This window comes from Saccopteryx leptura, chromosome 3 (genome assembly GCF_036850995.1).
Source record: "Saccopteryx leptura isolate mSacLep1 chromosome 3, mSacLep1_pri_phased_curated, whole genome shotgun sequence".
Lineage (NCBI taxonomy): Eukaryota > Metazoa > Chordata > Mammalia > Chiroptera > Emballonuridae > Saccopteryx > Saccopteryx leptura.
The window spans coordinates 75,006,526-75,077,730 of NC_089505.1; the positions used below are offsets into that span (position 1 = coordinate 75,006,526).

Genomic DNA, 71,205 nt, shown 5'->3' on the forward strand with positions numbered 1-71,205 from the left:
TCTGTTTCTTCTATGCTAACAGACCTCTGGTCCCCAACGGACATGACGATTGTTCATGTGAGTGAGGGTCTGAAGACCCAAAATGTTGAATGAATCTGAAACCAAAGAAGGAAGTGACTCTGTCCTTCCTCCTTCATGTTACCTTTAATTTCATTTGTTCTTTCACACTCTTCAGTATCTTCCCATCACACACCCAGCAATGTCTTGACTCCGCATTGACCAATGAGCTGCAGTGAGTGCTCTCACTGGTCCCTCCTTAAGACTCCCACCTGTGGTTCAGGTTCCGGGAGACCAGTGTCACTGACCCTGTAGAATCTCCATGTCTGCACTCGACACACACCGTATGTCAGTCATTTAGGTCCCAGGAAAGAGCTGAGGCCGAGCGTGAGTCCCCTCACCCATGACCTCAAGAAGCAGAAAACCACTGGGCTGTGACCACACATAAGAGTATGAGCTGGGAGAACTACATCATGTGTAAGTCCCTCCATAGGAGATGCTCACGGGGCCCACAGGGAAGATGGCCTGTGCCCACCTTCCAGCATGGGTCCTGGATCCCATGTGTCAACAGCTCTAAAGGACCTGATGTGAAATGTCAGCTACATGAGAGGGACGCGTTCCCTCCTAAGACCAGCACAGGGTTTGGTTGGGTTCAGAGGAAGGGAGCAGCATCCACTCCTGAGGGAGAAGGGGGATCTGTGTTAAAGGGGACAATCACCTCATATGCTCCAGGTGTGGACTAGGAGAGGTGAGGTCTTTCAGAGGCCACACTTTTGAGTCCTGTGCCTGCAAGGAGAAGACAACAATGGGGAGGAGCCTGACTCTTCCCTCTTACCTGTCACTGTGCCATGATCATCCATTTCTGCTAATGTGATATGCACACTGATATCATCTTGCAATGTATGAGCTCAATTGCTCAATGAGGAACCCAGCCTTCTTGCTGGAGTCCTGTGGGATCCTCACATGCAAGGGGTCACTATATGAACAATAGGCATCAACTTGTGAGTCCCCGACATCAGATGGCCACAGGGCTCCCCTTGTTGGCCATGGGGCCTAGTTCAGCTCAGATGGAGGGTTTGGGGAAGATTCTATGAAATGAATCAGACTCAGAATATCAGGGGTGCTGTTCTCTTTTTCATCTTCCTAGCTGACACTCCAAGGTCCCTCTATGACTTGTCATAATCAGCCAAAACCTGTTGTGCTCACTTCATGTGTCCAGAGAGGTCTTTTGGTGAAGCAGGAGGTCTGGGAGAAGACTCACCTGCCTGTACCTGGTCGGACGGGACCTGACAAAGCCCTGGAAGAGAGTCCCTGTGGGAACCATTCCCCTACCCACACATAGAAGCTCCAGGCCTGGGAGGGCCCCTGAGCACTGGGGGCAGATCTGTGGCTGAGAACTTCTGCCCCCACTGAGCCCCCTGAGTACCAGGCTCCTTTAGGACCAAGGACCTGGGAGGTGAGGGGATCCCCAACTCTTCTCCTAAAGCTCACCAAGGCAGAGAAGCCCTGTGAGGGTCAGGGTCATATTGCTTTCTCCCACATTCAACAGTGGTGCAGATGATATATAAAGTCAACAGAGCATGGGAGGACTGATTGAGATATTAGTGTTAGAAGGGCCAGGCTCCCCATGTGACATGTCATGGTTTTCTCAACAGCTGTACTCTGCTCTTTTTGAAGGATAGGTTGAGTAGACATCAGGTTCTGGGACTTTCTAAACAAGAGCTGATTCTCAGCAGACCCTACATGCTTTGCCGCCAGTTTATATCAAAACCAAATCCACAGGGTGACACATGTCCCAGAACAGGAAGGTAGAGGATGCAGGAAAGAACTTCATGCAAACCACTTTCCATTCCAACACGGAATCTTCCTTTACGGAAGCTGTGTGATCTTGGTCAATTCACTTATCTGTCCTGAGACCCTGTAAATGCATATATTTTTCCACCCATTCACCATCCTGGCAAGCGACTGATGTTATTAACTAAGCAGTTTCCTGTCCAGGCATGAGATTCATTGGGGTAGGTGACTGATACCTCCTCCGGGTGCATGGAACAGTGATAATAACATCAGACAATACAGATATTTAGATAATGAATAATGTGGCTATAGTTTTTGATAGATACGTGAATTCCAAACTGCCCTCTTGCTGTTCCGCTTATCTGTCAGACCTCACCCTTACTGGACTATTGACCCTGAGACAGAGGAATTCCAAAAAGTTGACAACCCGGCCCAAGGAGGGGCTCCGGACATACCAGGACTTTTGGTTCAACACCCACATGCTCGAAGCCCCCCAAGGAGGAGCATTCCGGACATACCAGGACTTTTGCCTCAGTATCCCCTCAGGCTCTCCCAAACACTATATAACTCGCCCCTAGTCTGTAACCAGCACTCTTCTCCCCAGGAGAAGTGCCCGGCAGGGTTCCTTTCTTCCTTTCAATAAAGCCTGTTACTCTGGTCTTTTGGACTCCCATGGATTCCAACAGTTTTGGTGAGTTGTAGAGAAGAAGAAAAACAAAGGACAGAGAAAATCAATATCCGGTAGACATTTAGCACTTTATTCATGGAGTGTGGGGACCAGCTGGTGAAGGAGGGACAAGGACAGGACAAGGGTCAGCACAAGGTGGAGAGAGAATGGCACTCTCAACCAGAAGGAGGAGTTACTCTGAAAACTGTCAGTCATCAGGGTGTGCTGGGTCCTGGTCACTCAGGGTCTCCCTGCAGGGACTCCTGGGTTATACCGTTAAGGTCATGGAAAATGTTCAGTAAAGAATATGTGAACAGAATGCTGGTTTGAGAAGATATACCCTATGGGGTATAGACCACAGGAGGACTTTAAGGAAAATAAACAGTGATAAAACTCCAGCATCACAACCCACTGGGTGATGAGCTGATCAGTATTCAAGTGACTTCAGAGAATTTCCTATAAAAGCTTATACCAGGGGTAGTTAACCTTTTTATACCTACCGCCCACTTTTGTATCTGTTAGTAGTAAAATTTTCTAACCGCTCACTGGTTCCACAGTAATGGTGATTTATAAAGTAGGAAAGTAACTTTATAAAATTTATAAAACAGAGTTACAGCAAATTAAAGCATATAATAATAATTATTTACCAAATACTTTATGTCAGATTTTCACTGTTTGGAAGAAAAAAATCTTTATAAAACAACTTACTGTAGTTAAATCTATCTTTTTATTTATACTTTGGTTGCTCTGCTACCGCCCACCATAAAAGCTGGAACACCCACTAGTGGGCGGTAGGGACCAGGTTGACTACCACTGGCTTACATAATCCATATAGCAAAACTACACGCACAGTTAAGTGAGAAGCAGTGGAAGACTTCTTTGTCATTATCCTGGTCTAAGAAGTTTTCAAAAAATTCTGCTCTGTTCAGATTGGTTCAGGAAGTGCCCATGAGAAGACACAGTGTGGTCATAACTCAGGTTGTGTGTGTATCTGGGGAGGGTAGGAGGTTCCCTGGGATAAGTCTGGTTTGTAGAGAAGAGTTAGGTCTGCTAGAACTAATAATTTTATCTCAACCTGACCTCCAACAACATGGAATGCATTTGGAGATACTCCAGATGTTGCTGGAGTGAGGTGGATACCCGTGGAAAGGTTTTGTGTAGGGGTTGGTCAGTGACAGGTAAGTTTGTGTCATGAGAATAAAACACCTCAGGTGGTAATAATGGTCTGCGGGAGGACAGAAAGGAGGCTAGAAGGGGTTGCACCAAGAAGATGTCCTGAGTCTTCAGCTGAGCTTGACTGTGGAGGTGAACTTGGTCACAGAAAGGGCTCAGAGTGAGAACTGTGGGATTTGTTCATTGTGTGTGAGGGAGAGAGTGTAGAATTGAGGGCTCTTCTACTCTCTGCTTTAGGTGACTGAAGAAGCCAATGGGGCTGTCACAAGAGCTATAGCCTCAAGAGGAGCAGGAGTCTTGGGGAGAAGTTTACAACACGTCAACTGACTCATAGAGAGAACCACCACCCCCTGTCTGGCCTGGGTGTGCAGCCTGTTTCTCTCTAACACTTCCTCTCTCTGACTTCCTTGTTTCTTTAAGCAGGAATGCTCTTCCTCAATCCTCTGAGTTATTTCTGCCTTTCCTGGCCCCTTCTTTATGATGCAACAACTTTTTTTCTTTTTTCTTTAGAAAATTAAATTGAACAGGGTGACATTGACCAATGAGAGTACATAGGTTTCAGATAAACATTTCTACAGCATTTGAACTATTTGATTGCGTTGTGTACCCATGCAACAACTCTTTATCTGATACTGTGAATTCTGTCTTCATGCTTTGGGCAAAAGTACTAGTTGGAGATAATTCACTGGTTTTAATTAGAGACTTGAGGAAACATTCATTAACCATCTATTTTGAGCCAGTACCTTCTCCTATCTCCTCTTTTTTTTAATTGTAGAAAATTGTAAAACCTCACCATTCAGAATTGATAGGAGAATCGGCAGCACCAGAGATGTAAAGAGTCTCAATCTGGTGTCATTTACATCAGTGGTCCCCAACCATTTTTGGGCCACTGATAGGTTTAATGTCAGAAAATATTTCCACGGACCGGCCTTTAGGGTGGGATGGATAAATGTATCACGTGACCGAGACAAGCGTCAAGAGTGAGTCTTAGACGGATGTAACAGAGGGAATCTTGTCGTTTTTTAAAAATAAAACATCGTTCAGGCTTAAATATAAATAAAACGGAAATAATGTAAGTTATATATTCTTTCTCTGCGGACCAGTACCAAATGGCCCATGGACCGGTACGGGTCCGTGGCCCGGGGGTTGGGGACCACTGATTTACATGACCTGATTAAGACATCAGATATGAATCTTTTGGTAAAAAGGGCTACTTTGAAACTCTGAACCCCCTCCCCCAATCTTACAAGGTGAACAAGGAGATATAGGACATCCTTGGCTGAATGGCTGATGAGCACAGAGTTAGAGGATACAGGAATGATGGTTCTTATCTTGGATCCTATACTTAGCCAAACTCAAGAGTGAAGTTGAGAATTTCATCACTGGGTTGATCCCTAAGCACTAAGGCCCTTAGGGCATCTCTGACCTGGTGAGAGTCCTGCCTCCCATCAATTCATGGGAACATGGTCCAACTTCTTTTTTTTTTATATAAATAAATTTATGTTAATGTTAATGGAGTGACATCAATAAATCAGGGTACATATATTCAAAGAAAAACATGTCCAGGTTATCTTGTCATTCAATTATGTTGCATACCTATTACCCAAGGTCAGATTGTCCTCTATCACCCTCTCTCTAGTTTTCTTTGTGTCCCTCCCCCTCCCCCTTACCCTCTCCCTCCTTCCCTTCTGGGGCCCCTTCTCTCCTCCACCCCCGGTAACCACTACACTCTTGTCCATGTCTCTTAGTCTCGTTTTTATGTCCCACCAATGTATGGAATCATGTAGTTCTTGTTTTTTTCTGATTTACTTATTTCACTCCATATAATGTTATCAAGATCCCACCATTTTATTGTAAATGATCCGATGTCATCATTTCTTATGGCTGAGTAGTATTCCATAGTGTATATGTGCCACATCTTCTTTATCTAGTTTTCTCTTGAAAGGCTTTTTGGTTGTTTCCATGTCTTGGCCACTGTGAACAATGCTGCAATAAACATGGGGCTACCTGTGTCTTTACGTATCAATGTTTCTGAGTTTTTGGGGTATATACCCAGTAGAGGGATTGCTGGGTTATAAGGTAGTTCTATTTTCAGTTTTTTGAGGAACCACCATACTTTCTTCCATAATGGTTGTACTACTTTACATTCCCACCAACAGTGAATGAGGATTCCTTTTCTCCACAGCCTCTCCAAATTTGCTATTACCTGTCTTGTTGATAATAGCTAATCTAACAGGTGTGAGGTGGCATCTCATTGCAGTTTTGATTTGCATTTCTCTAATAACTAATGAAGATGAGCATCTTTTCATATATCTGTTGGCCATTTGTATTTCTTCCTGGGAGAAGTGTCTGCACATGTCCTCTTCCCATTTTTTTATTGGATTGTTTGTTTGTTGTTAAGTTTTATGAGTTCTTTGTATATTTTGGATATTAGGCCCTTATCTGAGCTGTTGTTTGAAAATATCATTTCCCATTTGGTTGGCTGTCTGTTTATTTTGTTGTCAGTTTCCCTTGCTGAGCAAAAACTTTTTAGTCTGATGTAGTCCCATTCATTTATCTTTGTCTTCAGTTCTCTTGCCTTTGGAGTCAAATTCATAAAATGTTCTTTAAAACCCAGGTACATGAGTTTAGTACCTATGTCTTCTTCTATATACTTTATTGTTTCAGGTCTTATATTTAGGTCTTTGATCCACTTTGAATTAATTTTAGTACAAGGGGACAAGCTGTAGTCGAGTTTCATTCTTTTGCATGTGGTTTTCCAGTTTTCCCAGCACCATTTGTTGAAGAGGCTTTCTTTTCTTCGTTGTGTGTTGTTGGCCCCTTTATCAAAAATTATTTGACCATATATATGTGGTTTTATTTCTGGACTTTCTATTCTGTTCCATTGGTTTGAGTGTCTATATTTCTGCCAATACCATGCTGTTTTGATTGTCGTGGCCCTATAATATAGTTTGAAGTCAGGTATTGTAATGCCCCCAGCTTCATTTTTTTTTTCCTTAGGATTGCTTTGGCTATTCGGGGTTTTTTATAGTTCCATATAAATCTGATGATTTTTTGTTGCATTTCTTTAAAAAATGTCATAGGAATTTTGATGGGAATTGCATTAAATTTATAAATTGCTTTAGGTAATATGGCCATTTTGATTATATTTATTCTTCCTATCCAAGAACAAGAATATTTTTCCATCTCATTGTATCTTTTTCGATTTCCTTTAACAATGCTTTGTAGTTTTTGTTATATAGGTCCTTTACATTCTTTGTTATATTTATTCCTAGGTATTTTTTTTTTTTTTTTTTGCAATCGTGAAGGGGATTATTTTTTTGAGTTCGTTTTCTAATATTTCATTGTTGACATATAGAAAGGCTATGGACTTTTGTATGTTAATTTTGTATCCTGTGACCTTACTGTATTGGTTTATTGTTTCTAGTAATCTTTTTGTGGAGTCTTTGGTGTTTTCAATATATAGGATTATATCATCTGCAAAAAGTGATACCTTTACTTCTTCTTTTCCGATATGGATGCCTTTTATTTTTTTCTCTTGTCTGATTGCTCTGGCCAGAACTTCTAGCACCACATTAAATAAGAGTGGAGAGAGTGGACAACCCAGTCTTGTTCCTGATTTAAGGTGGAAAGTCCTCAGTTTTATGCCATTTAATATGATGTTGGCTGATGGTTTATCATATATGGCCTTTATCATGTAGAGATTTTTCCTTCTATACCCATTTTGTTGAGTGTCTTAAACATAAAGTTGTGTTGTATTTTATCAAATGCCCAACTTCTTTTTTAAAACAATTTTATTTAGAAAATTAAATTTAATGGGATGACATTGTTCAGTAAGAGTACATAGGTTTCAGGTAAACATTTGTATAGCATTTGAACTGTTTACAGATCTTTATGAAATCACGTCTGTTTTACTGGCTTTCTTTTTAATTTACATAAAATCACATTACATGAAATTCAGCATTTCAAAGGATATGATCTAATGGCATGTAGCAAATACACAGTGTCTCAACAACAACCTCTTTTTAGTTTCAAGAAATTTTTATAACCCTCCAATAACCTTAAACCAGATAGTCTCCAAACTGTCCTCCAGCTCAGCCCCGGAGAAACAAATCTGACTCTTGTTTCTATGGGATTCTTTCTTTTGGAAATATTATTTTAATGGAATCACAGCATATGTGATCCTTTCTGTCCATGTTCTTTTCCATTTAGCTGCATGTTTCTGATAACCCATAATGTAGCAAGAGTCAGTGCTTGGTTCTTTACGGCTGGATAAGATCCTGGTGCTCTGAAGATACCACAGTTTGTTGATGTGAATGTGGTTGGCCGTGCAGGGGTGTATAGATGTGCATCCAAACCAGCCATGTGGGCGCACCCTCGTGTCACGGGTGAGAACGGAAGGACAGTCAGGGAGACTCAGTGGTGACAGGGAGGGAGGCTCCCAGTGGGTGGAGGAGGCGTCCTCCACAGGAACATGGCACACGTTCCCTGCACCCCAATCACAGTCTCTCCCCTGGACATTCTCAGACAGTGTCCCCAACTGTGGTCCAGACTTTCTCTCACCACCTCCTGGGCCATCGCATGTGCTCCAAGGCTCCACCTCTCTGAACACTGCATTGTTCCCTTTGTGGTCACATCCTGGCTGCATTGTGGGTCCTTCCTGGGCTGTGTCGAGCCTGAAATAGCAGCACCCCGAGGACCAGCAGGATCAGTCCAGCCACGGCCATCCGGATAAGGTTCTCTACTGTGTAGTCTGGGTGGTGGGAAGCAAGACAATCCGAATACTGAGGTCACTGTGGTCAAGGCAGACCCAAATCTCCAGGGTCTGATTGTCCACCCTGGGCTCCCACTTCTTGACCCCAGCCTCCCTGTGATGTCTGAATTCAGAACCTGCTCTGAGTCATGGTCATAAGGGTTAGCTATGACCAGGAGCTCAGGATTAGTGAAAGAATGATCTCACTTCAGAAATAATGAAGAGTTGTGTGTTCTGTGTTCAGTTGGAGACTCAAGACCTCATAAGCTTAATCCTTTACAGCAGAGAGATCCCACATTTTCAACAGCTGGGATCCAGGGTCCATGGAGGAAGTTTGGTGTCAGGGCTCCTGAATGTCATGAGCACAGGGGTGACAGTCTGGGGCTGGGTCTCCTTCACCCCACCCACCCAGGTCCCTCCTCTCTGGGGTCTGCATTTTAATTGTCACATGGAAATTTTCAGCTATTTAATATTTTTTAAAGAAGTTTTTGATGTTGATCTTATGTATTTTAGAGAGAAAGGAGGGGGGAGAGAGAGAAAGAAACATTGATCTGTTACTGTATGTGTCCGGACAGGGGATCTAAACAGCAACCTCCATGCTCTGGTACGATGGTCTAACCAAGTGAATGACCCGGCCTGGGCCATCTATTTAATCTTTTATTAATTCCTTTTCTATATATTAATAAATACCTACAATGGTACATAGACTTACCAGATGAACAATAAGAGTAAATGAATGAATATTTGTAGATACATAGATTTAGAATTAATAGAGTAGTAAATCCCAGATTTGGCAAAAGCAGTTTCGTAGTTTTGAGTACACAAGTAACATTGTTTATTCAGTGTTATTATTTATTAATTAGTGTATTTTTTATACAAACTATGGTAAACCTACTTTTGCCCCACCCTGTATATGTGTAACGATCTATATATGTATATAAATGCATATAAAACACATAAACAGTATATATTATATATTATGAAATATAAAAATATATCTGTATTTAAGTTTTACATACCTCTCTTACATAAATTCTAAAATTATATATTATCCTGTATGTGTACATATACTTGTGGTGTACCAATAAATATTGTCTGTGTGAGAGTGTGTGTGTGTGTGTGTGTGTGTGTGTGTGTGTGTGTAGAGTGATAGATTTAGAGAGATAGAGAGAGAGAGAGACTGTATAAATAAACATGTGATAGGGAGACAGGTCCCAGGAAGGTCAAGTCATGTCTTCAATAAGGAATAAAGTCTTGTCTGTGGGATGTAAGGAGGGGTCAGGGGAAAAGGGAGGCTGAGACTCGGAACCTTGGTAAGTGGAGTCAAGTCAGGTCAGGAGCCCAGAAGGGAGGGAACGTCATCATCTTCTCTCTCCTTTCGAACAAACTCTAGAAAGTGTGGTAAGAATTCATGGATTGATGACGAATCATGTAATTATTGTCCCAAAAGACAACCTCAACGCATATCATACACTCTTCACCAAGAAAGTCCACAGTTGTAGGTTTCAATATTTAAGAAACAGAGGGGGTTCCCCCAAATGATAATATTCTGTGAGTCCAAGTAGGAAATTATGTCAATCTGTTACCCCATTTTGATCAAAAACCAAAGATACAAAAATAATGGTTGGCCTACCCTCATTACAATATTCTTGCAAAATTTTTAAATATCAGCTGAACTGCGGTTTGAACCAGGGGTGTGGCCTCTTTCACTAACTCCGTGGCTGCCCCTCAGAAGGCTTACAGAGGAGAGCTCAGGCACTACTGCCTGTGTCCCCAACATTCACACTGATGAACACAAGCAAACAGAAACATTCACACACACAAGCCCACATACACAGCCATTTACACATGTGCACACACCGTGTCCTGGCCCCCTTCTGCCTTTTGCAATTGGAGAAATGGGTCTCAGTGAGAAGAAGGAACTTTCTCAGGCCATTACACAGGAAGTGGATGAGCTAACACTGGAACTGACCCTGCCCCCCACTTCTTTCTCACAGACTCTCAAGGGCCTGACTCCATGATGGGGACCAGTGCTCAGAGCCTCCTGGGGGTCAGGATGGGGGATGAGAAGAGGGAGATGCCTTTTCCCCCACTTCAGCCCGGCTGCTCCTCCCCTGGGTGGGACCATAGCATCTCCCTCTGCCATGACCTCCCCACCTGTCACCTGCCAGCCTCTGAGTCCAGGGGCTCCATGGCCCCCCAGCATGTATTCTGGCCCCCAGCCCCCCTGGGAGACAAGTCGTGTCAGAGCCCGTGATTCTGTTCTCTCTGAAACCATGGCCTCTGCTTGTCCCCAAATGTGTCTTGTTCTCTCTGGGTGAGGCCCTGAGGACAGGAGACTGGAAGGGTCAGCATGGGCATCTCTGGCCTGTTCTCCTTTGGTCAGCCTGGTCCTCCAAAGTCTCCCACTGCCCCCAGGAACATGTCTACGCCTCAGGGATGAAGTGACAGTGAGGCAGGAAGGGAGGAGCTCTGGAATTTCCCATCCCTCTGGGCAGTGATGGTTCTCCCTGCTGACCCTCCTTCTGTGACCTTCTCACTATGTTCCAGCCCAAAGGCCCTGGGAATAAGATGTGGGGCTGGGTCTCCTCACCTGAGACCACCAGCTCCAGGGGGTCACTGGGGTGTGACAGCAGGTAGGGGGAGGTGCTGTTTGAGCTGTAGCACCTGTAGGTCCCCTTGTGACCTGAGGTCACAGCACTGATGGTGAAGGTGGCCTGAGAGGGTGCAGACGTGTCCTGCAGACGAAGGTGCTGGGGAGGATCCCGTGACCCCTCCCTGTGCAGGTGGAAGGTGTCAAACCAGACCTCAGAGTGACACTGCAGGGTCACGTTCTCTCCCGAGGTCACTGAGGGTCCCAGCTGGGCGGAGAGGGAGGGTTTTGTGTACATTCCTGGGGAGAGGAGGTTGTGATGTGTAGTCGCCCCTCCCCACATGCCCTTGACCCTGAGCTGAGGGACCCCGTCCTTCCCCAGGGACTCTCTCTGTGACTCCCTGTCAGCTCCTCTCAGCCCCTCTGGGTGGGTCTCCTTTATTTTCATGCCCATCATAACCCCCATTCTCACTCCCTGCCCCTAGACCACTGCCCCATCTCAGCCTCTGCTCCAGGACCCTCTCCTGGGACCCATCACCACCAGGGTGACCCTGGGCACAGAGCCCTGAGCTGACAACAGGACACGGGTCAGGGCAGGTCCCCTCACCTGTAATCAGGATGTCCAGGGGGGCACTGGGGGCCGACCATGTGTAGGAGAGGCTATGTCCACTGTAGCACCTGTACTGGCCCCCGTGGGTCTGGTTCACGTGGCCCAGGGGGAAGATGGGGCTGTGTTGCCCATCCAGACGCTGGAGAGGTGTGATCCTTTCATCCTTGGTCAGAGCAAATCTGTTAAAGCTGGACTCTGAGTGACATTGGAGGGCCAGGCTCTCTTCAGGCAGCACCAGTGACCCAGGCTGGGCTGAGAGAGAGGGTTCTCTGTGCACACCTGGGGGAAGGGGACAGTGGCAATTGGAACACACACCCCTATTACCCACTAGCTGCAGTGGGAGTTCTCCCTGGTTCTTCCCTTAGCATCTAATCTGAGGTTCTGACCCCAAATGTCCAGTGGTACTGACTGCACAGTTATACTGTGAACACAGCTTAGGTCAGTCATTTTGGGCACAGAAAACAGATGAGGTTACAGAGGGGTCTGTCCTCTCACCTGTGACCTGGATGTGCAGAGGGTCACTGGGCTGTGACCACACATGGGAGTAGGAGGTGGGAGAAACATAGCATCTGTAGGTCCCCGCATGGGAGGTGCCCATGGGGCCCACAGGGAAGACAGCCTGGGACCCCTTCCCAGCCTGAGTCGTGGATGCCATGTGTTGGGGAGGGTCAGCTCCTCCCTCCTTCAGCAGATGGAAAGTGCCCGATGTGTTCTGTGAGCTACAGGAGAGGGACACGTGCCCTCCTGAGGCCACCACAGGGCTTGGCTGGGCTGAGAGGGACGGTGCAGCATACACTCCTGAGGGAGAAGGGGATCTGTGTTAAAGGGGACAGTCACCCACATTCCCCAGGTGTGGACTGTGTGGGTTTGGTTCCCTGGGCTCCTGGCCACTCCTTCTAATTAGAGGAGGAGCCCACAGTGGGGAGGGGACCTGGTATCTCCATTACCTGTCACCACCAGGAACAGGGGCTCACTCCGCTCTGACAGTATGCTCTTAGTGGTGGAATACGCACACTGGTACAGCCCTGCATGCTGTGAGCCCATGGATTCAATGAGGAAGCTGGTCTTGTTGCTGGGGTTCGGTGGGACACTGTTCTTCCAGGCATGAATGATGTTCTCTTTATACAGACTGTAGGCATTAGCCTGCAGCCCTTCACACCAGATGGTCACAGGGCTCCCCTTGGTGACCATGGGGCCTGGGTCAGCCCAGATGGAGGGTTTGGGGAGGAGCCCTGGAAAGGAATCAGACATGAAATGTAAGGGGAGCCCTTCACCCCTTCCATTTCCCAGATGTCGCTCCAGGCCCCTCCCAGATTGGTCACTATTATTACAAACTCTGTGCTCCCCCAGCTGCTCGGGGGGTCACTGTGCTGAAGCAGGAGGTCTGGGGAGGACTCACCTGCTTGCACCTGGTCCCACGGGCACCAGCACAGCCCTAGAAGAGATTCCCTGTGAGCACCATCCCCCTCATACACACAAGAACTCCAGGCCTGGCTGGGCCCTGAGCGCTGGGGGCAGGTCTGAGGCTGAGCACATCTCCCTCCCCAGAAGTCCTGCCCCCACAGAGCCTCCTGAGTCCTGGTTTCTATCAGAACCAGGAGCTGGGAAGAGAGGGGCCCCCATCCCTCATCCTTCCTCAGAGCTCACCGAGCAAGAGAAGGGCAGTGAGGGTTAGGGTCATGCTGCTTCCTCCCATGATCAGCAGTGAGCAGACAATGTATAAAATCCACAGAGTCTGGTAAGACAGAGAGACCAATGCAGTGTGACAGGGTCCAGGCTCAATATGACATGTCATGAGTTCCTCCTCAGTGGCTCCACAGGAAGGGAAGTGGCCCCTCCCTGAAGGATGGGCCGTAGCAGACAGCAAACTCTGGGACCTTTCAAATGATTTGAGTCTCTCCAGACCCCACACGCTCTGCTTCTACCTCATGCCAAACCCACATCCAGAGGGTGACACCTGTCCCAGGACACAAGGTTAGAGGACACAGGGCAGGAGAACAGCCATCAAAGCATCTGTTCCAATTCTGACTCTGCCTTTTCTGGAAGCTCTTTTACATTGGATAAGTCACTTTCCTTTCCTAGACTTTGGACACGCAATTTTCTTCCTTCTCTCATTGGCCAGGTGACCAGGCAATATTTACTGAGCAGTGACCTCAACTAATCAGTGCTCGGCTCTGAGAGTCACTGTTGAGGCTGACGGAGACTGTCCCTGGATGCGTGGGCTCTGATGGATGAAGACAGACATACAGATATTTAGATGCAGACAGCGCATTACTGTCTTGTTTTGAGGTTACAAGTTTGAAGATAAAAGAAAACGAGAGAGTGAAATTCAATAACAGGCGAATGCCGTGCACCTTGTAGGCTGGCTGTGTGAGGTCCTCCTCTGGGACAGACTGAGCTGGTGGCCTGGGTACATCTTTGACCAGAAAGACCTTGAGCTGTGCTTAGAAGTGAGGGCTGTCAGGTGAAGGTTGGGTTCTGGTCACACGGGATCTAGTGCACCATGCAAGTATTTTAGTTTTCTTCTAGAAGTCAATGGAAAAAAAAATTTCTGTTTGTGGTCACAGAGAGAGAGAGAGAGAGAGAGAGAGAGAGAGAGAGAGAGAGGGAGATGAGACCCATCAACTCATAATTTTAGTCACTTTAGTTGTTCATTGATTGCATCTCACATGTGTCTTGACCCTGGGGAGAGAGCTCAAGCTAAGCCACTGACCTTTGATTCATGTTGATGATCCCATGCTGAAGCAGGGGACCTGCACTCAGCTGGTGAGCTCGCACTCAAGTGATGACCCTGAAGTTTTGAACCTGTGTCCTCAGTGTCCCAGTTCAGCGTCTTATGCACTGCCCCACCACAGGTCAGGCAATGGGAGAAATTTTAAGCAACAGTGAGTAGAAACCAATTTCTGTTTTCAAAGGGCTCCCACTATGTGAAAATGTCATGGAGGCAGGCTCTATTGATAATTAAGTCTATCAACAATAAAACTCAACATTCAAATGGCCTCAAGATGGCATATTGATCAGTATTTTAAGTCATTTATGTGGTTTTCTCATATAACCTTTACAGAAACCTTTAGCGCAAACTACATTTACAGGTAGTGGGATGAGACAGAATGTTTCTTGGTCCAGCAGGGGGGAAAGCAGGTGGCTAGGATCAGATTAGCTAAGGGAGCAGCTGAGAAGGGCACAGAAACCTTTTTTTTTTTTTTTTTTTTGTATTTTTCTGAAGCTGGAAACGGGGGAGAGACAGTCAGACAGACTCCCGCATGCGCCCCACCGGGATCCACCCGGCACGCCCACCAGGGGCGACGCTCTGCCCACCAGGGGGCAATGCTCTGCCCCTCCGGGGCGTTGCTCTGTTGCGACCAGAGCCACTCTAGCGACTGGGGCAGAGGCCAAGAAGCCATCTCCAGCGCCCGGGCCATCTTTGCTCCAATGGAGCCTTGGCTGCGGGAGGGGAAGAGAGAGACAGAGAGGAAGGAGGGGGTGGGGGGTGGAGAAGGAAATGGGCGCTTCTCCTATGTGCCCTGGCCGGGAATCGAACCCGGGTCCCTCGCACGCCAGGCCGACGCTCTACCGCTGAGCCAACCGGCCAGTGCCCAAGCACAGCATTCTTAAATAGCTCAGTTACTGTGTGTGGTTCAGAGTGGGAGTGAGATTGACAACGTGGATTGTGTTTGAGGATGGAAAGTGGTGGAGGGGGTGGAGCGGGCAGGCTCAGACCTGATTGGCTATAGGAAGAGTCCTCAGGGGGAGGAGAGAGGAGAGAATGGGAGAAGGCGGTGGGGCCTGGGTGGGAAGATCAGGAAGGAGGCTGATGGGACGACACAGACAAGACATCTGGATCTGGTGATGGATTCAGGACATTGTTGAGGGATCAAGGGGTGTAATGGTGTGGAGTTGAGGATCAGTTGTGAAGTGTCAAATGAGGAAATGGAGACTGCTCCACTCTCTTCTTGGTGCCTGGAGGAGCCAGTGGGGCTGTCACAGGGAGGATGACCCCAAGGAAGAGGGAGGGGTGGGGAGATGCTGAGAAGACTGACCACCTTTCTCAAAAGAAAGCATGGCCCTCCTGTGACTGTGAATTTTCTTTCCCCAAAACTTCTTCACTGACTTCCTATTTCTATACATCAGCTTCAACTTTTTTTCACCATTCTCTCTTCTTTTTTTTAAGTGAGAGGAAGGGAAGCAGAGAGACAGACTACCATCTGTACTCCAACCAGGATCCACCCTGCAAGCCCCCTCCAGGGGGATGCTCTGCCCATCTGGAGCTGCTGCTCTGTTGCTCAGTAATGGGCCAACTCACTCAAACCAGAAGGGAAAGAGACAAAGAGAGAGAGAAGGGGGAGGGTTGAGGGGTGAGAAGCAGATGTTTCCTTCTCCTTGTGTTCCTTGACCAGGAATCAACAGGGGACATCCACACACAGGGCCGATGCTCTATCACTGAGCCAATGGCCAAGGCCTCATTACTCAATCTCTGAGTGTTTTCTGACTTTTCAGGGCCCCTCCCATGAGCATAGCTCTTCTCACACAGCGATTCCTCCTCCAGCATTGGGCAAGAAGAGTCTGCATTGGAGGGAATCCAGGTTTTACAAGTGAACACACACATAGGGGTTTGTGAGACTTTTTATGTTATTGATCTTCCAGCAAAAAGAGAAGGATACCAATGAAAAACAAATATATTTGCAGGACTAAAGAGCTGACCGTTTCACAAATTTGTTGCAAGTCATAAATTTACATGTCTAAAGAACCCAGTTATAAATCTGTATAACCCAAGACCACACATCATGATCATCAAAATAAACAAAGAAAATTTGAGAACATTCATAGAAAAATATGGCAGGTTACATACTGAGGACACATGATTGGAATGATTACAGAGTTCCTATAGGAATCTATAATGGTCAGAAGTTTTTAAAGTCCTGAGAGACAAGAACGTGAACCTGGAATTCTTCTCCATATATTCTTTGTGAATGGAGTGAAATGAAGTCCTTCTAAGAGGAAGGAACACTGAGCTAATTCGCTGCCAGCAGACATGCCTAAAAGAAATGATCATTTCTTTGAGCAGAAAGAAAATCATTCTAGACAGCGCTTATAAATTCAAGAAAAAAAAAAAGAACAAAAATATCTAAGTAAACGTAAGACATATTTTGCTCCTTTTTTTTTTGTTTTACTGAGAGGAGGGGAGGCAGAGAGACAGACTCTTTCATGCACCCCAACCAGGATACACCCATCAAGCCCACTAGGGGGCGATGTTTTGTCCATTTTGGGCCATTGCTCCATTGCTCAGCAACCGTGCTTTTCTTAGCACCTGAAGTAGAGGCCACAGAGCCATCCTCAGCACCCGAGGTCAACTAGCTGGAACCAAGGGAGCCATGGCTGCATCAGGGAAAGAGAGAGAGAAAGAGAGAGATGGGGAGAGAGAGAAAGAAATGGGAGAGAAGCAGAGGGGCCTTTCTCCTGTGTGCCCAGACTGGGAGTTGAACCTGGGACTTTCATAAGCCAGACCACCAAGGAAACCAGCCAGGGCCTGCTCCTCTTAATTTATATATATATATGTATTGAAAGGAAAAATGGTAACACTGTCTGGTGGTTTTGTAATGTGTGCAGATGTAACACATACAACAATGACAACATAAAGCATGAAGGGTAGAAGGACCTACACAGTTGTCAGGCTTCTGCATTTATCTTGAAGAGGTAAAATATTACCTCTGTGTAAAACCTATAAAATTAGATATGTATATTATAATACCTACCACCACCAGTTAAAAAACAACACTAAGGTTTATAGTTAGAATACCAGTAGATAAATTAGAATGGAATGCAAAAAAATATTATCTGAGAAAGGAAAACTGTAAAGCAAACAATAGAGGCAACAGCAGAAACAATCAATAAAATGGGACACCGACACACAACCTTGTTGATAATTACATTAAATGTAAGTGCTGAAAGCACAATTAAATGGCAGAGATTTTGAGGACTGGATTAACAATAGGTAAGACCCAGCTCTATGTAGTTGACAAAGGTTCACTTTAATACAATGGTGTCAATGGGTTAAAAGTAAAAAAGGTGATAGGATATATTATACAACCATTAACCTAAAAAAAAGCTGATATGTCTGTGTTAGTTTTCTAGTGTTGTGGCTTTAAACAACATAGTATATTGTCTTCCGGTTCTGGAGGTCACAAGTACTCAGTCTCACAGGGTTGCCTTGGAGGCATCAGGAAGGCTGGGCACACGTGTAGCTCTGTGGTGGGAATGTTTCCCTGCCTTTTCCAGTGTCCTGGGGCTGCTTGCCATCCTTGGCTCCTGACCCCTCCCTACATCACTACAACCTCCTGATTCCATGACTTCATTTCTCACCACTGACTGGGACCCCTTTGTGTCCCTTGTGAGCACATGGGGCTCACCGAGATAATTCAGCGTAATGTCTTCATCTCAAGAACCTCAATTTAGTCACATTTGCAAAGTCCCTGTTGCCATGGAAGGTCACATATTCTCAGGCTTTCAAGATCAGGGTGTGGACATCTCTGGGAACTGGGAAGGAGCAGCATTATCCTGTGTCTACCACAGTAGCGACATCATACATGACAGCACAATAAAAGCTAACAGGTAAAGATCATTTTATTTTTTTAAATTTACTTATGGAGTTGAGAGAGAAACAAAAACATCAATCTGCTCCTACATGGGCCCTGACCAGGGATCAAACCAGTACTCTGCATATTAGAGATAATGCTCTAACCAGCTGAACTATCAGGCCAGGGTTTATCTTTTAAAATTTTATTTAAAAAATTAATTTTAACAGGGTGACATTGATCAATAAGAGTACATAAGTTTCATGTAAACATCTCTATAGCATTTGAACTGTTGATTATGTTGTATACCCATCACCCAAAGTCAAATCATTTTCTGTCACCATATATTTGTCTCTCTTTATTCCTTTTCCCCCAATCCCTTCCTCCCATCTCCCTTTCCCTGGTAACTAGTTCACTTTCATCTATGTCCATGAGTCTCAGTTATATATCCCACCTATGTATAAAATCATATAGTTCTTAGCTTTTTCTTATTTACTTATTTCATTCAATATAATGTTCTCAAGGTCCATACATGTTGCCATAAATAGCAATAGGTAATCATTGTTTATGGCTGAGTAGTATTCCATTGTGTATTGTACCACATCTTCTTTATTTAATCCTCTATCAAAGGACATTTTGGTTGTTTCCATGTCTTGGCCACTGTGAATAATGCTGTGATGAACATGGGGGTGCATGTGTCTTTATGTACCAATGTTTTTGAGTTTTGGTGGTAAATACCCAGTAGAGGGATTGCTGGGTCATATGATAATCCTGTTCTTAATTTTTTGAAGTACCACCATACGGTCTTCCATAATGGCTGTACCAGTTTAAATTCCCAACATCAGTGAATAAGTGTTCCTTTTTCTCCACAGCCTCTCCAACACTTGTTATTACCTGTCTTGTTAATAGTCAATCTAACAGGTGTGAGGTGGTATCTCATTATAGTTTTCATTTGCATTTCTCAAATAGCTAGTGAAGATGAGCATCTTTTCATATATCTGTTGGACATTTGTATATCTTTTTAGGTGAATGTTCAGGACCTCTCCCCATTTTTTAATTGGATGTTTGCTTGTTTGTTGCTGAGCTTTGTGAGTTCTTTATATATTTTGGATATTAACTCCTTATCAGAGCTGTTGTTTGAAAATATTACCTCCTATTTGGTTGGCAGACTATTGGTTTTGTTATCAGCTTCTTTGCTGTGCAGAAGCTGTTTAGTCTGATATAGTTCCATTCTTTTATTTTTGCCTTTATGTCCCTTGCCTTTGGAGTCAAATTAATAAAATAACCTCTATGGCCAATGTATATAAGTTTAGTACCTATGTTTTCTTATTTCCTTCTATGTGATTTATTGTTTCAGATCTTATATTTAGGTCTTTGATCCATTTTGAATTCATTTTTGTGCAGAGGGAAAAGCTGTACTCAAGTTTCACTCTTTTGTATGTGGCTTTCCAAATGTCCCTCCACCATTTATTGAAAAGGCTTTCTTTTCTGTGTGTTTACGGCTCCTTTGTTGAAGATGATTTCTCCATATATATGTGGTTTTATATCTGGGCTCTAGATTCTATTTCATTGGTCTGTATGTCTGTTTTTCTGCCAATACCATGCTGTTTTAAAGTCAGGTAGTATGATACCTAAGATTTCATTTTTTTCCCCTTCAGGATTGCTTTGGCTATTTGGGCTTTTTAAATGACTCCATACAATCTTGGTAGCTTTTTGTTCTATTTATTTAAAAAATGACTTTGGGATTTTGAGGAGAATTGCATTAAATTTGTATATTGTTTTAGATATTATGGCCATTTTAACTTTGTCGATTCTTACAAACCATGAACATAAAGTATTTTTCATTTTTTTTCTATTTAGTTCAATAATGCTTGGTAGTTTTCAGTATATAGGACTATACAATCTTCTTAGACTGAGTTATGAAAAAGTAGAAAACCTAAATAGACTGATAAGCAGGGAGGAAATAGATACAACGATCAAAAACCTCCCAAAAAACAACAGTCCAGAACTAGATGGCTACAAGAGTGAATTCTACCAAACATTCAAAGAAGATTTGATACCTATCCTTCTCAAATTCTTCCAAAATATAGAAGAAGAAGCAATACTCCCTAATACATTTTATGAAGCCAACATAACCCTCATATCAAAACCTGGCAAGGACAACATATGAAAAGAAAACTACAGACCGATATCTCTAATGAATACAGATGCAAAATCCTCAACAAAATACTAGTAAATCGAATACAAAAACTTGTTTAAAAAAATCACGATCAAGTGGGATTCATTCCCAGAACACAAGGATATTTCAACATATGAAAATCGATCAATGTAATATACCACATCAACAAAACAAAGAACAAAAATCATATAATCCTATCAATAGATGCAGAAAGGGCAATTGATAAAATACAATATCCCTTTATATTAAAAACACTCAAAATTGAAATAGAAGGAAAGTTCCTCAACATAAAAAAGGCCATATTGCTTGACCAGGCGGTGGCGCAATGGATAGAGCGTCGGACTGGGATGTGGAGGACCCAGGTTCGAGACCTCGAGGTCACCAGCTGGAGTGCAGGCTTATCTGGTTTGAGCAAAGCTCACTAGCTTGGACCCAAGGTCGCTGGCTCGAGCAAGGGGTTACTCAGTCTGCTGAAGGCCCATGGTCAAAGCACATATGAGAAAGCAATCAATGAACAACTAAGGTGTCACAACGAAAAACTGATGATTGATGCTTCTCATTTCTCTCCATTCCTGACTGTCTGTCCCTATCTATCCCTCTCTCTGTCTCTGAAAAGAAAAGGCCATATATGACAAATTAGTTAATATCATACTTAATGGTGAAAAAATAAAAACCTTTCCTCTAAAATCAGGAACAAAACAAGGCTTCCCACTCTCATTCAACATAGTTTTGTAAGTTTTAGCCAGAGCAATCGGGCAAGAGAAAGAAATAAAAGGTATTTATATAGGAAAAAAAGAATTAAAAGTATCACTTTTTGCAGATGATATGATTCCGTATACAGAAAACCCCAAAGATTCCACTGAAAAACTGTTAGAAACAATAAACCAATACATTAAAGTTGCAGGATACAAAAATCAATATACAAAAGTCTATTGCTTTCCTATATGCCAAAGATGAAACTTCAGAAAATAAACTTAAAAACATAATTCTGTTTATACTTGCAACAGGAAAATAAAATACCTAGGACTAAACTTAAGAAAGGATAGGAAGGATTTATATACTGAAAACTATAAAAGTTTTAAAAATAATGAGAAGTAAAAAAGGGAAACCACAGAAAAAATGAAAACCAAAAAACATGAAAAACAAACAAAACACCCATAAAAATATGAATAACAATATACAAATTAAGAAAAATAAAATTCTGAAGAGAAAAAAGAAAAAAGGAAAATATTTTTCAGTTCAGAGAGGTTACTGGTTTTTTTTCAGTAGGTGTCTCTGTATTATAAGTTTTAGCTCTGTAAAATTTCTGAGCTGTCCTCCACTGAGATGTCATTGTAGCAATGATGTAGGTGGAGCTGCTGTCATGTTGGTGGTTGAGGCATGTTGTGAAGGCTTTATGGCTTTGCCTTTCCAGCTTTAGAGTTCTAGCAGTGGCGATCTCAGGCCTCTGGGTGCTCCTTCTTATGTCTCAACAGACCACGGGACCAGACACAGAGCATCTGTTTCAGGGGAGAGAGTAGTTCTGAAGAGTTAGCTGTGGGATTTGTCTCTGCCACTCTTCAGACTCGCAAGGGGAGGGGGGTAAAATTTGGGAGGATAGGAGGGCCACACTTTGATTTTCTTTGTCTCTGTACCAAGTGCAGGCTGCAGGCAGACCACTGGAACACTGGCTATGACCCCTTGTTCTGCTGCCGCTTTGGTTTAGTATCTCCCCTTCTGCCTCTCAATCTCTCTGCTTCTCCTGGAAGCCTGGAGGCCCAGTCACTCTGGGCTTCTCCCCTCGACAGTGCCCTGGCAGACAAAGCCCAGTTACTCTGGGCTTCTCTCCAAAGCTGACCTCGAGTATGCTTTACCTTCTGCCCCACTTTTCAACCCTTTGACTTTAGTCCAGTTAGTGCTTGGATCTTTCAGATGCACCTGCGAGCCCAGCTGGGGTTGCTTCACTGTGTTATAGTTGTTCAATTTGTTGAGATCTCAACGAGAGACACTAGGAGTATTTCTCACATCACCATTACTCTCCTGGTCTCCAACAAAGTCTACATTGTTTTTAAATTTTTTATTTACTTATTTATTTTATTTTATTTTTTAAAATTTCATTTATTTATTTATTTATTTTTTACGAAGACAGAGAGTGAGTCAGAGAGAGGGATAGATAGGGACTGACAGACAGGAGAGAGATGAGAAGCATCAATCATTAGTTTTTCATTGCATGTTGCAACACCTTAGTTGTTCATTGATTGCTTTCTCAAATGTGCCTTGACCCTGGGCCTCCAGCAGACCAAGCAACCCCTTGCTGGAGCCAGCGACCTTGGGTTCAAGCTTGTGGGCTCTTGCTCAAACCAGATGAGCCCGCGCTCAAGCTGTTGACCTCGGGGTCTCGAACCTGGGTCCTCCGCATCCCAGTCCGATGCTCTATCCACTGCGCCACCACTTGGTCAGGCTACTTATTTATTTTAAAGAGAGAGGAAGAGATAGATATATATAGAGAGAAATGTTGATTTCTTTGTTTCACTTATTTGTACATTCATTGGTGAATCTTGTATGTGTCTTAACTGCAGGTTGAACTCACAAATGTAGTGTTTTGGGATGATTCTAACCAACTGAGCTACCCAGCCAGGGCTTAAATCCACATTTTTTTTTCAAATGCACATAGAATGTTAGTCAACATAGGCCACATCCTTGGTTATATAACAAAGCTTATCCACTAGAAATAAACATGATTCATCATGTCTTTCCTGATTGTAATGTGGATGAAGTCAAAATAGATTACTAGAAAGATATCTAGAAGATCATAAGCTATTTGGAGACTGGATGACAGACTTCTGAATCTTCTGCGGGCAAGTGAAGGAAACTTGGAAAGTATTTTGAACTGGGTGAAAATAAACATAGAACTTCCTGAACTTAGTGGGACTCAGAACAGCAGTGTTTACAGGAAGAGAAGAACAACAGGTGCTAACGTCAAACACAGACCACTTCTAATCACTGACTATGCTCCCACCTTAAGACACAAGAACAAGAAAAGCAAACTCATTCCAGAGTCAGCATAGTAGGCAATATAGGCCAGAAGCCAGGGAAAGTGAAATAGAAACAGTCACTGTCCTGGCAGATTGGCTCAGTGGTAGAACATCAGCCCAGATTGTGGAAGTAAGTCCCAGTTCAATTCCCAGTCAGGGCACATAGGAGAAATGCCCATCTGCTTCTCCACCCTGCCTTCTCTCTCTCTCTCTCTCTCTTTTCCTCCCCTCCTGCAGTCATGTCTTTATTGGAGAATTGGCATTGGGTGCTAAAAAATGGCTCTGGTTGCAGCAGAGCAAAGGCCCCAGATGGGCAGAGCATCACCCCCTAGTGCACTTGCTGGGTGGATCCCGGTTGGGGTGCATGCAGTAGTCTGTCTCTGCCTCCCCTCCTCTCACTAAAATAAAAAAAAGAAACAGTAACAAATATCAATGAAATCCAAAGATGATTCTTCCCAAAATGCTAATAACATTGACAAATCATTAGCCACATTGATCTTTAAGCTGTGCCCACACACATCAGGATCATAGTCAAACGATTGAAAACCAAAGAGAAAAAAAGAAAGCTTAAAAAAAAACCCAAAATAAAAAAATGACATCCCTATGAAAGACGACATACATTATGTTTTCATTCCTGCGAATTTCTAGAACTGGAAAGACTAATACATAGAGAAGAAAGAGCTTATCTGCTTCAGCCTGGGTTTGTGGGAAGTATGTCAACTAAAACCCTATCACCACGGGATTTTAGAAGTGATGACTGGGGTGTACATGCTGATTGTGGCGATAGTTGTTCCATGAATGTTTGCATTTCCCAAAGCCAGTCTAAGTACACACTTAAAGGGTCACATTTTGTGCCTCAGTACACACACACACACGCACACACACTCACACTAGTTTGTGCCTCAGTACACACACACACACACACACACACATACACTCACACACACACGCAAAACACACTCACACTAGTTAGGGTCTATTGTTGGGAGCCGATCCACTAATGCTGGCTAACTATGTCACAGCAGAAGAAGATCCACAACTGCTGGTTGACAAAGTCACAGCAAAAGAAGATAGAGTCACCGCAGTAAAGACCAACAGCTGCGGGTTGACAAAGTCACCGCAAGGAAAGGCACGATACTTCCCCCTTTAATCTTTTGAATTAATCTGGCCTTATATCCCCCCTTTTTCTGGGTGTGTGCTATTATTTGTGGCACAGGGATAATAGTACCGTACTTTCCCTGTAGATTTGTAGTAATTTCTTTGGAAATGAGACAGAAGGTGTAAGTTCCACAGAAAAGCCTGTAAGCCCCTTGAACTGGGCTCATAAACATAAGAGGCTGGCTATAATATCCCTCGTAAAGGGTTAAGTTTGTAGGAGAATTTCTTCTTATTAATCATGTTAGAAAGAATAAAGTTAGAACTTAGCTAGTATATGAATATAGTAAATAAATAAAGTTTAACTAGACATTAGAATCTTAGGTAAAGTGTAGTGGAGTGGCCTGTTGCATGGCCTTGGATAGGAGTGCAGCTGGCTAGTAAAAAATGTTTTGTTAAAAGACTTGTTTTGTCACTGAAGGCAGTTGCTGGGCTTTCTCAGTGAGACACTCTCATGAGATTTATATACTTTCCCAAAAATTCTTTCTTCAGATAATGAGAGGTATGGAAGGGCATACATAGAAGCAATAGCAATTAATGTCTTCTAAAATTATGTTGCTACTAAGCTATCTTGCGAGTGCACTCTATATATCTTTAAGTAAAAGTTACTCTTAATGTTATGTCAATTTCTTAATGGGCAAGCCTTTTGTTATCTTGTGAGGAAAGTTAGGACACTGCATAAACTCAAGGCCATTTGCCTGAGCAAGCGGTGGTCATTTGCTAGTCCTTAATGATTTTGTCTGTTAATCTCTCTCTGCCCCTTGACTCACAACAACAGTAAAGTTGAGTTATTAGTTAGTACTAATCCTTTAAAAGCTTTTACCGATGTTATCGCTATTCAAGTTATTTTTTAATTGTACTTTGAATGATTTGCCACCTGATTTGTAGTTTATAGATATAAATTAACTGTTATCTGGAAACATGTAAACATAGTGAAACAGAAGCAATGATTAATACCATGTAATTGTAACTTGGTGTGTGTGTATAAAAAAGGAGCTGTACTAGCATTTGGGAGAGATGCCTGGCAGTAAATGCTAACTAGAGAATAAAGAGAAAGAAAAGAATTCGGCTCTCTCACTCGATTTCGCCGACGCCGTCTCCTCCTGTGGGACCCCTGGATCCCCCCTGGGGCTGGACCCCAGCAGTCTATCACTGCGTGTTGCATCAGGGGAGAAATCAGCTTTCAACCACGTGTCTGTACTTCCGTAGGAAAGACAGGACTGTGGGCTCAGTGTTGGTCTCTGGACAGCCAGCAGTGCCTGTCCTTAGATCCCTGTCTAGGAAATGATGTCCCCTACGCCAGGCTCATGGACAGCATCCACCTCAGCCACCAGGACTGTGCTCTCAGGTCCACTGTGTACACACTGGACGGCGAGGCACAGAGGCACAGAGGTTAGTATCTGCTGAGTGGGCCATCCTGCCCCTTGGCTGTTCAGGAATTGTCTACAGTAGTGCTCTCTGGGAGACATTTAAAAATTGTTTTTATTTTTCAAAGTTGGGGTACACTATTATCTTAGTTTCAGGTGCACAACCTAGACAGTTATATAACTTAGGAAGAGATCCCCCCAATAAGACAAGTCCCTACCTGGCACCCCACACAGTTATGACAATATTATCGGCTACATTTTCTGTGCTGTGCTTTATATCCCCTGACTGTCTGCAACGACCCTCCAGGGGACATTAATATCAGACTCAAAGGTCCAGGGGCTTTGTGCCTCCTCCTATACCTCTGTCCCCACACATGCCACCTCTCTGGGTGTTCTGGCCCTTACACTCACTTTTGCCTCCTTTAATCCCCTGACCACACAGACAGGGGGTCTGCTTCTCTCCTGGGCCCGTGTGGGTCTTTACATCCTATCAGTTATGTCTACAAAGAGGTGCGTTCTCCTGTTCACTACCCACATATCTGCTCACGGAAGGCGTGTTCTCTCAGAGTCCTCCGTGTGGGGCTGGGAGCACCACTTCTTCATAACATCACACCACCCAGCGTGTCCCCACAGAGGACAGGTGAGTGAGATGTGTCCCTCTGACAGGTAGGAGCATGTGTGTCACGTGCATGTTACTCACGTCTTTGTGTGACATATCTTCACTTTCTGGAACCTACGTCCATGGCCCCAGGTTTCCACCCTCTTAAAACGGGCAGCAACTCCGTGACTTGGTGGGAATGACAATACTGTCTTCATGGGTTTCAGTTGCAAAGACCCTTGGAATCTTGACAACCAATGAGTTACTCAAAATTTTACTTAACCTGGTATCTTTTTAAAAAAATTATTTTTATACCAATTCAGAGTCCTTAATTTTCCATTTCATAAGTTCAATGTGTAATATTTATATTATCGTTCATCATTCATTTAATGAAAGCATTCTCTCACTTTTGTTTTGGTTTTAAACTGACACATTGATTATTGAGAAGTCTGTTGGCTTTGATTCCAAAATGCAGGGACATTACTTAACTTCAGTTGCAAAATCAAGTGACTCCCAGAGGGTCCCAGTGGATGCTGGGGGTCCATGTCAGGTGTCTAGGCTGCTGGTGTCACTAGCTGAGTGTCCATGGGGCAGCTCCTGTGCCTTTCAGAGTCCCTGCGAGTATCTTCCTGCAGTGTGGAGTCTGGGTCCTCCCTGGATTAGTGGACAGCCAGAGCAGCATACACACTGGACTCATCTGAGGGACCCTCTGACCGGGAGGAAGAAGATGTGGTTATCTTCTCTCTGAGGGTCAAGTGGTCCAGCTGGGCATAGGTCACATCCTGGGGGGCGTCAGAGGCAGCAGCCTGGAACAGGGGGAGAGTGAGGAATATGAAACATAGATGGGCTTGGGGGAGCCCAGGGCCCTGGAGATCATAGGACTCACCTGACTGTCCATCTGCTTGTCCCCTTCTGCTTGTCTGTCCTTCGTGTCCAGCAATCCCCCTGACAAGGAGGAAGGAGAGGTGGCCATTCTCTGCCTGAGTCTGGATCTTGAGTGGTTCACCTGGGCATACGTCACTCTCTGGGGGTCTTCATCGTGCCTGTTCTGCTGCAAAGACAGTGAAACAGAGACAGTGTCCCCAGGTTCCACTGGTGAAACCCTCTAGTCAATCATCCACCTGTTGTCAGAGTGATGATGTTAAACTTTAAATCAGATTAGGTCACTCTCCTGATTGAACCTACAGGAACTTCCTAAGCCTTGGGGCATCTGGATGCTTCTACAATTCTGACTCTTATCGTAACACACTCTTGCTCATTTGGCTCCAGCCACAAGGCCCATCTTGCTGAAGAAGCAGTTCCTACCTCAGGATCTTTGCCACTGCTGTTTTCTCTGCCCCCTCTATGCCTATGCACTCTATCACCCACTCTTGGTTTATTTTCCTTCACAGCACTTTGCTCTCTAGGACACTGCTTATTTGCACAGTATTGCCCTCCCCCACAAGTGAGCTGGAGGAATGTGGAGACTGTGTTGCTCAGGGCTGCGCTGCTCAAGGCCCCCTTCATTCATTTACCAGCCTAAATGGAGCTGGTAAACAGTGAGCTCCCCTCACATCTGCTGGTAAATGAATGAAGGGGGCCTTGGAGACCTGTGGCTGATTCACGCGTCCGCCTGAGACCTGGGGCTACACAAGGTCACACAGAAGACCAGGATCCAGCAAAGGGGAGCACATAGGAGGGGCTATGATGTCACAAGGAAACCAGGAGGAGTGAGTCACAGCAGGGTGACCTGGGTGCCCAGAAGGAGAGGTCAGTGTGGGACACTCCTGTGAACCAGGTGAGATGAGGACAGGGAAGTGTTTGTTGGATTAACATGGACAACAGGAAGGTCCTTGGTGGCCTGGACAGGAGCAGGGGTCTCACCCGAGGGTCCAGCTCCACGCTCTCCGCAAGCTGTGGGTCCTTCATGGCAGCATCTGCTGGGGCAGAATGGGGGTGTGTCCCAGCAGGGTCCCTGAGATCTCAGGGATGCAGACCCTGCCTGTTCCCATCCCAGATGGGCCACTAACACAGGGGTGAAGGCAGGTGCCAGGTGCCACAGTGAAGATGTCAGTCCTTCCCAACCCTGACCCCCACACCCTCCCCACCTGTCCCTTCCCCAGGGCAGTCCTCTCTTCCTCTCACAGAGGGGCTCTTCCTGGGCATCCCCAGCTGGGCTGCAGCTGGGGGAGGAGACAGGAATATTGGGGGAGGAGGAGGTGGGAGTCATGGGAGGTGGGAGTCTAGGGTCTTAGGGGCAGGAATTACTTGATCTGCAGGCCTCTGACTTTGGGCTTTGGGTCAGAGAGAGCAGCCTCTCTCTGGGCTGGGCAGGAGGCACAGTGTCCGCCGTGAGAGGGTAGGACTCGCCCCATGGGATTCCACAGGAAAGAAGGAAACCTGAGCATACACTGTATGTATGTGCTAATATTTCATGAGATTAAAAACAATGAAAGATCACCTTCTGTTTGTACATCTGTGTTGACATTGAGTGTTTTCTTGCTAGATTTTCTGCCTCAAGATTCTAGAGAAATTGTTGTCTCAGATGACTGCCATCTATTTGATTTTCCTGTGCCTGGTGCTCTGAGCCCCCTTCTGCGACCCAGGCCACCTTGTCCCCTACTCACCTGACATCCTGCCTTTGCTCTGAGGCCGTTGTTGGCAGAGGAGGAAGAGGAGGAGGGAGAGCAGTAGGACGAGGGCCAGTGAGATGCCGATCAGGACTTTCAGGTACAATGGGAGACCTTGGACATGAGTGATGTCATGAATGAGCCAATGATGTCATTTAATGAGCACCTACTGTGTGCGAGGCATGTGCTCGGGGGGGGGGCTGTCATCCATCTTCTCTTCCCTTCCCCACAGTCATGCACATGTTGACCCCACTCCCCATTCCACTGAGGCTCAGAGAGGTTCACCATCTGCCCCCCAGGTCACTCAACCTGGATGGGGCAGGGCTCAGCCTGGAACCAGGGACTGCGAGTCTCCTTGTGCTGTTATTATTATTGTTGTTGTTGTTTATGCAACCCCTGTCCCCTACAGGCAGAACACCAGTGCATGCAGACCTGTCAGTAAACCCATCGCCAGCCCTCTCCAGCCCACATCCATCTCCGCTCTGCACACTGACACCCACCCACCTCTGGGGCCCGTGTGCACAGGGAGTGTGAGTGTCTGGGAGGGACAGGAGGGAGGGCTGTTTCCCTCCTGAGCTCCAAACAGGGCCAGGCCGTGTGCTGAGGGCTTTCACAGTGAGGGCTGTGGAGGGGGAACTGTACCACAGCCTGTGAACCCAGGACTTGGAAGAAGTGACATGTCCAAGGTCCCACAGGTGGGAAGTAGCAGAGAAGGGAGCTGAACCAGGGCTGGGGCAGCTGTCCCTAGCTCCACGGCTGCACCCTGGAAGGCTAATGGGGGAAGGATCTGACACACCTGTGTCCCCAACACATGCGCGCACACACACACACAGTCATGCCATCTAGCATGCACATACGCACACACATGTGCATGTGCACATGCTGAAAGAAACACATGCAGGCACACACTTGCACACAGACACACACATGCACACATGCACACAGACACGGAACCCCCAAGCAGCCATTCGAGAAATGGGTCCTCCTCAGAAGAAGGAACTTTCTCGGGCCATTCCCCAGGAAGTGGCTGAACCAAGACCGGAACTGACCCCTCCCCCCCTTCTCACAGACTCTCAAGGGCCTGACTTCGAGGTGGGGATCAGTGCTCAGAGCCTCCTGGGGGTCAGAATGGGGGGGCAAGAAGCTAGAGTTGCCTTCTCCCCACTTCAACCCAGCCTCTCCTCCCTGTGTGGGACCAAAGCATCTCCCTCCGCCATGACCACCCCACCTGTCACCTGCCAGCCTCAGAGCCCTGGAACACCATGGTCCCCAACATCTGTGCTGGCCCTAGCCCCCCTGGGAGACAAGTCATGTCAGAGCAGATGATCCTGTTCTCTCTGGGATCACGACCTCTGCTTGCCCCCACTCATGTTTTGGTCTCTCTGAGTGAAGCCACAAGGACAGGAGACTGGAGGGGTCAGGATGGGCGTCTCTGGCCTGTTCTCTTTTGGTCAGCCTGGTCCTTCTCAGCCTCCCCCTGTCCCCTGGGAACATGTCTGTGCCTCAGGGATGAGGTGACAGTGAGGCAGGAAGGGGAGAGCTCTAGCTTTTTCCAACCCTCGGGGCAGTGAGGGTCCTCCTTGCTGACCCTCCTTCTGTGACTCCTTCACTCCATTCCAGCCCAAAGGTCCCATGGGGACAGGGTCCTGAACTGGCCACAAGGACAGGGATGGTGGGATTTGCAGATCCTCACCTGAGACCACCAGCTCCAGGGAGTCACTGGAGTGTGACAGCAGGTAGGGGGAAGTGCTGTGTGAGCTGTAGCACCTGTAGGTCCCCTTGTGACCTGAGGTCACAGCACTGATGGTGAAGGTGGCCTGAGAGGGTGCAGACGTGTCCTGCAGACGAAGGTGCTGGGGAGGATCCTGTGACCCCTCCCTGTGCAGGTGGAAGGTGTCAAACCAGACCTCAGAGCGACACTGCAGGGTCACGTTCTCTCCCAAGGTCACTGAGGGTCCCGGCTGGATGGAGAGGGTGGGTTTTGTGTACATCCCTGGAGAGAGGAGGTTGTGATGTGTAGTCACCCCTCCTCACATGCCCTTGACCCTGAGCTGAGGGACCCCGTCCTTCCCCAGGTACTGTATGTGACCCTCAGCCCCTCTGGGTAGGTGTCTTCCAGCTCCTTTCACCTCACTTTCCTTTTTCACTCCCTCCCTCTAGACCAGTGGTCCCTAATCCCTGGGCCGTGGACTGGTACCAGTCCGTGGGCCTTTGGTACCGGTCCGCAGGAAAAGAATAAATAACTTACATTATTTCCGTTTTATTTATATTTAAGTCTGAACGATGTTTTATTTTTAAAAAATGACCAGATTCCCTCTGTTACATCCGTCTAAGACTCACTCTTGACGCTTGTCTTGGTCACGTGATACATTTATCTGTCCCACCCTAAAGGCCGGTCCGTGAAAATATTTTCTGACATTAAACCGGTCCGTGGCCCAGAAAAGTTTGGGGACCACTGCCCTAGACCACTACCTCACTTGGCCTCTGCTCCAGGACCCTCTCTTGAGCCCTACCACCACCAGGGTGACCCTGGGCACAGAGCCCTGAGCTGACAACGGGACACGGGGCAGGGCAGGTCCCCTCACCTGTGATCAGGATGTCCAGGGGGGCACTGGGAGCCGACCATGAGTAGGAGAGGCTGTGTCCACTGTAGCACCTGTACTGGCCCCCGTGGGTCTGGTTCACGTGGCCCAGGGGGAAGATGGGGCTGTGTTGTCCATCCAGACGCTGGGGAGGTGTGAGGCCCTCGTCCTTGGTCAGAGCAAATCTGTCAAAGCCAGACCGCGAGTGACACTGGAAGGTTAGGCTGTCTCCAGGCAGCACCAGTGACCCAGGCTGGGCCGAGAGGGAGGGCTCCCTGTGCACACCTAGGGGAAGGAAACAGTAGCACTCAGGGCACACACACACCCCTATTGCCCACAGAGCTGCAGTGAGAGTTCTCCCGGCTCCTTCCCTAAGCATCCCATCTGTGGTTCTGCCCGAAGGGGCCACTGTTACTGACTCCACAGTTCCACTGGGAACATAGTTTAGGTCAGTCATTTTGGGCCCAGGAAACAGATGGGGTTACAGAGGGGTCTGTTCTCTCACCTGTGACCTGGATGTGCAGAGGGTCACTGGGCTGTGACCACACATGGGGGTAGGAGGTGGGAGAAACGTAGCATCTGTAGGTCCCTGCATGGGAGGTGCCCATGGGGCCCACAGGGAAGACGGCCTGGGACCCCTTCCCAGCCTGAGTCGTGGATGCCATGTGTCGGGGAGGGTCAGCTCCTCCCTCCTTCAGCAGATGGAAAGTGCCCGATGTGTTCTGTGAGCTACAGGAGAGGGACACGTGCCCTCCTGAGGCCACCACAGGGCTTGGCTGGGCTGAGAGGGACGGTGCAGCATACACTCCTGAGATAGAAGGAGATCTGTGTTAAAGGAGACAATCACCCCACATGGCCAAAGTGTGGACGGTGAGGGGTGAGGTCCCCCTGAGACCACCCTCCACTCCCTCTACCCCTAAGGAGGAACCCACAGTGGGGAGGGGACCTGGTGTCTCCCTTACCTGTCACCACCAGGAACAGGGGCTCACTCCGCTCTGACAATATGTTCCCAGTGGAATATGCACACTGGTATAGCCCTGCATGCTGTGAGCCCGTGGATTCAATGAGGAAGCTGGTCTTGTTGCTGGGGTTCGGTGGGACACTGTTCTCCCAGGGGTGAGTGATGTTCTCTTTATACAGACTGTAGGCATTAGCCTGCAGGGACCCTTCACACCAGATGGTCACAGGGCTCCCCTTGGTGACCATGGGGCCTGGGTCAGCCCAGATGGAGGGTTTGGGGAGGAGCCCTGGAAAGGAATCAGACCTGAAATGTCAGGGGAGCCCTTCACCCCTTCCATTTCCCAGATGTTGCTCCAAGCTCCTCCCAGATTGGTCACTATTATTACAAACCCTGTGCTCCCCCAGCTGCCCAGGGGGTCACTGTGCTGTAGCAGGAGGTCTGGGGAGGACTCACCTGCCTGCACCTGGTCCCACGGACACCAGCACAGCCCTGGAAGAGAGTCCCTGTGAGCACTGTCCCCCTCACACACACAAGAGCTCCAGGCCTGGCTGGACCCTGAGCACTGGGGACAGATATGGAGTTGAGCACATCCCTCCCGCAGAAGTCCTGACCCACTGAGCCCCATAATTCCTGGGTATTAATAACCAGCCCCTGGGGAAGGAAGAAACCTATCCTCCCCCTTGTCCCCAGAGCTCACCAATGCAGAGAAGGACAGTGAGCGTTGGGGTCATGCTGCTTCGTCCCATGATCAGCAGTGTGAAGACAACATATAAATTCAGAGTCTGGTAAGACAGTGGATGAATGCAGTGTAACCAGGTTGAGGATCCATGTGACCTGTCAAGGGTTCCTCCTCAGTGGCCTTACAGGAAGGGAAGTGGCCCCTCCCTGAAAGATAGACCTTGAGAGACAGCAAGCTCTGGGATCTTTCAGATGATCTGAATCTCACCAGACAGTCTCACCAAGCTCTGTCTCCACCTCATGCCAAACCTACATCCAGAGGGTGACACCTGTCCCAGGACACGAGGGTGCAGAACGCAGAGCAGGAGAAGAAGCAGCCCAGCTTCTGTCCCAATTCTGACACTGTCTTTTCTAGAATGTCTATGACCTTCAGTAAGTAGTCACTTCCCTTTCCTGAGATTCTGTACATGCAATTTTCTTTCTTCTCTCATTGGCCAGGCGGCCAGGCAATATTTACTGAGCAGTGACCCCATCCACTCAGTGCCAGGCTCTGAGAGTCACTGCTGAGGCTGATGGAATCTGTCCCTGGACACATGGGCTCAGATGGATGAAGACAGACATACAGATATTTAGACGCAGACAGTGCATTACCGTCTTGTTGTGAGGATACGCGTTTGAAGATAAAAGAAAATGAGACAGCAAGGTTCAATAACAGGTAGACATCATGCAACCTGGGTGCTGGCTGACAAGAGTTCGTCTCTGGGACAGACTGACCCAAGGCACTAACAGGGGTCAGGCAGAGGTGGTGGCCTGGGTGCATCCTTGACCAGAATGACCTTGAGCTGTGCTCAGAATTGAGGGCTATCAGGTGAAGGCTGGGGCCTGGTCACACAGGATCTAGCGCACCATGCAAGTATTTTGGATTTCATCTTGAAGTCAATGGAAAGAAAATTTAAGCAATAGAGAGTGAGGATACAGTTCTGTTTTGAAAGAGCTCCCACTATGTGAAAATGTCAGGCAGGCAGGCTCCATTGATAATTAACTCTGTCAACCATAAAACTCCAAGAATCACTCGGCCCCCGGATGGCATGTTGATCTGTATTTTAAGTCATTTATGTGGTTTTCTCATATAACTCTTACAGAAACATATAGCACAAACTACCTTTGCAGTTCAGTGGGATGAGACAGGATGTTTCTTGGTCCAGCAGGTTGGAAAGCAGGTGGCTAGGATCAGTGGCTGAGGAAGCAGCTGAGGAAGGCACAGCATTCTAAAATAGCTCAGTTTCTGTGTGTGGTTTGCGGTGGAGGGGAGTGTGGTTGACTGTGATGGGTCTGGTTGTGGAGGACAAGTTGTGTCTGCTGGGGCTGTGAGTTTAGCTCAGTCCTGATCATCCACAGCCTTGAAGATGAGATGATGCAACCTGGGTGGTGTTTGAGGATGGAAAGTGGTGGAGGGGATGGAGCAGGCAGGCTCAGACCTGATTGGCTATAGGAAGGGTCCTCAGGGGGTAGAAAGAGGAAAGAAGGTGAGAAAGGAGCCTGGGTGGGAGGACCAGGAAGGAGGCTGATAGGATGACACAGACAAGACATCTGGAATCTAGTGGTGGATTTGGGACATTGTTAAGATGGGATCAAGGGGTGTAGTGGTGTGGGGTTGAGGATAAGTTGTGAATTGTTGAGTGAGGAAATGGAGGCTGCTCCACTCTCTTCTTGGTGCCTGGAGGAGCCCATGGGGCCGTCACAGGGAGGATGAACCCAGGGCAGAGGGAGCTGTGGGGAGCGGGTGAGAGGACTGATCACCTTTCTCAGAAGAAAGCACGGTTCTTCTGGGACTGTGGATTTTCTTCCCTCAAAACTTCCCTTCACTGACTTCCTGTTTCTGTAATCAGTACCATCTTTTTTTTTTCATCACTGTCTTTCAAAACCTCTCAGTTATTTCTGTCTCCTCAGGGCCCCCTCGCCTGAGCAGAGATCTTTTTCACCCTCTCTAATTCCTTCTTCAGTATTGGGCAAGAGTCTGTGTTGGAAAGAAGCCAGATTTAAAAATGAACACTGACTCAGGGATCTGTGAGACATTTTAAGTTTTGAACTCCCAGAAAATGAAATATGATATCAAATGAAGAAAATTGTATTTGAAGGATTAGATAGTTGACCATTTCAGAAATGCCATACACTTACAAATCCAAGGAACTCAGTTATAAATTAAAATCCATGTCCACACATTGTGATCATCATCTAACTAGTAAAACAAACCAACAACAACAGCAACAACAAAGGAAAACATCAAGAGGAAAATGGCTTCTTACAGACTGAAGAAAAATGTCATATGTATCGCCCACATGATGTGTGACTTACCTTTACACTCTGGAACCTCTGTTCATGGCCCCCGGTTAACCACTCTTATCCCACAACAGGCTGCCGTCTCATGACCTGGTGAGAATGACAATACTCTTTCTGGATAGTTCCAGTTGCAAAGACCCTTGATGTCTTCATGTCAGTCGTTGAGTTGCTATTGGGCACCAGTGTCACATCAGGAGCAGCTTTGTAAATGGCATCTAGCTCAGTATTGCAGGTGACGCAAGGACAGGGGCTCAGGGGAGAACTCACACAGCCTCCCAGTACAGCAGACACTGCTAGCAGTACAGGGTCTGTCTGGTCACATGGCCATGGCTGCAGGGTCCTGGACCAGGGCTCCATTCTGACCCACAGCTTCTTGGTCACCTGATAAGGTACAAATTCATTGTCTTTAGTATGCTAGATGGGAACTGCTTTCACAATGCAAACACGCATGCCCACGGTTGAGCTTGGTCCTCAGTGTTCCTCAGTGTTTGTGATGGCTTCATGCAACGGCATGAGCTTTCCTCTCCAGGGCATGTCCTGACAGGCTGCAGACAGTAGGACCTCTCTAATGTCTCTGCTGTGGCCCCTGAATCTTTCAATTCCTGTTTCCCTCCCACCACCTACCGTGCAAACCACAGCAACCAGAGCACATCCACCCTTCACTCACCAGGTTCAACTCACAAGATGTCATCCATAGTGTGACGAATGTGAGGTTCTGCCCAATGTCAATGTGATGACGGTCCCCTTGGGCTACATTGTGAAGGAGAGAGTGAATTTATCCTGGGAGACCTGCCAACGTGTACCCAGGTGAAGAACTGCTCCTAGTCACCAGATCTATGGCTTCCTACACATGACCAAAGGCCTGTTGTTCACTTCTAGTAAACACACCCATTCCTCCCAGCAGCTGTGGCAGGAAGGAGCACTTGGTGACATCTTCTGCACCTTCTACCACTCATGTCCCCCCAGTGTCTGCAGGGACCAGTTTGGGTATTTGACAGGGACACCATGGGCCCAACCACTGCCTCCTCTAAACCTTTGAGGTTGGCACTAACCTCTGCATGTCCACTTGAATGAATGCAAGACTGTTTGTGGCTTATTGTGCCAGAAATTATGAAAGTAAAATTGTGCAGTAACAAACTCTGCCTCCTTCATTTAAGAGTATGTAACTATTGCCTTGGCTGGGTAGCTCAGTTGGTTAGTTTTGTCCCAATTTACCAGGGTTGTAGGTTTGATCTCTGGTCAAGGCACATACAAGAATCAACCAATGAATGTATAAATAAATACAACAACAGATCAGTGTCTCTCTCTCTTTTTCTTTCTCCCTTTCTCTGAAGTCAATAAATAAAAAAAATATTAAAAAGCATGTAAATTTGCTTTGAAAGTCAATCAAATCACTTTGTGGTTCAGTTTATCCTTTAAAAAAGCAGTGTTTAGGCATAGTCCAGTGCTAGTTTGTTCTCAATCCAAAGGCATGGCTCTTCTGGGTTGTCTTAATTGCTCCAAGGGTCCCACCAATTTTTATGGAATTGAGACATCTCTTGTCCCCATGCAAGATCTGGGAATTAAAGTAAAATTATATTTGCATTTTTAAGATGTTAGTAGACTAATGACATATTCACAAACAACATTGGATGATAATGCATGTGTTCGTTTTTGTTGCCCTCAAATTTGAACACAGTGTGAGGCGAGTGCTCATGAGGAAGGTTAATTGAGCCAGTGTGACTTTTGGTCCTCTACACTTGGCTAGTGTCTACATTTCTCCTCTTCCTTTACTTCTCCCTTTGTCCTTGATATTCCAAGATTCTCCTTTGTCATTTCCTTTCTGGAGCAAGAACTTCTTGTTATTCATTTATGGGAGGTCTGCTTGTGATAAATCCTCTTACTATTCCTTCACCTGAGGACATTTTATTTCCCCTTCATTCCTGAAGGATAACTCACCTGTTATAGAATTCTGGATTGACAAGTGTTTTTTTTTCAGTACTTGAAAAATGTGCCACTTGTCTTGTGTCTTCATGGTTTCTAATGAGAAGCCTGTTGTCATTCAAGTTTGTTTTTCCACTATAAGTGATGTAGCATTTCTGTCTAATGCATTCAAGGACCTTCTTTGTCTTTTACTTTTCTAAGTAGATAAGGATGTGCATTGGTGTGGATTTCTTTGAGTTTATCTAATTTTGGTGTCACTGAGTTTATGAATTTGAAGGCCTCTGGCTATTGCCAAGCCTGGAAAATTTCAGCCATTATACCTAGAGTATGTAGTTTTTCAGTCACATGCTCTGCTTCTAGAACATTGATCACGTGGATTTTAGAAATTTTGTTACAGTCGCATGAACAGGATCTTGAGGGCTTGTTTATTTTCTTTTTCCAGTTTATTTCTCTCCTGTTGTTCAGACTGAATGATTTTTATTGTTTTCTTTTCACATGCATTATTATTTATATTTGGTGCTCTCCATTTTGCTTTTTAAAGAAATAGAGGGTGATGTAATTTAGTAGAAGAAGAATGACTCCAAAGTGGAGAAAGAGGGATGCAATAGTGATGAAAAATGGCAGAAAAAAAGAAAAGAAATGTTTAATCACTATGGTGTACACATGAGTCTAATATAATATTGAATGTCAAATGTAATTTTAAAAAGTGTTCTTGCCTGACCTGTGGTGGCGCAGTGGATAAAATGTCAACCTGGAAATGCTGAGGTTGCCGGTTCGAAATGCTGGGCTTGCCTGGTCAAGGCACATATGGGAGTTGATGCTTCCAGCTCCTCCCCACTTCTCTCTCTCTGTCTCTCTGTTCTCTGTCTCTCCCTCTCCCTCTCTCTCTCCTCTCTAAAAATGAATAAATAAAATAAAAAATTTTTTAAAAAAATAAAAAGTGTTCTTGAATATAGACCATTATTAAAAATAAAATTAAAATGTGTTAGGGAGTATTGCTTTCTCTTCTGTTTTTTTGAAAGACTTTGAGAAGAATAGGAACCAACTCTTCTATGAATGTTTTATAGATTCACTAGTATAGCTGTCTGTTCCTGGACTTTCATTCTTGGGGAGTCTTTTAATAGTTGTTTCCATTTCCTCCTTGGTTATGGGTCTATTTAGGCTTTCCACTTCTTTGTGATTCAGTCTAGGAAGATTGTATAGTTCTAGGAATGCATCAATTTCTTCTAGAGCAGCGGTTCTCAACCTGTGGGTCACGACCCCGGCGGAGGTCAAACGACCAAAACACAGGGGTCGCCTAAAGCCATAGGAAAATACATATTTATTATACAATACATTTTCTGATGGCTTTAGGCGACCCTTGTGTTTTGGTCGTTTGACCTCCGCCGAGGTCGCGACCCACAGGTTGAGAACCGCTGTTCTAGAGCATTGAATTTGGTGCCATATATTTTCATAGTATTCTACGATGATCTTTTGTTTAGCTATGATATCTGTGGTAATTTCACCTCTCTCATTTTAGATTTTGTTTATATGAGTCCTTTCTTTCTTTTTTTTCTTAGTGAATCTAGCCAGGAATTTATCAATTTTATTGATCTTTTCAAAGAAACAGCTCTTTATTGTATTCATTTTTTCTATAGTTTTCTCTTTTTTATTTCATTTATTTCTGCTCTATTTTTTACTATTTCCTTTCTTGTGCTGACTTTGGGTAGCCTTTGTTATTCTTTTTCTAGTTCTTTACAATGTGACGTTAAGTTTCTTACTTGGGATATCTCTTGTTTCTTACTATAAGCCTGTAAAGACATAAACTTCCCTCTTATTACTGTTTTTGCTGCATCCCAGGAATTTTGTATGTTGTGTTGTCATTTTCATTTATTTGTATATATCTTTTGATCTCTACTTTTATTTCTTTCCTTTTCTTTTTAATTTAATTTTACTTTTTTATTAAATTTAATGCAGTGCCATTGATAAATCAGGGTACATATGTTCAGAGAAAACATCTCCAGATTATTTTGACATTTGGATTATGCTGTATACCCCTTGCCCAAAGTCAAATTGTCTTCCGTCACCTTCTATCTGGTTTTCTTTGTGCCCCTTCCCTACCCCTACCCCCCCTCTCTCCTTACCGCACCATCCCCCCAAACCATCCCATTACCATCACATTCTTGTCCATGTCTCTGAGTCTAATTTTTATGTCCTATATATGTATAGATTCATATAGTTCTTAGTTTTTTCCGATTTACTTATTTTACTCCGTGTAATGTTATCAAGGTCCATCCATGTTATTGTAAATGATCCGATGTCATCATTTCTTATGGCTGAGTAGTATTCCATAGTACCAAAGCTGAGTAGTATATATGTACCAAGGCTTTTTAATCCACTCGTACATTGACAGACACTTGGGCTATTTCCAGATCTTCGCTATTGTGAACAATGCTGCCACAAACATGGGGGGTGCATTTCTACTTTTGAAGCAGGTCTATGGTGTTTTTGAGATATATTACTAAAAGTGGCATAGCTGGGTCAAAAGGCAATTTGATTTTCAATTTTTTGAGGAATCTCCATACTGTTTTCCACAGAGGCTGCACCAGTCTGCATTCCCACTAGTGCAGGAGGGTTCCCTTTTCTCTACATCCTTGCCAGCACTTTGTGTTGTTTTGTTGATGAGTGCTGCCATTCTGACTGTGTGAGGTGATATCTCATTATGGTTTTAATTTGCATTTCTCTAATGATTAATGATGTTGAGCATTTTTTTATATGCCTATTGGCCATTTTTTCCCCCATTTTTTGATTGGGTTGTTTGTCTTCCTGGTGCTGAGATTTAAAGTTCTTTATAAATTTTGGTTATTAACCTCTTATCAGATGTATTGTCAAATATGTTCTGCTATTGTGTAGTTTGTCTTTTTATTCTGTTCTTATTTTCTTTAGCTGTGCAAAAGCTTTTTAGTTTGATATAGTCCCATTTGTTTATCCTGTCTTTTATTTCACTTGCCTGTGGAGGTAAATAAGCAAATATATTGCTCTGAAAGATGTCGGAGAGCTTACTGCCTATGTTTTCTTCTAAGAATCTATGGTTGCACGGCTTACGTTTAAGTCTTTTATCTATTTTGAGTTTATTTTTGTGAATGGTATAAGTTGGTGGTCCAGTATCATTTTTTTTCAGGTAGCTGTCCAATTTTCCCAACACCATTTATTAAAGAGGCTGTCTTTACTCCATTGTATTTCCTTACTCCTTTGTCAAATATCAGTTGTCCATAGAGCTGTGGGTTTATTTCTGGGTTCTCTGTTCTGTTCCATTGATCTATATGCCTGTTCTTATGCCAGTACCAGGCTGTTTCGAGTACAATGGCCTTGTAGTATAACTTGATATCAGGAAGTGTGATACCTCCCACTTTATTCTTCTTTTTTAAGATTGCTGAGGCTATTCAAGTTCTTTTTTGGTTCCATATAAGTTTTTGGAATATATGATCTATATCTTTGAAGTATATCATTGGTATTTTAATTGGTATTGCATTGAATTTATAGATTGCTTTTGGTAATATAGACATTTTAATAATGTTTTTTCTTCCTAACCATGAGCAGGGTATGTGCTTCCACTTGTTTGTATCTTCCCTGATTTGTTTTATCAATGTTTTATAATTTTCCGAGTACAAGTTTTTAATCTCCTTGGTTAAATTTACTCTATTTTTTTGGTTGTAATAGTGAAGGGGATTGTTTCCTTAATTTATTTTTCTGACTGTTCATTGTTGGCATATAAAAATGTCTCTGATTTCTGAGTATTAATTTTACATCTTGCCACTTTGCTGAATTCATTTATCAGGTCCAGTAGTTTTTTGACTGAGACTTTAGGGTTTTCTATAAACAATATCATATTATCTGCAAATAATGATAGTTTTACTTCTTCTTTTTCAACTTGAATGCCTATTATTTCTTCTTCTTGTCTAATTGCTGTGGCTAGAACTTCCAGGACTATGTTGAATAAGAGTGGTGAAAGGAGGCACCCCTGTCTTGTTCCTGATCTTAAGGGGATTGCTTTTAATTTTTGCCCATTGAGTATGATGTTGGCTGTGGGTTTGTCATAGATGGCCTTTATCATGTTGAGGTATGCTTCCTGTATTCCCACTTTGCTGAGAGTTTTGATCATGAACGGATGCTGAATTTTATCAAATGCTTTTCCTGCATCTGTTGAAATTATCATGAGGGTTTTCTCCTTCCTTTTGTTTATGTGATGAATCACATTCATTGATTTGCGGATATTGTACCAGCCTTGCCTCCCCAGAATAAATCCCACATGATCATGGTGTATGATTTTTTCCATATAATGCTGGATCCGGTTTGCTAATATTTTGTTGAGTATTTTAGCATCTATATTCATCAGAGATATTGGCCTATAATTTTCTTTCTTTGTGTTGTCTTTGCCTGGTTTTGAAATCAGAATTATGCTTGCCTCATAAAAGGAGCTTGGAAGTCTTCCTTCCTCTTGAATTTTTTTGAAATAGCTTGAGAAAGATAGGAGTCAGTTCTTCTTTGAATATTTGGCAGAATTCACTTGTGAAGCCATCAGGCCCAGGACTTTTCTTTCTTGGGAGTTTTTTTTATAACTGTTTCAATCTCATTTGGTGTAATCGGTCTGTTTAGGTTTTCTGATTCTTCCAGATTGATTTTTCGAAGATTATATGTTTCAAGGAATTTGTCCATTTCATCTAGTTTGTCTAGTTTTTTGGCATAAAGTTCTTCATAGTATTTTCTTACAATACTTTGTATTTCTGTTGTGTCAGTTATTTCTCCACTCTCATTTCTAATTTTATTTATTTGAGTCCTCTGTTTTTTTCTTGGTGAGTCTAGTTAAAGGTTCATTGATCTTCTTTACCTTTTCAAAGAACCAGCTCCTAGTTTCATTGATCCTCTGTATTGTTTCTTTAGCCTCTATGTCATTTATTTCTGCTCTGATATTTATTATTTCTTTCCTTCTCTACATTTGGGCTCTACTTGCTGTTCTTTTTCTAGTTCTTTTAGATGCAGGGTTAAGTTGTTTATTTGAGATTTTTCTAGTTTCTTGAAGTGTGCCTGTAGTGCTATGAACTTCCCTCTCAGTACTGCTTTTACTGTGTCCCATAAAATTTGAGTTGTTATATGCTCATTGTCATTCGTTTCTAGGAATTTTTTTATTTCTTCTTTGATCTCATTCTTAATCCATTCGTTATATAACAACCTGCTATTTAGTTTCCATGTGTTTGAGAATTTTTGAGCTTTTCTGTGGTGGTTGATTTTTAGTTTCATGCCATTCTGATCAGAGAAAGTGCTTGATATGATTTCAATCTTCTTAAATTTGTTGCGTCCACTTTTGTGCCTTAACATGTGGTCTATCCTAGAGAATGTAACATGAGGACTTGAAAAGACTGTATATTCTGCTGCTTTAGGGTGAAAGATTCTGAAGATATCTATTAAATCCAGTTGATCTAGTGTGTCCTTTAAGTATGCTGTTTCTTTGTTAATTTTCTTTCTTGAGCATCTATCTAGTGATATTAGTGGGGGTATTGAAATCTCCTGCTATTATAGTATTGCTGCTGATCTCGCTCTTTATATCCATCAAAGTCTGCTTTATATATTTAGGTGCTCTTATATTAGGTGCATAGATATTTATAATAGTTATATCTTCCTGTTGGATTACTCCCTTTATCATTATGTAGTGGCCTTCTTTATCTTTTACTATATCCTTTGTTTTAAAGTCCATTTTGTCTGATATAAGTATTGCTACCCCAGCTTTTTTTATTTCCATTTTCATGAAATGTTTTTTTCCATCCTCTTACCTTCAACCTATGTGCATCTTTTGTTTTCAGGTGTGTCTCTTGTAGAGAGCATAAGGACGGGTCCTGTTTTCTTATCCATGCAGCTACTCTATGTCTTTTGATTAGGTCATGTAATCCATTTACATTTAAGGTTATTATTGATATGTAGTTGCTTATTGCCATTTTATTATTTCTTTTTTTTTTTTTTTTTTTTTTTTTTTTTTTTTGTGATATATCCATATCATGGAATGCTGTTTATTAAATTTTTTTTTAATAATAATTTTATTTTTTTAATGGGGTGACATCAATAAATCAGGATACATATATTCAAAGATAACAAGTTCAGGTTATCTTGTCGTTCAATTATGTTGCATACCCACCACCCAAAGTCAGATTGTCCTCTGTCACCTATCTTGTTTTCTTTGTGCCCCTCCCCATCCCCTCTCCCTCTCCCATTCCCCCCTCCCCCCCGTAACCACCACACTCTTATCAATGTCTCTTAGTTTCACTATTATGTCCCACCTACGTATGGAATAATACAGTTCCTGTTTTTTTCTGATTTACTTATTTCGCTTCGTATCATGTTATCAAGATCCCACCATTTTGCTGTAAATGTTCCGATGTCATCATTTCTTATGGCTGAGTAGTATTCCATAGTGTATATGTGCCACATCTTCTTTATCCAGTCATCTATTGATGGGCTTTTTGGTTGTTTCCATGTCCTGGCCACTGTGAACAATGCTGCAATAAACATGGGGCTGCATGTGTCTTTACGTATCAATGTTTCTGAGTTTTTGGGATATATACCCAGTAGAGGGATTGCTGGGTCATAAGGTAGTTCTATTTTCAGTTTTTTGAGGAACCACCATACTTTCTTCCATAATGGTTGTACTACTTTACATTCCCACCAACAGTGTATGAGGGTTCCTTTTTCTCCACAGCCTCTCCAACATTTGCTATTACCTGACTTGCTAATAACAGCTAATCGAACAGGTGTGAGGTGGTATCTCATTGCCGTTTTGATTTGCATTTCTCTAATAGCTAAAGAAGATGAGCATCTTTTCATATATCTGTTGGCCATTTGTATTTCTTCCTGGGAGAAGTGTCTATTCATATCCTCTTCCCATTTTTTTATTGGGTTGTTTGTTTGTTTGTTGTTGAGTTTTATGAGTTCTTTGTATATTTTGGATATTAGGCCCTTATCTGAGCTGTCGTTTGAAAAAATCATTTCCCATTTAGTTGGCTTTCTGTTTATTTTGTTATCAGTTTCTCTTGCTGAGCAAAAACATCTTAATCTGATGTAGTCCCATTCATTAATTTTTGCCTTCACTTCTCTTGCCATTGGAGTCAAATTCATAAAATGCTCTTTAAAACCCAGGTCCCTGAGTTGAGTACCTATGTCTTCTTCTATGTACTTAATTGTTTCAGGTCTTATGTTTAGATCTTTGATCCATTTTGAGTTAATTTTTGTACAGGGGGAGAGACTGTAGTCCAGTTTCATTCTTTTGCATGTGGCTTTCCAGTTTTCCCAGCACCATTTATTGAAGAGGCTTTCTTTTCTCCATTGTGTGTTGTTGGCCCCTTTATCAAAAATTATTTGACTATATATATATGTGGTTTTATTTCTGGACTTTCTATTCTGTTCCATTGGTCTGAGTGTCTATTTTTCTGCCAATACCATGCTGTTTTGATTGTCGTGGCCCTATAATAGAGTTTGAAGTCAGGTATTGAAATGCCCCCAGCTTCATTCTTTTTCTTTAGGATTGCTTTGGCTATTCGGGGTTTTTTATAGTTCCATATAAATCTGATGATTTTTTGCTCTATTTCTTTAAAAAATGTCATTGGAAGTTTGATGGGAATTGCATTAAATTTGTATATTGCTTTGGGTAATATAGCCATCTTGATTATATTTATTCTTCCTAGCCAAGAACAAGGTATATTCTTCCATCTCATTATATCTTTTTCGATTTCCCTTAACAATGGTTTATAGTTTTCATTATATAAGTCCTTTACATTCTTTGTTATGTTTATTCCTAAGTATTTTATTTTTTTTGTTGCAATCATGAAGGGGATTGTTCTTTTGAGTCCCTTCTCAGTTGTTTCATTGTTGGCATATAGAAAGGCTATTGACTTCTGTATGTTAATTTTGTATCCTGCGACCTTACTGTATTGGCTTATTGTTTCTAGTAGTCTTTTTGTGGATTCTTTGGGGTTTTCGATGTATAGGATCATATCATCTGCAAAAAGTAATACCTTTACTTCTTCTTTTCCGATATGGATGCCTTTTATTTCTTTGTCTTGTCTGATTGCTCTGGCTAGAACCTCTAGTACCACATTAAATAAGAGTGGAGAGAGTGGACAACCCTGTCTTGTTCCTGATTTAAGGGGGAAAGCCTTCAGTTTAGTGCCATTTAATATGATGTTAGCTGATGGTTTATCATATATGGCCTTTATCATGTTGAGATATTTTCCTTCTATACCCATTTTGTTGAGAGTCTTAAACATAAAATTGTGTTGTATTTTATCGAAAGCCTTTTCTGCGTCTATTGATAAGATCATGTGGTTTTTGTTCTTTGTTTTGTTGATATGGTGTATTACATTAACCGTTTTACGTATGTTGAACCATCCTTGAGATTCTGGGATGAATCCCACTTGATCATGATGTATTATTTTTTTTAATATGTTGTTGTATTCGATTTGCTAGTATTTTGTTTAGTATTTTAGCATCTGTATTCATTAGAGATATTGGTCTGTAGTTTTCTTTTTTTGTGCCATCCTTGCCTGGTTTTGGTATGAGGGTTATGTTGGCCTCATAAAATGTGTTTGGAAGTATTGCTTCTTCTTCAATTTTTTGGAAGACTTTGAGTAGAATAGGAACCAAGTCTTCTTTGAATGTTTGATAAAATTCGCTGGTATAGCCGTCAGGGCCTGGACTTTTATTTTTGGGGAGGTTTTTAATGGTTTTTTCTATTTCTTCTCTACTGATAGGTCTGTTTAGGCTTTCTGCTTCTTCTTGACTCAGTCTAGGAAGGTTGTATTTTTCTAGGAATTTATCCATTTCTTCTAGGTTGTTGAATTTAGTGGCATAAAGTTTTTCATAGTATTCTACAATAATTCTTTGTATATCTACAGTGTCCGTGGTGATTTCTCCTTTCATTTTGGATTTTGTTTATATGAGTTCTTTCTCTTTTTTCCTTGGTAAGTCTTGCCAAGGGTTTGTCAATTTTGTTGATCTTTTCAAAGAACCAGCTTTTTGTTCTATTAATTTTTTCTATAGTTTTTCTGTTCTCTAATTCATTTATTTCTGCTCTGATTTTTATTATCTCCTTTCTTCGGCTGGTTTTGGGTTGTCTTTGTTCTTCTTTTTCTAGTTCCTTAAGGTGGGAAGTTAAGTGGTTCACTTGGGCTCTCTCTTGTTTGTTCATATATGCCTGAAGTGATATGAACTTCCCTCTTATCACTGCTTTTGCTGCATCCCATACATTCTGATATGTCGTATTGTCATTTTCATTAGTCTGTATATATCTTTTGATCTCTGCACTTATTTTTTCTTTGATCCATTCATTTTTTAAAAGTATGTTGTTTAGTTTCCACATTTTTGTGGGATTTTTTTCCTCTTTTTTGCAGTTGAATTCTAGTTTCAAGGCTTTATGATCAGAAAATATGCTTGGTGCAACTTCAATTTTTCTGAATTTGCTGATGTTGTTTTTGTGGCCCAACATATGATCAATTCTTGAGAATGATCCATGTACACTGGAGAAAAATGTATACTCAGTCACTTTGGGATGAAATGTCCTGTAGATGTCTATCATATCCAAGTGCTCTAGTGTTTTGTTTAAGGCCACTATGTCTTTGTTGATTCTCTGTTTGGATGACCGATCTAGAGCCGTCAGCGGTGTATTGAGGTCTCCAAGTATGATTGTATTTTTGTCAGTTTTTGTTTTAAGATCATTAAGTAGCTGTCTTATATATTTTGGTGCTCCTTGGTTTGGTGCATATATATTAAGAATTGTTATGTCTTCTTGATTCAGTGTCACCTTAGCCATTATGAAATGGCCATTTTTGTCTCTGAGTACTTTTCCTGTCTTGTAGTCAGCATTATCCGATATGAGTATTGCTACACCTGCTTTTTTTTTGGATGTTATTTGCTTGGAGTATTGTTTTCCAGCCTTTCACTTTGAATTTGTTTTTATCCTTGTTACTTAGATGAGTTTCCTGTAGGCAGCATACAGTTGGATTTTCTTTTTTAATCCATTCTGCTACTCTGTGCCTTTTTATTGGTGAGTTTAATCCGTTTACATTTAGTGTAATTATTGATACTTGTGAGTTCCCTATTGCCATTTTATAGATTTCTTTCTGTTAGTTTTGTGTCTTGTTTGATCCTTCTCTTTTGTTTTTCTATCTTTTGTTTTTATTTGGTTGTATTCCATACATCTTTCCTCTGTTGCTATCTTTTTTTATCTCATGTGCTTCTGTGGTGGTTTTTTCAATGGTGGTTACCTTTGAGTAATGAAAAGGGTCCCTACCCTGTTCATTGTAGCAAACTATTTTGTGAGTACTTTTGCACTCCATCGTCCTTTGCTACTGTTAATCTCCATCTTCTCCCCCTCTTTCTTTTTGTTTTTGTCACAGTTTAAATTTGGTTTTATTGTGTTCTTCTTGGAGCTTTTACTTGTGGCTCTGTTTTTTTTTTGTTCTTTGTATCTGATTGGAGAACCCCCTTTAGTAATTCCTGGAGTGGGGGTTTTCTGATGATAAATTCCCTCATCTTTTCTGTATCTGTGAATGTTTTTATTTCTCCTTCATATTTGAAGGATAGCTTTGATGGGTATAGTATTCGTGGCTGAAAGTTCCTCTCTTTCAGGACTTTAAATATTGGGGTCCACTCTCTTCTAGCTTGTAGAGTTTCTGCTGAGAAATCTGATGATAATCTAATGGGCCTTCCTTTATATGTTGTATTCTTCTTTTCCCTGGCTGCCTTGAGAATTTTTTCTTTGCTGTTGGTTTGTGTCAATTTCATTATGATATGCCTTGGAGTAGGTTTGTTGGGGTTAAGAAAACTTGGAGTTCTGTTTGCTTCTTGAACTTGAGGCTTTAGTTCTTTCCACAGGCTTGGGAAGTTCTCATCTATTATTTGTTTGAGTATGTTCTCCATTCCATTTTCTCTCTCTTCTCCCTCTGATATACCTATTATTCTTATGTTATTCTTTTTGATGGAGTCAGATAATTCTTGTAGGGCTATCTCATTTTTTTTTATTTTTGAGTCTCTTTCTTCTTCTCTCTGTTGTGCCTCAAGTTGCTTGTCTTCTATTTCACTAATCCTCTCTTCTATCTGACCTGTTCTATTAGCTAAGCTTGTTACCTCATTTTTCAGCTCGTGAATTGAGTTTTTTCATCTCTGTTTGATTTGTTTTTATAGTTTCAATTTCCTTGGACATATATTCTTTGTGTTCATTGAGTTGTTTTCTGAGCTCCCTAAATTGCCTTTCTGTGTTTTCTTGTATATCTCGGAGGATTTTTAGGATTTCTATCTTGAATTCTCTGTCATTTAGCTCCAAGGTTTCCAATATATTGAATTTTTTCTCCATAGATTTTTCCTCATCTAGCTATGTTACCTCTCTTTCTTTTGTATCCATGATATTCGATTTTCTCTTCCTTAATGGCATCTGAGGGTGGTTTTGTTGATAGTATTAATGAGATTTAATAAAGTATAAAAAGTTTAAAAAAATAATAAAAAAATAAAAAATCGAAAAGAGTTGTTTTTTTTTAAAAAAATAATGAAATAAAGAAAAATAAAATAAAATAAAAATTTAAAAACAAAAAAGGAAATTATTCCCCCCCCTCCTTTTTTCCTCTCCTCTCCTCTCCCCTCTTTCTTGAGAAAATCTTGTGGTGGACTGTGAATTATAACAAAAAATACCTGTGATGGAGGGCCTGAATTGGGGAAAAGTAATAAAGGGGCAAAAAAAGAAAAAAAAAGAAAAAAAAAAAAAAGAGCGTATGGACCCACAAAAAGCAAATAAGGAAAAAATTTGGTCAAGAATAAAATGATTTACTTTTAGGTGTTGGTTGTCTAAGAGTTATGATGAGAGGATTAAGAGGAAAACGGAAAAATGGGGGGACAAATTAAAAAATTACTATTGTATTTAGTGGAACAAGAACTAGATAATATGGGAGAGACTAGGGGATGGGAGCACTGCTAGTGAGTTAAAAAGGTGAAGTAAAAACCCCCCAAAATGCCACAAACATAAGTTTGAGTCCCAGATAAGATAATTTGTTTGTTATTGAGGTTTGAATGAGAGGAGATGTAAAGGAGAAAGGAAGAAACTAATATAGAGGGAGAAAAGAAAGAGGAGAGAGAGAAAAAAAAGAGGGAACCACTAAAAGAAGAAAAAAGAAAGGAGAGAGAGAGAGAGAGTTAAGGGTTTTGGAGTGCAACCCTCATTGAGAGAAAGGAAGAGAAGAGAAAAAGATAATGGGAGATGTAACACTTATGGTAGTGTAGTTCAAGGAGAGGAGAGAGTAAGACCGGTTAGAGAGTTAATCGGCCAACTTGGAGGAGGAAAAAAAAAGTATCAAGAATGAAGATAAGAGAAACAAACGAACAAATATAATAAAATGGGATAGGTTATAAAGTCTGCAGATTATTCTTGATTTTGAGAGGTTATCTTCTTGCTTTTTCTTTTCTCTCCCTCCTCCTGGTCAGTGACTCTGTACCCCGGGTTTTGCCCCTTTGGCACGATCAGGTGGAGGTTTGCAGTTGATAAGTCTCTATGGCAATGTCATGTATTGTGCTTTAGTCTCGTTGGCAATCAGGCGGGCTTTCCACCCACTCACAGACCTCTGGCTCTGCCACTCTGTCCGGTAACGCAAGTGGGTGCCCACTTCCGGGGCGCTTGGAGAAAAACTCTCACTCACTGGCTTGCGGCGCGCAGACCAGGATATCCGGCCAGGCAGTCTCACGCTCTGAGTGAAACCCCCGACCGCAGGGAAAAGTTGCAGCGTTGGAATTGAGTCTCGCTCCGTCCCCGTGCGTGGCTTTTGCAAGGCGCTGGGGCGGCCCGAGATTTCGCTTTGGCCCACACAAAGGCCCCTGACTCTGCTCCTCTGTGCGAAGACACGGGCGCGCACTGCCGAGGCACTCGGGAGGAATCGCCTCACTCCTTATCTTGCGCGCGCAAACCAGGATATGAGGCCGGCCGCTTTCCCTCTCTGAGGATGAAACACCCTCGGCAAGGAAAAATCTCCACCATTGGAATTAGTTCTCACTCCCTCCCGGTGCGTGGCTTTCCCAGGGCGCTGGGGGCTGCCCAGAGACTCTGCCCTCGGCCCACAGAAAGGCCTCTGACCCTGCCTCTCCGTGGGGCAACACGGGCACTGACTCCCGGGGCCTAGGAAGAAATCTCTCGCCCACTAACTGCGCACCAACCAGGAGACCGGGTAAAATGGCCGCGCCGCTTGTCTTTCTTTGTTTGGGTTTGGCGCGAGTGTTAGCTTGTATTGCCCAGGTTGCCACAGGATCAGATTTTCCTCGGCTTGGATCTCCGTGCCACAGCCTGGTTCGGCCGTTTGTATTCACCCCCTTTGCCCGCCTCAGTTTCTATATTCACAGTTACCAGAGAAAGCCGCCCTGTTTAGGTTAGTGAGGAAGGCGGAGCATTTCTTACTCCCTATTTCCTTCGGGGTTTGGTTATATATTTAGCCAATTTTTCACTCAATCATACCTTTGGGTGTATTGCGAAGCATCTGGAAGCTCCAAGTATAGGTTTTTCTGTTTCTGGTTGAAGATCTTGTTGAGTTTTGGGGGAGATTTATCGGTATCGCTTCCTACCCCGCCATTACTCTGACGTCATTCTGCCATTTTATTCTTTAAAATTGTATTGCTTTTTTGCTATATTCTTTTCTCACTTTGATCTGTTTACAACAGACCCCTTAACATTTCCTGCAGCATTGGTTTGGTTGTCATGAATTCCTTGAGTTGTTTTTTGTCTGGGAAGCTTTTTATTTCTCCTTTGATTTTAAATGATAGCCTTGCTGGATAAAGTAGTCTTGATTGTAGGCTCTTGTTCTGCATTACTTTGAATATTTCTTGCCATTCCCTTCTGGCCTTAAGTGTTTCTGTTGAGAAGTCAGATGTCATCCTTATGGGGGCTCCTTTGTAGGTGATAGCTTTTTTTCTCTTGCAGCTTTTAATATTTTCTCTTTATCACTTAGCTTTGGTATTTTAATTATGATGTGTCTTGGTGTAGGTTTTTTTTTGGTTTCTCTTTAATGGAGTTCTCTGTGCTTCTTGAACTTGTGAGAGTTTCTCCTGCATTAATTTAGGGATGTTTTCAGCTATGATATAATTGAACAAAATCTCTATTCCTTGTTCTTTCTCTTCTTCTTCAGGAACCCCTATGATGCAGATGTTATTTTTCTTCATGTTGTCACAGAGCTCTCTAAGAGTTTCCTCAGGTTTTTTGAGTCTTTTTTCTTTTTTCTTCTCTGCTTTCTTGCCTTCATTCAAGTTGTCCTCCAACTCACTGATTCGATCCTCAGCTTTATCCATCCTGTTTTTAATTCCTTCCATTGTGGTCTTCATTTCTGATATTGTATTTGTCATCTCCGACTAATTCTTTTTTAATATTTCAATATCCTCTTTTATACTTACTATTTCTTTATTTAGGTGTTTGTAATGACCATTCATTGTTGTTCTAAGGTCCCTAAGCATCCTTACAATCATTATTTTGAACTCCATATCCAGAAGCTTGGTTATTTTCATATCACTCAGTTCAACTCCTGAAGGTTTCTCTTGTGGTTTCATTTGTATTGCACTTCTCTGTCTTCTCATTATGTCTGTGTTTGGGTGTTTTTCTTGTAGAGCTGGTTGAGTCTAGGCTTGGTGCTGTCTGCCTCCAGTTTTCAATTGTGTTATTTCTACATCTTCTTGGGTTGGCATCAGCTATTATTTGTAATCCACTTTCGGTTTTGGGCCACTTTGAAGTCTTGATTTGTTTGTTTTCTTCACAGGTGATAGACTTGTTTACTGATCTCAGCAGGGGGCTTCCTTGAAACTGTATCCAGAATGCAATGGGTGTAACCTGAGACTCTGAAGGCCTCTTCCATCAACTAATCTCTCTGGGGGCAGAGTGTTTTCTCAGCTTCAGTAGGGGGAGGTATATCTCAGATCTCCATGTAGACCTGAGTTACTGCCCCTCCTCCCCACTTCTTGTTTTCAGCTGTGTCTTGTTGCCCTGATTGGAGCTGGAGAGATGTCTGCAGATATGTGATCTGGAAGCAATTCATTCTTCTGTTTTGTGAAAGGATCAATCCCTCTACCAGCTATGGCCGCCTCCAGTACTGGATGAGTCAGCTTTTTTAGGTTGTCCCCTGCATTCCTCTGTTCCTCACCGTCTGTCCCTCTCTCTCTCCTTTCCACTTGGAAGATAAGCCAGTCCTTTCAACACACCTCGCTCCCTGGTCGCCAGGCAAGTGGCTGTGAGCAGTATTTTCTGCTCTTTTCCCTCTGGGCTGTCAGCGTCACCCTTCCCTTCGTTCCTGTAAGCTGGGGAGATTCAGGCGCTCTCTACCAGGTTTGTTGTGGCTTTTTCTTTGATCCTTTGGTTTTTGAGAGCTGTTCTTATAGTACAGAGTTGTTTTTTCATGCTGATTGTTCCTAAATTGATTTGTATTCCAGTTTGGTGGTGAGTGGTGGGAGTCTGTGCATCTGCCTACTCTGCTGCCATCTTCGGGTCCCACATTACTCTTTTAGTTAGTATATCCAATTTGTCTATCAATTGTAACATATAGTTTTTTGTGTATTGTTCCTATATTTTCAACTATATTGTATAGCTTCTAGAAAGGAAAAAATTACATTTTATCACTAGAGTTGGAACTAAAGAGAGCAAACATTTACAACTTGTAGGTCAACAAGCTAGAACAGAGGAATAGCTATTTTTTCTTTAACCCAGTCATTTTTTACTTTTTTTTTTTTTTTTACAGAGACAGAGAGAGTCAGAGAGAGGGATAGATAGGGACAGACAGACAGAAATGAGAAGCATCAATCATCAGTTTTTCATTGCGACACCTTAGTTGTTCATTGATTGCTTTCTTATATGTGCCTTGACCCTGGGCCTTCAGCAGACAGAGTAACCCCCTGCTCAAGCCAGCGACCTTGGGTCCAAGCTGGTGAGCTTTGCTCAAACCAGATAAGCCCGCACTTAAGCTGGCGACCTCAGGGTCTCAAACCTGGGTCCTCCGCATCCCAGTCTGATGCTCTATCCACTGTGCCACCACCTGGTCAGGCAACCCGGTCACTTTTTAGAAGTATGTTGTTTAATTTCTTAATTTTGTGGGTTTGTTAACTTTGTTTTTACACTTGAATTCTTATTTAAAGCCTTATAATAAAAAAATATGCTTGGTGTAATTTAAATCTTCCTAAATTTGTTGATGTTAGTTTTGTGGCCCAATGCATGGTCTATCCTTGAGAATGTCCCATGCACACCGGAGAAGAATGTATAATCTGATATTTTGGGATGAAATGTCATATAAATGTCTATTGTGTCTATTTGATCCAGAGAGTCATTTAAGGCTGATATTTCTTTACTGATGGTCTGTTTGAATGATCTATCTAAAGCCATCAATGGTGTGTTGAAATCTCCAAGTATAATTGTGCTTTTGTTTGTTTCTATTTTTAGATCAGTTAGTAGATGTCTTATATATTTTGGTGCTCCCTTGTTCAGTGCATATATATTAAGAAGTGTTATGTCTTCTTGATACAATGTCCCCTTTATCATTATGAAATATCTGTCTTTGTTTCTGGTTACCTTTGCTGTCTTGAAGTCAGAGTTTTCAGATATGAGTATGGCTACACCTATTTTCTTTGGATATTATTTCTTGGAGAATTGTTTTCCAACCTTTCACTTTGAATTTACTTTTGTCCTTGCAGCTTAGATGTGTCTCTTGAAGGCAGCATATGGTTGGATTTTGCCTTTTGATCCAATCTGCTACTCTGTGCCTCTTAATTAGTGAGTTAAGTCCATTTACATTTAGGGTAATTATTGACAGTTGAGGATTTTCTATAGTCATTTTATGTTTTTTTTTTTTTCCTGGTACTCTGTGTCTTGTTTTGTTCTTTTCTTTTGTGTTTATGTCAGTTGCTTTTGTTTGGTGGTAATCCATTCGTTTATTTATTTATTTACATAATTATATATTTTATTAATTTTAATTTATTGTGTTAACAGGGATTCAAGTGTCCCACTCAATATAACACCCTCAACCCCAACCACATGCTCCCCTCCTTCTAACTCTTTCCCCCTTCCTTTTGTCCTATTATCTGTATCTATGTGTTGTGTATATATAATTTCACTAATCCTTTCACCTTTTCTGATCCCATCTCCTCATCCCCCTTCCCTCTGACAGCTGTCCCTCTGCTCCCCATGACACCACCTCTGCCTCTATTCCAGTTCTCAGTTTACCTTGTTTATTAGATTCTACATGTAAATGAGATCATATGGTATTTTTCTCTGTCTGGCATATTTCACTTAGCATAATAATGTCCAGGTCCATCTGTGCCATCACAAAAGGTAAGATTTTCTTATTTTTCACAGCTGCATAGTATTCCATTGTGTATATGTACCACAACTTTTTAATCCACTGATGGACACTTAGGCTGTTTCCAGATCTTGGCTATTGTAAACAATGCTGCAATAAACATGGAAGTTCATATGTTCTTTTGAATCAGTGTTTTGGTATTTTTAGGGTATATTCTTAAAAGTGTGATAGCTGGGTCAAAAGGCAGTTCCATTTTTATTTTTTTGTGGAAACATCATTCTTTTTTCCAGAGTGGCTGCACAAGTCTGCATTTCCACCAGCAGTGCAGGAGGGTTCACTTCTCTCCACACCCTCACCAGCACTTATTGTGTGTTGATTTCTTAGTGAGCACCATTCTGATGGGTGTAGTATTTCATTGTGATTTTTAAAATTCATTTTTATTTTTTTAGTTATTTGTTTTAAAGAGGAGCGTGTGTGTGTGTGTGTGTGTGTGTGTGTGTGAGTGTGGAGAGAGAGAGAGAGAGAGAGAGAGAGAGAGAGAGAGAGAGAAAGGGAGGAAGAACAGGAAGCATCAACTCCCATATGTGCCTTGACCAGACAAGTGCAGGGTTCTGAACTGGTGACCTCAGCATTCCAGGTCGACACTTTATCCACTGCACCACTACAGGTCACTGTGGGATTTTTTTAATAATTTTTTTTATAAATAAATTTTTATTAATTTTAATGGAGTGACATCAATAAATCAGGGTACATATATTCAAAGAAAACATGTCCAGGTTATCTTGTCATTCAATTATGTTGCATACCCATCACCCAAAGTCAGATTGTCCTCCATCACCTTCTATCTAGTTTTCTTTGTGCCCTTCCCTCTCCCCCTTCCCCTCTCCTTCTCTCTCATTCCCTCCCCCCCATAACCACCACACACTTTTCCATGTCTCTAGTCTCGTTTTTATGTCCCATAAATGTATGGAATCATGTAGTTCTTGGTTTTTTCTGATTTACTTATTTCACTCCGTATAATGTTATCAAGATCCTACCATTTTGTTGTAAATGATCCGATGCCATCATTTCTTATGGCTGAGTAGTATACCATAATGTGCATGTGCCACATCTTCTTTATCCAGTCTTCTATTGAAGGACTTTTTGATTGTTTCCATGTCCTGGCCAGTGTAAACAATGCTGCAATGAACATGGGGCTACATGTGTCTTTACATATCAAAGTTTCTGAGTTTTGGGGGTATATATGCAGTAGAGGGATTGCTGGGTCATAAGGTAGTTCTATTTGCAGTTTTTTGAGGAACCACCATACTTTCCTCCATAATGGTTGTACTACTTTACATTCCCACCAGCAGTGTATGAGGGTTCCTTTTTCTCCACAGCCTCCCCAACGTTTGCTATTACCTGGTCTTGTTGATATTAGCTAATCTAAGAGGTGTGAGGTGGTATCTCATTGTAGTTTTGATTTGTATTTCTCTAATAACTAATGAAAATGAGCATCTATTCATATATCTGTTGGCCATTTGTATTTCTTCCTGGGAGAAGTGTCTGTTCATGTCCTCTTCCCATTTTTTTATTGGATTGTTTGTTTGTTGTTGAGTTTTATGAGTTCTTTGTATATTTTGAATATTAGGCCCTTATCTGAGCTGTTGTTTGAAAATATCATTTCCCATTTAGTTGGCTGTCTGTTTATTTTGTTATCAGTTTCTCTTGCTGAGCAAAAACTTCTTTTTTTTTTCTTTTTTTTTTTTCTATATATTTTTTTATATATATATAATTTTATTTTTTTAATGGGGTGACATCAATAAATCAGGATACATATATTCAAAGATAACAAGTCCAGGTTATCTTGTCGTTCAATTATGTTGCATACCCACCACCCAAAGTCAGATTGTCCTCTGTCACCTTCTATCTTGTTTTCTTTGTGCCCCCTCCCCACCCCCTATCCCTCTCCCATTCCCCCCTCCCCCCCCGTAACCACCACACTCTTATAAATGTCTCTTAGTTTCACTATTATGTCCCCACCTACGTATGGAATAATACAGTTCCTGTTTTTTCTGATTTACTTATTTCGCTTCGTATCATGTTATCAAGATCCCACCATTTTGCTGTAAATGTTCCGATGTCATCATTTCCTTATGGCTGAGTAGTATTCATAGTGTATATGTGCCACATCTTCTTTATCCAGTCATCTATTGATGGGCTTTTTGGTTGTTTCCATGTCCTGGCCACTAGTGAACAATGCTGCAATAAACATGGGGCTGCATGTGTCTTTACGTATCAATGTTTCATGAGGTTTTTGGGATATATGCCCAGTCGAGGGATTGCTATGCCGGGTCATAAGGTAGTTCTATTTTCAGTTTTTTGAGGAACCACCATACTTTCTTCCATAATGGTTGTACTACTTTACATTCCCACCAACAGTGTATGAGGGTTCCTTTTTCTCCACAGCCTCTCCAACATTGAGCAAAAACTTCTTAGTCTGATGTAGTCCCATTCATTTATCTTTGTCTTCACTTCTCTTGCCTTTGGAGTCAAATTCATGACATGCTCTTTAAAACCCAGGTCCATGAGTTTAGTACCTATGTCTTCTATGTACTTTATTGTTTCAGGTCTTATATTTAGGTCTTTGATCCATTTTGAATTAATTTTAGTACAAGGGGACAAGCTGTAGTCGAGTTTTATTCTTTTGCATGTGGCTTTCCAGTTTTCCCAGCACCATTTGTTGAACAGGCTTCCTTTTCTCTGCTGTGTGTTGTTGGCCCCTTTATAAAAAATTATTTGACCATATATATGTGGTTTTATTTCTGGACTTTCTGTTCTGTTCCATTGGTCTGAGTGTCTATTTTTCTGCCAATACCATGCTGTTTTGATTGTCATGGCCCTATAATATAGTTTGAAGTCAGGTATTGTAATGCCCCCAGCTTCCTTCTTTTTTCTTAGGATTGCTTTGGCTATTCGAGGTTTTTTATAGTTCCATATAACTCTGATAGTTTTTTGTTCCATTTCGTTAAAAAATGTCATCAGAATTTTGATGGGAATTGAATTAAATTTATACATTGCTTTGGGTAATGGCCATTTTGATTATATTTATTCATCCTATCCAAGAACAAGAAATATTTTTCTGTCTCATTGTATCTTTTTTGATTTCCCTTAACAATGCTTTGTAGTTTTCGTTATATAGGTCCTTTACATTCTTTGTTATGTTTATTCCTAGGTTTTTTTTTTGTTGTTGTTGCAATCATGAAGGGGATTATTTTTTTTTAGTTTGTTTTCTAATATTTCATTATTGTCATATAGAAAGGCTATGGACTTGTATATTAATTTTGTATCCTGTGACCTTACTGTATTGGTTTATTGTTTCTAGTAATATTTTTGTGGAGTCTTTGAGGTTTTTGATGTTTAGGATCATATCATCTGCAAAAAGTGATACCATTACTTCTTCTTTTTCGATATGGATGCCTTTTATTTCTTTGTCTTGTCTGATTGCTCTGGCCAGAACGCCTAGCACCACATTAAATAAGAGTGGAGAGAGTGGACAACCCTGTCTTGTTCCTGATTTAAGGGAAAAAGTCCTCAGTTTTATGCCATTTAATATAATGTTGGCTGATGGTTTATCATATATGACCTTTATCATGTTGAGATATTTTCCTTCTATACCCATTTTGTTGAGTGTCTTAAACATGAAGTTGTGTTGTATTTTATCGAATGCTTTTTCTGCATCTATTAATAAGATCATGTGGTTTTTGTTCTTTGTTTTGTTGATATGGTGTATTACGTTAACCGTTTTACGTATGTTGAACCATCCTTGAGATTCTGGGATGAATCCCACTTGATCATGATGCATTATTTTTTTAATATGCTGTTGTATTCGATTTGCCAGTATTTTGTTTAGTATTTTAGCATCTGTATTCATTAGAGATATTGGTCTGTAGTTTTCTTTTTTTTGTGCCGTCCTTGCCAGGTTTTGGTATGAGGGTTATGTTGGCCTCATAAAATGTGTTTGGAAGTATTGCTTCTTCCTCAATTTTTTGGAAGACTTTGAGTAGAATAGGAACCAAGTCTTCTTTGAATGTTTGATAGAATTCACCAGTATAACTGTCTCTGCCTGGACTTTTATTTTTGGGTAGGTTTTTAATAGTTGTTTCTATTTTCTCCCTGCTAATTGGTCTGTTTAGGCTTTCTGCTTCTTCATGACTCAGTCTAGGAAGGTTGTATTGTTCTAGGAATTTATCCATTTCTTCTAGATTGTTGAATTTGGTGGCATATAGTTTTTCATAGTATTCTAATATAATTCTTTGTATATCTATGGTGTCTGGGGTGATTTCTCCTTTTTCATTTTGGATTTTGTTTATATGAGTCCTTTCTCTTTTTTCCTCGGTGAGTCTTGCCAAGGGTTTGTCGATTTTGTTGATCTTTTCAAAGAACCAGCTCCTTGTTTTTTTTTTTTTTCATTTTTCTGAAGCTGGAAACAGGGAGAGACAGTCAGACAGACTCCCGCATGCGCCCGACCGGGATCCACCCGGCACGCCCACCATGGGGCGATGCTCTGCCCACCAGGGGGCGATGCTCTGCCCATCCTGGGCGTCGCCATGTTGCGACCAGAGCCACTCTAGCGCCTGAGGCAGAGGCCACAGAGCCATCCCCAGCGCCCGGGCCATCTTTGCTCCAATGGAGCCTTGGCTGCGGGAGGGGAAGAGAGAGACAGAGAGGAAAGTGCGGCGGAGGGGTGGAGAAGCAAATGGGCGCTTCTCCTGTGTGCCCTGGCCAGGAATCGAACCCGGGTCCTCCGCACGCTAGGCCGACGCTCTACCGCTGAGCCAACCGGCCAGGGCCCAGCTCCTTGTTTTATTGATTTTTTCTATAGTTTTTCTGTTCTCTATTTCATTTATTTCTGCTCTGATTTTTATTATTTCCTTTCTTCAGCTGGTTTTGGGTTGTCTTTGTTCTTCTTCTAGTTCCTTAAGGTGTGAAATTAAGTGGTTTACTTGAACTCTCTTGTTTGTTCATGTGGGCCTGAAGTGACATGATCTTCCGTCTTATTACTGCTTTTGCTGCATCCCAGAGATTCTGATATGTTGTATTGTCATTTTCATCTGTCTGTATATATCTTTTTTAAAAAATTTATTTATTTATTTTAGAGAGGAGAGAGACAGAGAGAAAGAGAGGGAGGAGAGAGAGACAGGAAGAGAAGGTGGGGAGGAGCTGGAAACATCAACTCCCATATGTGCCTTGACCAGGCAAGCCCAGGGTTTCAAACTGGCAACCTCAGCATTTCCAGGTCAACGCTTTATCCTCTGTGCCACCACAGGTCAGGCTGTATATATCTTTTAATCTCTGCACTTATTTCTTCTTTGACCCATTCATTTTTTAAAAGTCTGTTGTTTAGTTTCCATATTTTTGTGGGTTTTCCCTCCTCTTTTTTGCAGTTGAATTCTAGTTTTAAGTCTTTATGATCAGAAAATATGCTTGGTACAACTTTGATTTTTCTGAATTTGCTGATGTTATTTTTGTGGCCCAACATATGGTCAATTCTTGAGAATGTTCCATGTATAGTAGAGAAAAATGTATACTCTGTCGCTTTGGGATGAAGTGTCCTGTAGATGTCTATCATATCCTTGTGCTCTAGTGTTTTATTTAAGACCAATATATCTTTATTGATTTTTTGTTTGGATGAACAATCTAGAGCCATCAGCAGTGTATTGAGGTCTCCAAGTATGATTGAATTTTTGTCAGTGTTTGTTTTTAGGTCAGTAAGTAGCTGTCTTATATATTTTGATGCTTTTTGGTTTGGTGCATATATATTAAGAATTGTTATGTCTTCTTGATTCAGTGTCCCCTTAATCATTATGAAATGACCATTTTTGTCTCTGAGTACTTTTGCTGTCTTGTAGTCAGCATTATAAGATATGAGTATTGCTACACCTGCTTTTTTTGGATGTTATTTGCTTGGAGTATTGTTTTCTAGCCTTTCACTTTGAATTTGTTTTTATCCTTGTTGCTTAGATGTGTTTCTTGTAGGCAGCATACAGTTTGATTTTTTTTTAATCCAGTCTGCTACTCTGTGTCTTTTAATTGGTGAGTTTAATCCATTTACATTTAGTATAATTATTGACACTTGTGGGTTCCCTATTGCCATTTTATAAATTGCTTTCTGTTAGTTTTGTATTTTATTTGATTCTTCTTTTGTTTTTCTATCATTTGTTTTTGTTTGCTTGTATTCTATACTTCTTTCTTCTGGTGCTACTTTTTTTTAAGTCATTTGCTTCTGTGGTGGTGTTTTCAAGGGTGGTTACTATTAAGTAATGAAAAGGGTACCTACCATATTCATTGTAGCACTCTAAATTATGGGTGTTTCTGTACTCCATCGTCCTTTGCTACTGTTAATCTTCGTCCTCTCCCCATTTTTTGTTTTTGTTGTCACAGTTTAAATTTGGTTTTATTGTATTCTTGGTGGAGCTTTTACTTGTGGTTTTGTTTTGTTTTGTTCTGTGTATCTGGTTGGAAAACCCCCTTTAGTATTTCCTGGAGTGGGGATTTTCTGATGATAAATTCCCTCATCTTTTCTGTATTTGTGAATGTTTTTATTTCTCTTTCATAGTTGCAGGATAGCTTTGATGGGTATAGTATTCTTGGCTGAAAGTTCCTCTCTTTCTGGGCTTTAAATATTGGGGTACACTCTCTACTAGTTTGTAGAGTTTCTGCTGAGAAATCTGATGATAATCTAATAGGCCTTCCTTTATATGTTGTATTCTTCTTTTCCCTAGCTGCCTTGAGAATTTTTTCTTTGTCTTTGGTTTGTGCCAATTTCATTATGATGTGCCTTGGAGTAGGTTTGTTGTGGTTAAGAAAACTCGGTGTTCTGTTTGCTTCTTGAATTTGAGGCTTTAGTTCTTTCCATAGGTTTGGGAAGTTCTCGTGTATTATTTGTTTGAATATATTCTCCATTCCATTTTCTCTCTTTTCTCCCTCTGATACACCTATTATTCTTATTTTATTCTTTTTGATGAAGTCAGACAATTCCTTTAGGGCTTTCTCATTTTTTTAAATTTTTGAGTCTCTCCCTTCTTCTCTCTGTTGTGCCTCAAGTTGCTTGTCTTCTATTTCACTAATCCTACCTTCTATCTGGCCTGTTTTATTAGCTAAACTTGTTACCTCATTTTTCAGTTCATGAATTGAGTTTTTCATGTCTGTTTGATTTGTTTTTATAGTTTCTATTTCCTTGGTAATATATTCTTTGTGTTCATTGAGTTGTTTTCTGAGCTCCCTTAATTGACTTTCTGTGTTTTCTTGTATATCTCTGAGTATTTTTAGTATTTATATTTTAAATTCTCTGTCATTTAGCTCCAAGGTTTCCAATATATTAAATTTTTTCTCCATAGATTGTTTTCCACATTTATCTGTGCTACTTCTCTATCTTTTGTATCCATAATATTTGATTTCCTTTTTTTAATGGCATCTGAGGGTGGTCTTGTTGATAGCACTAATGAGAATTAATGAAGAATAAAAAGGAAAAAAAGGAAAAAAATTTGAAAAAAAATAATAATTTATTATTTTCCCTTTTTTCTTCTTCTCTTCCCCTTCTCTCCCCTCCTCCTTGGGAATATATCATGATGGACTGTGAATTATATTATGCTAAATGGAACAAAAACTGCATATAATGGAGGTCCTGTGTTGGGGAGAGTGTTCAAGGGGCAAAAAAGGAGGTAGGGACCCACAAAATGCAAAAATGGAAAAATTTGGGTCAGGTATAAAATGATTTTTTTTGTAAGTGATTGTCGACTAACAGATATAATGAGAGGGATAAGAGGAAGCAGAAAAAAGGAAAAAAAAATAAAAAATTACTAATCTATTAAGTGGACCAAAAACTAGATAGAATGGAGAGCCGGGGTTTGGAGGAATGCTAATGAGTTAAAAAGTGAAGTAAAAAGCACTCAAAGTGCCACAAAAAAAAATTGAGTCCCAAATAAAATAATTTTTTTCTTCATTGAGGATTGAATAAGAGAAAATGTAAAAGAAGAAAAGAAGAAACTAATAGGGAGAAAAAAGAAAAAGGGGAAAAGGAAAAGAAGAAAAGAGAAAAAAAACAAAGAAAGAGAGAGAGAGAGAGAGAGTAACGGTTTTGGAGTGTAACCCTCATTGAGAGAAAGGAAGAAGAAAAGAAAAAAAAAGGGAAATGTAACACTTATGGGTATTGTGTAGTTCAAGAAGAGGAAAGAATAAGAAGGGCAGAGTATAAAAGGACCAAGGTGGAGGAACAAGAAATAATAATAATAAAGGCAAGAAGATGAAAGAAACAAAAAAAAAATTGGAACAAGTTATAAAGTCTGTGGATTTTTCTCAATTTTGAGAGGTTAACTTCTTCCTTTTTCTTTCCTCTCCCTCTTCCTGGTCGGTGACTCTGTACCCCAGGCTCTGCTCCTGTAGCACACTTAGGTAGAGATTTGCAGCTGATGATACTCCACGGCGATGTCATATATTAGGCTTCAGTCTCGTTGGTAGTCAAGGTTTGTTAGTGTTTGCAGGCTCGACAATGAGAGAGTCCATTTTCCTGGAGCCTCTCTCCTAGTTTCTCCTTCCTGAATTAGCAGCCTGATGATCCAGCTATGAGGCTGCCACTGCCTCTGCCTTCGTTTTCAGCGTGTGGGACTCCCAGATGCTCCAAGGATAGATTTTTCTGTCTCTGGTTGATGAACTTGTTGAAATTTTGGGGAGATTTGTTGGTAGCGCACCTCACAGTGCCATTTCTCTCATCATTGTGGTTTTGATTTTCATTTCTCTGATAATTAGTGGCATTGAACACTTTTCATAAGCATACTGCCCATCTGTATGTCCTCTTCAGAAAAGTGTCTATTCAGTTCTTTTGCCCATTTTTTAATTGGATTGTTTATCTTCCTGGTGTTGAGTTTTAGAAATTATTTATAAATTTAGGTTATTAACCCCTTATCAGACATGTTGACAAATATGTTTTCTCACTTTGTGTGTGGGTTGTCTTTTTATTTTGTTAGTGGTGTCTTTTGCTGTGCAAAAACTTTTTAGTTTAATACAGTCTCATTTGTTTATTTTGTCTTTTATTTCACTTGTCCGTGGAGATAAATCGACAAAATATTGCTACAAGTGATATCACAGAGTTTATTGTGTATGTTTTCTTCTAAAATGTTTATAGTTTTGTAACTTACATTTAAGTCTTTCATCCATTTTGAGTTTATTTTTGTGAATAGTGTAAGTTAGAGATCTAGTTTTATTTTTTTGCATGTACCTGTTCAATTTTCCCAAGACCATTTATTAAAGAGACTGTCTTTACTCCACTATATGCTCTTTTGTCAAATATCAATTGACCATAAAGGCATGGGTTTATTTCTGGATTCTCTGTTCTTTTTTTAAAATTTTAATAGGGTGATATTGATAAATCAGGGTCCATATGTTCAGAGAAAATATCACTCGGTTATTTTGACATTTGATTATGCTGCATTCCCATCACCCAAAGTCCAATTGCTTTCCGTCACCTTCTAATTAGTTTTCTTAGTGCCCCTCCCCTCCCACAACCCACCCTTCTCCTCCCCTTTATCCCATAACCCCCACACTCTTGTCCATGTCTCTGAGTCTCATTTTTATGTTCCACCTATGTATGGAATCATATAGTTCTTAGTTTTTTCTGATTTACTTATTTTGCTCAGTATAATGTTATCAAGGTCCATCCATGTTATTGTAAATGATCCGATGTCATCATTTCTTACGGCTGAGTAGTATTCCATAGTATATACGTACCAAAGCTTTTTAATCCACTCGTCCACTGATGAACACTTGGGCTGTTTCCAGATCTTCACTATTGTGAACAATGCTGCCATAAACAAGGGTGTGCATTTCTTCTTTTGAAACAGTTCTATGGTATTCTTAGGGTATATTCCTAAAAGTGGTATAGTTGGGTCAAACGGCAGTTTGATTTTTAATTTTTTGAGGAATCTCCATACTGTTTTCCAAAGTGGCTGCACCAGTCTGCATTCCCACCATCAGTTCAGGAGGGTTCCTTTTTCTTCACAACCTCTCCAGCACTTATTCTGTGTTGTTTTGTTGATGAGCGCCATTCTGACTGGTGTGAGATGATATCTCATTGTGGTTTTAATTTGCATTTCTCTAATGATTAATGATGTTGAGCATTTTTTCATATGCCTATTGACCATCTGTATGTCCTTTTTGGAGAAGTGTTTATTCATTTCTTTTACCCATTTATTGATTGGATAGTTTGTCTTCCTGGTATTGAGTTTTACAGGTTCTTTATAAATTTTGGTTATTAACTCCTTATCAGATGTACTGTCAAATATATTCTCCCATTGTGTAGTTTGTCTTTTTATTCTATTCTTATTGTCTTTAGCTGTGCAGAAGCTTTTTAGTTTGATATAGTCCCATTTGTTTATCCTGTCTTTTATTTCACTTGCCCATGGAGATAAATCGGCAAATAAATTGTTGCGAGAAATGTCAGAGAGCTTACTGCCTATGTTTTCTTCTAAGATGCTTATGGTTTCACGGCTTACATTTAAGTCTTTTATCCATTTTGAGTTTATTTTTGTGAATGGTGTAAGTTGGTGGTCTTGTTTCATTTTTTTGCAGGTAGCAGTCCAATTATCCCAACACCATTTGTTGAAGAGGCTGTCTTTACTCCAATGTATGCTCTTGCCTCCTTTGTCAAATATCAGTTGTTCATAAAATTGTGGGTTTATTTCTGATTCACTGATCTATATGCCTGTTCTTATGCCAGTACCAGGCTGTTTCGAGTACAATGGCCTTGTAGTATAACTTGATATCCGGAAGTGTAATACTTCCCACTTTATTCTTCCTTTTTAAGGTTTCTGAGGCTATTCTTGTTCTCTTTTGGTTCCATATAAAATTTTGGAATATGCGTTCTATATCTTTGAAGTAAGTCATTGATATTTTAATTGTTATTGCATTGAATTTATAAATTGCTTTGGGTAATATAGACATTTTAATGATGTTTATTCTTCCTAACCAAGAGCATGGTTTACGGTTCCACTTATTTGTATCTTCCCTGATTTCTTTTTATCAATGTTTTATAATTTTCTGAGTACAAGTCTTTAATCTCCCCAGTTAAATTTATTTAAGTACTTTATTTTTTTGATTGCAATTGTAAAGGGGATTGCTTCCTTAATTTCTCTTTCTGACAGTTCATTGTTAGTATATAAAAATGCCTGTGATTTTTGAGTATTAATTTTATATCCTGCCATCCTGCTGAATTCATTTATCAGGTCCAGTAGTTTTTTGACTGAGACTTTAGGTTTTCTATATGCAATATCATATCATCTGCAAATAATGGTAGTTTCATTTCTTCTTTTCCAATTTGGATGCCTTTTATTTCTTTTTCTTGTCTGATTGCTGTAGCTAGGACTTCCAGAAGTATGTTGAATAAGAGTGGTGAAAGGGGGCACCCCTACCTTGTTCTTGATCTTAAGGGATTGCTTTTAATTTTTGCCCATTGAGTATGATGTTGGCTGTGGGTTTGTCATAGATGGCCTTTATCATGTTGAGGTATGTTACCTGTATTCCAACTTCACTGAGAGTTTTGATAATGAATGGGTGCTGGATTTATCAAATGATTTTCTTGCATTATTGAAATTATCATGTGGTATTTCTCCTTCCTTTTGTTTATGTGATGAATCACATTGATTGATTTGCGAATATTGTACCAGCCTTGCCTCCCAAGAATAAATCCCACTTGATCATGGTGTATAATTTTTTTCATATATTGCTGGATCTGGTTTGCTAATATTTTGTTGAGGATTTTAGTATCTAAATTCATCAGGGATATTGGCCTATAATTTTCTTTCTTTGTGTTGTCTTTGCCTGGTTTTGGAATCAGAATTATGCTCGCCTCATAAAAGGAGCTTGGAAGTCTTCCTTCCTCTTGATTTTTTTGAAATAGCTTGAGAAGGATAGGAATTAGTTCTTCTTTGAATATTTGGTAGAATTCACTTGTGAAGCCATCAGGCCCAGGACTTTTCTTTTTTGGGAGTTTTTGATAACTGTTTCAATCTTATTTGTTGTAATTGGTCTGTTTAGGTTTTCTGATTCTTCCACATTAATTTTTGGAAGATTATATGTTTCAAGGAAGTTGTCCATTTCATCCAGGTTGTCTAGTTTTTTGGCATACAGGTCTTCATAGTATTTTCTTACAATATTTTGTATTTATGTTGTGTCAGTTGTTATTTCTCAACTCTCATTTCTAATTTTATTTATTTGAGTCCTCTCTCTTTTTTTCTTGGTGAGTCTTGTTAAAAGTTCATTGATCTTGTTTACCTTTTCAAAGAACCAGCTCCTGGTTTCATTGATCTTCTGTATTGTTTCTTTAGCCTCTATGTCATTTATTTTTGCTCTAATTTTTATTATTTCCTTCCTTCTACTACATTTGGGCTTTACTTGCTGTTCTTTTTCTAGTTCTTTAAGATGCAGGGTCAAGTTGTTTATTTGTGCTTTTTCTAGCTTTTTAAGGTATGCCTGTAATGCTATAAACTTCCCTCTCAGGACTGCTTTTGCTGTGTCCCATAAATTTTGAGTTGATGTATGCTCATTATCATTCGTTTTTAGAAATTTTTAAATTTTCTCTTTGATCTCATTGTTAACCCATTCGTTATTTAATAACATGCTATTTATTTTCCAAATGTTTGAATATTTTTTAGTTTTTCTGTTGTGGTTGATTTCTAGTTTCATGCCATTGTGATCATGCCATTTTTGATATGATTTCAATCTTCTTAAATTTATTGAGACCGCTTTTGTACCCTAACATGTGGTCTAACCTAGAGAATGTAACATGAGCACTTGAAAAGAATGTTATTCTGTTGCTTTAGGCTGAAAGGTTCTGAAGATATCTATTTAATCGAGTTGATCTGGTATTTTTTTAAGTCTGTTGTTTCTTTGTTAATTTTCTTTCTGAGGATCTATCTAGAGATGTTAGTTGGGTATTGAAATTCCCTACTATTATAGTATTGTTATTGATATCGCCCTTTATATCCATCAAAGTCTGCTTTATATATTTAGGTGCTCCTATATAAGGTGCGTAGATATTTATAACGGTTATATCTTCCTGTTAGTTTGCTCTCTTTATCATTATGTAGTGGCCTTCTTTATCTCTTAGTATAGCCTTTGTTGTATAGTCCATTTTGTCTCATATAAGTATTGCTACCCCAGTTTTTTTTTTTCATTTCCATTTGCATGAAATATTTTTCCATCCTTTTATCTTCAGTCTATGTGCATCTTTTGTTTTAAGGTGTGTCTCTTGTAGACAGCATATGTATGGGTCCTGTTTTCTTATCCATGCAGCTATCCTATGTCTTTTGATCGGATCATTTAAGCCATTTACCTTTAAGGTTATTATTGATATGTAGTTGTTTATTGCCATTTTAGTCTTTAAAACTGTCTTCCTTTTTTGCTATATTCTTTTCTTCTTTGATCTGTTTACAACAGGGCCCTTAGCATTTTTTGCAACCTTGGTTTGGTTGTAGTGAATTCCTTGATTTTTTTTTGTTTGGAAAGCTTTTTATTTCTCTTTTAATTTTAAATGATAGCCTTGCTGGATATTGTAGTCTTGGTTGTAGGCTCTTGTTCTGCATTACTTTGAATATTTCTTACCATTTCCTTCTGGCCTCAAGTGTTTCTGTTGAGAAGTTGGAAGTCATCCTTATGGGGGCTCTTTTTAGGTGATAGTCTTTTTTTTCTCTAGCAGCTTTTAATATTTTCTCTTTATTACTTAGCTTTGGTATTTTAATTATGATGTGTCTTGGTGTACATTTCTTTGGGTTTCTCTTTAATGGAGTCCTCTGTGCTTTTTGAACTTGTGAGATGTTTTCCTGCCTTAATTTAGAGAAGTTTTCAGCTATGATATGATTGAACAAAGTCTCTATCCCTTGTTCTTTCTCTTCTTTTTCAGGAACCCCTATGATGCGGATGTTATTTTTCTTCATGTTGTCACAGAACTCTCTTAGAGTTTCCTCAGACTTTTTGAGTATTTTTTCTTTTTTCTGCTCTGCTTCGTGCCTTTACTCATCTTTTCCTCTAACTTGCTGATTCAATTCTCAGCTTCATTCATTGTGCTTTTAATTCCTTCCATTGTGTTCTTCATTTCTGATATTGTATTTGTTATTTCTGACTGATTCTTTTTAATTATTTCAATGTCCTTTTTTATATTTGCTATCTCTTTATTTAGGTATTCATAATGACCATCTATTGTTGTTCTAATATCTTTGAACATCCTAACAATCGTTATTTTAAACTTATGCATCTGGTAATTTGTTTATATCTGACTCATTTAGATCTTTTTCTGGGGATTTGTCTTGATTCATTTGTGTTGCATTTCTCTGCCTTCTCATCTTTTTCTGTGTAAAAGAAGGTTTTGGCCACTGGAGTCCACTGGGTGTAGCCTATGTGTTCCCTAGGCGTGGTCTGTCTGCAGGGCCTCCACCCCTTCTGCTGTTGCTGCCTAGGGCATTTGGGTATGGGCATTGCTGGTGCCTACCCACTGAGGCTGTTGCTGTGGTTTCCACCTCTCCTTCACAGGAGTGTCTGTGATTACATGCTTAAGTGTACAAGCCTCAGTGGCCTTGGCCTTCACCCTGCTCCTGCAGGTGGCATTATGCTCATCCCTGAGGGCAGGGGTGAGCACTTTTGCTCAGCTGCGTGTCTCCACCTGATTCCAGGCTTTCACCCTGCCCTTGCAGGAGGAGCCTGCTCATGGGACATCTGCAAACCTTGGCTCCACAGGCCGGGCAGGACTGCATGCCCATGCTCAGTAGCGGGACTACACCAGTTCTGGGCTTTTGGCTCCACTTCCGTGGGATGAGCCGGCTCCCAAGTCAGGCCACAAGCCTCGGTTCCGTGGGTGGGGAAAGACTGTGCTCCTGAGCCATTGCTCAAGGGAGGGTCTCCACCCCTTCTGGGGCTTCTGATCTTCCCCTACAGGCTGGATTGAAGGTGGCCCACAACTGGGCTTGACCACTTTTGCACGTCCCCTCCTCCCCAGGTGGGCAAGACTGAGCTCACACCTGGGCCTCAGTGGTGGCCAGCTGGCTTCCATCCTTGCTGACAGAACCGTGCTTTTGTGTCCCTATGCTGCCCGCCCTCAGGCAAGCCCTCAGCCATGTGGGTGGGAGCGCTCCAGCTCAGATCCTAATACTCACTACTGTAGTCCCAAAAGCTCCCTCCTTCTAAGTGACTCTGCTCTGAGTGCCACAGGAGAGCTTGTTTGGCTGGTGTCCTGCTTCCCTTTGCTGGTATTGCTGTTTCCAGGGGAAATATTCACTTCAGATTTGGGGAGTGACTAGTCCCAGAGGTTAGGGTGGCTGTCTCTCAAAGTATTTCTCCCTGTGCCTCCTAGATTACACTCTCTTCCTGCTACTCCTGTCCTCTCCTCTCTCTCTGTCCCCTGGAACCCCAGTTGAGTGGTTGTGAGAGAGGTTTTCTGTACAGTCCCTTTAAGAAGAATCCTGGGTCTGAGAAATCAGTCTCTTTCTCACAAACAGTATCCTGTCTTGTTTCCAGCTAAATATTGTCCATACGGCTATTCTAGGCTCTGGGGCTTCAGGTTGGGGCTTTGTTCCTAGGACCCTCCCCTCTCTGCTAAACTCACTTCCCACCACGGGAGTCTCTCCTGGCTGCCATTCGCTCCGGGGAGCTGGGCAGTCCTCTCTGTGTTTCCACTTTTCCTACCAGTTTCAGTGTGCCTTCTTCAGTGTTCCTTGGTTGAAGAGTCCTCTTAGTTTAGTCTAAAGTTGGTTTTGCCAGGTGATGGTTCTTAAAATTAGTTTGTAATCCACTTTGGTTCTGGAAGGTGGAAGTTGGTATGTCCACCTACTCCATCACCATCTTGTCTTCTCTCTCTGTTCTTTTCCATTGATCTGTATGCCTGTTCTTATTCCAGTACCAAGCTGTTTTGATTACTATGGCCTTGTAGTATAACTTGATAACAGAAAGTACATAATACCTCCCACTTTATTCTTTATTTTCAAGATTGCTGAGGCTATTTGTGTTCTTTTTTGGGTCCATATAAATTTTTGGAATATTTGTTCTATATCTTTGAAGTATGCCAATGGTATTTTAATAGGAATTGCTTTGGATTTATAGATTTTATTGGATAGTATAGACATTTTAATGATGTTTATTCTTCTTATCCATGAACACGATATATGCTTTCATATATATCTTTTGTTTGTATCTTCCTTGATTTCTTTTTAAAGTGTCTTATAATTTTCTGAGTTCAACTCTTTTACCTCCTTGGTTAAATTTATTTTCAGGTACTTTATTTATTTATTTATTTATTT

The 71,205-nt window shown here is 41.8% G+C and overlaps 2 protein-coding genes across 4 annotated transcripts; both read right to left on the reverse strand.

Moving 5' to 3' along the window:
• Window positions 1–7,455: 7,455 nt before the first annotated feature.
• Window positions 7,456–13,361, reverse strand: LOC136399359 (leukocyte immunoglobulin-like receptor subfamily A member 2). Its single transcript, XM_066374451.1, has 6 exons — window positions 13,235–13,361; window positions 12,535–12,819; window positions 12,083–12,385; window positions 11,585–11,866; window positions 10,978–11,277; window positions 7,456–8,384 (listed from the first exon to the last, which is right to left on the reverse strand). Exons 1-6 carry the CDS (start codon window positions 13,281–13,283, stop codon window positions 8,263–8,265), a joined length of 1,341 nt encoding a protein of 446 aa, XP_066230548.1. The 5' UTR covers window positions 13,284–13,361; the 3' UTR covers window positions 7,456–8,262.
• A 13,409-nt stretch (window positions 13,362–26,770) lies between these two features.
• On the reverse strand, window positions 26,771–33,697 carry LOC136399346 (leukocyte immunoglobulin-like receptor subfamily B member 3). Of its 3 annotated transcripts, XM_066374425.1 has the most exons (11): window positions 33,616–33,697; window positions 33,322–33,406; window positions 33,078–33,113; window positions 32,626–32,910; window positions 32,169–32,471; window positions 31,667–31,948; window positions 30,775–31,074; window positions 29,079–29,195; window positions 28,336–28,388; window positions 27,359–27,523; window positions 26,771–27,278 (listed from the first exon to the last, which is right to left on the reverse strand). In XM_066374425.1, exons 2-11 carry the CDS (start codon window positions 33,368–33,370, stop codon window positions 27,132–27,134), a joined length of 1,737 nt encoding a protein of 578 aa, XP_066230522.1. In that variant the 5' UTR covers window positions 33,371–33,406; window positions 33,616–33,697; the 3' UTR covers window positions 26,771–27,131. The 3 variants fall into 3 exon arrangements, with proteins under 3 accessions (XP_066230522.1, XP_066230524.1, XP_066230523.1); XM_066374427.1 differs by lacking the exons at window positions 33,078–33,113; window positions 33,616–33,697 and adding an exon at window positions 33,571–33,585 and having other exon boundaries at window positions 32,626–32,946; XM_066374426.1 differs by lacking the exon at window positions 33,078–33,113 and having other exon boundaries at window positions 32,626–32,946; window positions 33,322–33,697.
• Between the last annotated feature and the right edge of the window lie 37,508 nt (window positions 33,698–71,205).

Excerpts from the sequence above, each read along its gene's own strand:
- LOC136399359 (XM_066374451.1), bottom strand. The coding sequence starts at position 13,283 with ATGGGAGGAAGCAGCATGACCCTAACCCTCACTGCCCTTCTCTTGCTC. Across the intron at positions 11,867-12,082 it reads TCTGCACATCCAGGTCACAG|GTGTGCACAGAGAACCCTCT; the intron begins GTGAGAGGACAG and ends CCCTTCCCCCAG. Across the intron at positions 11,278-11,584 it reads CCTGGACATCCTGATTACAG|GAATGTACACAAAACCCTCC; the intron begins GTGAGGGGACCT and ends TCCTCTCCCCAG.
- LOC136399346 (XM_066374425.1), bottom strand. The coding sequence starts at position 33,370 with ATGGGACGAAGCAGCATGACCCCAACGCTCACTGTCCTTCTCTGCATT. Across the intron at positions 31,075-31,666 it reads CCTGGACATCCTGATCACAG|GGATGTACACAAAACCCACC; the intron begins GTGAGGGGACCT and ends TCCTCTCTCCAG. Across the intron at positions 28,389-29,078 it reads GAGCAAAGGCAGGATGTCAG|ATGCTGCCATGAAGGACCCA; the intron begins GTGAGTAGGGGA and ends CTGCCCCAGCAG.